Source organism: Myotis nattereri (genome assembly GCF_964212035.1).
Source record: "Myotis nattereri genome assembly, chromosome: 18".
In the NCBI taxonomy this organism is placed as follows: domain Eukaryota; kingdom Metazoa; phylum Chordata; class Mammalia; order Chiroptera; family Vespertilionidae; genus Myotis; species Myotis nattereri.
The window spans coordinates 2,358,691-2,422,416 of record NC_138093.1 but is presented as its reverse complement, the minus strand read 5'-3'; the positions used below and the strand labels follow the sequence as shown (position 1 = coordinate 2,422,416).

The window sequence follows — 63,726 nt, the reverse complement described above, 5'->3', positions numbered from 1 at the left end:
CCTTCGCCCGGGAGAATGTGTAGAGGCGCACAGGCTGTGAGGGAGCTGGCGGCGCCGTCAGGGGCCCAGGCGATGGGGGTGTGTTATTCCTGGCACCCCCCTCCCCCCAGATGACAGCTGATAACATTCTCACAAGGTGACTGGGAGGGGGGCCCTGGAGCCAGATCTCAGGGGCAGCCTGGAGCGAGTCCACCCCGTGGGCAGAGCACCCGTCAGTGATGCCAAGCAGCGTGGGGGCTTTCCTGCTGGCAGTGCTCTGTGACCAGCACCGTGGCCGGGAGCGGGCAGCACCATCGGACCGGGGCGCGCATACCTGGGGAGGACCGAGTCTGGCGCCCCTGGACTCGCGGGCTGTCTTCCTCTGGCTGCTTCTGGTTTGGTCTCTGTGATGAATGGACTGCGGGTGACAGAGCTTCCAGTGGTTCTGGTTTTCTAATGAGTCGTCTCGCCCGATGAAACCTGGAGAACTTGGGAGAGCCGGAGCTGCTGCCCCGGGCACTGCCCGCTCCAGCGGGATCCAGCTCTCCTGCCGGCTGTTTGCTCTCTGGGGGGGTGGGCATGCTCCGGCCCGGCCCTGAAGGGATGCCACTGCGTCACCATCTGGCTGAAGGGCAGTCGCTTCGATAAGATTTAGACTCCCAGGTGTATCTGCATGGCCCTGCGCTTCGTGAGCTGTGGCATGCAGTACTTTTTTTTTTCTAGGTGGACATTTCTTTTTCTTATTTCGTTTTTCAATACTTTCAACGAAAGAAATATTCCCATTACCCCCCCCCCCATTTAAATAAGTGCTTTTCATGAGCAGATACCAAAGAAAATTACACATTAAAAAAATACTGATACTCTTATTTTAGCAATGTTTTTAGGTAAAGCATTTTGTACAAGGCTACTTCAGTGATAGTGGTGCAAAGAAAATCCTGTATGTTGCTTATCACTTGACCTCTATGCACGGAATTGATAGTCATGGAAGAAACAATTATATTCAAATTATGAAGAAGATCGGTACCAGTTACTGTAATTACCTAACCTTGGGGCTAGCAGAGAGATCATTAATTTAAAACAAAACACGTTACCAGGTAGCTAGCATCACCACGCGAGGAGAAACGTCCAGGCTCGGCTAAATGAGACCCAGTCTTTCGGGCTGAGCATGAGCGAGGCGAGGTCACCTGTGGTGCCGGGAACCAGAGGGCCGGGGAAGGTGTGGGGTCGCTGTGGGCATAGAAAGGGGACACTCATGGGCCATGTCTGACACAGGGCAGCGGGGCACCAGGGAACGTAGGAAGACGTTTACATAGCTAATTATGAAAATAATCTGCTTTCATAAACCTACTAAGTGGATAACCGGGTACCAAAAAAATGACAACGAAATCTGTTAATTTAAAAAAGCCATTTAACAAAAGACCATTTTATGTATTTCTTTGAATTATGTCATAAAATTTAAACATACAAATTACATTCCCAAGCCCAAAAGAATCTTTCAAAACAAATACATAGACAAATTCAGAACCCAAATTATTTAAAAGTTGTTTAAATCACAGTAAATGATATCTCATAAGAAATAAAGTGAAAGCATGACCGTTCCTCCCGACGGTCCACGTCAGAGGAGCTCAATGCCTGAGGACTGGGCGATTCTTCAAGTCGGTTCTGCCCCCCGTGCCTGTGCAGGGCACTCACCCTAACAGCCTGCAGTTCCGCCAGGCTGCCCACCAGTGCGTGAGCAGTACTCCCACCCTAACAGCCTGCTGGGTGATGGGTTCATGAGCAAATGCTGAAACAGCCAGCACAGTGGATTAGTTATTCTTAAAACATCCTACTGTTGCCTATGTGTCCAAAGCCGTGAACTACAGTCATAGCCTCCAGGGAGCAAAGCCAGGTGCTTTGGTAAAGCAAGGCACACAGGACCGGTTTGGATGAAGGCGCTTTTTCTTTGGTCCTACGAGGACTTTAAATCCGCTACATCTCCTACAGGTTGTTCAAGTGACTTCCCACAGAGCTAACGAGCTTCTGTGACCTTCCCTGACATACCGCATGCATCCACATGTGGTTACAGGTGGCAACGATGGAAGTGTAAATAAAACGAGCAATGCGAGACCCTGTTTTTAAAAGAAACTCAGTTGAATGACTACAGGATGCATTTTAAAAGTCTAATAATTTGGCAAGCAGGCAAAGTGTGGCGCTTCTTAGGAACAGTCAGATTAACCACGTCTGCTGAGCACAAAGGTAGTTTCCTGTCAGTCTGTCTTACAATCTAGTTTACATCTCAAACTACCCCTCCTTCTGTGAAACGTGACCTTCACTATAAACGGACGTAAACATGTAAATTCTGCATCTCTCCTACGTGTTCCTCCATGAAACAGCCGACAGCACGGCCACGTCACTTCCCCCAGGACTGATCCCATCCGGGCGAGGAAACACCCTCATGTGGCAGCTCAGACTTTCATTCCCGAACACCATGCTCTGCATTCTAATAGAACTATCAACTGGCACTTTTCTCCCATGAATTAGCATATTGTTTATAATGAACGAAGTAGTGGAGAGAGAAGTAGTGAAGTAAATAACATTTAGCAAAGTCCATTAGAGCGACTTTTTACAGGAAACTTTAAAAATATATTAAGTATGATGAAAAACAAAGTAAAATAATTCTACTCCCTGGTAATCCAGGCGTCAATAAATAAACCCACATTCCAACCTCTGAAGTATTTTGCCCACAAAGTCCTCTTCTCTCTTCTGCTAGCCTCTCCCTGTGCCCCTGGTAAATAACTCATCCCATTTGCCACTTCACCTGCGGTGCCGAGCAAATGGAAAAGAAGCCTTGTCAGAGGCCAGGGGAGCCAGGGCCTCCCGCCTCCAGCCCCGGGGACTCAGAGCCCCTGGGCGGGGTGTGAGCGCCTGGGAAGCGCTGAGCGGCCCTGGGTGTCGGTCAGAGCGCCATTCATATGAGGTGATACCGTGGCAACCTGGAATGTCTCCAAGGAAAATCGTTTTGGTCTCAATTCCTTGATGTCAGTCCTACTTTGGTGGTTGTTTTTGTCAACAGTTGTAGACTTTACAGGTCAATGAGTAAAATACTCATTAAAAACATTCTAATGTGTACAGTTCATGCTGTGATAGTTCAAAACTCTCCAAATGGAGATATTAGACAAGAATTATTTTATTGTAAGTTAATAAATGAGTTTTTCATCCCTTTAAATTACGTATTAAAACTTTAATGGAACACACAGGAATTAATTTAAAGCACCACTAAAGACGATGTGATTTACAGAAAAGAAGCAGGTAGGGAGGACAGCTCCGCTAGCGCCCAAGTGCCCAGTGCCACCCGCACGGGCGGGGATGCTTCCGAGGCTGAGAGCTGACGGGCAGATGGAGAAATGTGTGTGTCTCTGTGGAATGTGAACGTGGACTCTGCACTTCGTTCTCTGACCAGCCAGACCCAGAATGGTACGTCACCAGTTTTTATGTAGCTGAATAACATTTAGCGATCTTTTGTTTACCAATCTTTTGTATAAATATAGAAATCTCGGGTCCGTGAAAATGTTTCTCAGGCCATACTTCTATTTCTGCACAGCTTTATAGGCAATAATCCTAACCGTCAAACTCTGACTACGCCATTGGCTTGCTGACCTGCACGGAGGGTGAGAGACACCGAAGAGAATGAAGTAGCTCGTCTGCAGACATGACCGCTGACACCTGCTGCGTGCGCTCTTGCAGCGCGTGCACAGGTCATCCCTGCACGGTCCGAACGGCCAGATCCCCCAGACGCACATCTCCAGTCCCCGCAGTGATTCTGATCCCGGCAATACCTCAAGCTTGGATTTCTAGAGGCGACAGGCCTGCTGTCACACAGACAGACTTGAGCTGCACATTCATGTTTTCCAACCACCTGGACAGTGTGAAGAGCGGCGACACCGCCCTGGGCTCTGAGCAGTCCTGCGGGTTCCCGCCGAGCGAGCCCGGATCCTGCGAGCCCTGAGAGCAGCGCCCCCTATGCTTTGGTGGGGTTGCCTGCAGGCTTGGGGTCGTAGCCGTATAGGAAAGTAGCTGCTATTACAAGGATGGCTCCCAGGAAGAAGACACTACACAAGAGAAAAGGAAAAAGGCAAAATGAGATTAAAAGCAAACAAGTTCCTTCTCTTCTTTACTCTAACAAGTGGTGGGAGATGCTGCCGTAACAGGCGGACCGAGCCTGTGTTTACACCCAGCTGCCCAACTAGTGTCCACATGTCCCCTCAGTTCTCCAGCCACGCGAGGACGTGGTGGCAGTTCTCCTTTTTAATCCGAGAAGAAACTGAAGGCAGCGAGTTCAAGTAACTGGCTCCCAGTCCACCACTCCCCGTGACGCGTCTGGCTCCAGCTCCCTCCTCCTCCTCCTCCTCCTCACTGTCCCCCAAAGCAAAGATGTCTAACTGTATTTCATCTTAATGTGCCTTGAGCCTGCAATACATTGAATAAGACCTCAACTGTTTTAAGATGTGAAACTGCAAAGGGAAATCTACACTCTTCAAACCAAAGTAAATTTCAGTTTAAAATCCAAGGCAGTAATCAGAAAACCTCCGGACCAATGTTTCAGGGCGCTTTTTAAAAGAGAGAAAGACTAAATGCAGGGAGGCTTGGTTTCTTTTTATTTTATCCATAAATATGAGCCCTTACTGTGACCTGGAAATGACCTTAAACTGGACGTAAACTAGAATACCAACCCTAACTTTTGACATGTTTATTCTTCAAGAGAATGAAAGCTGCAAACCTTTTAAAATGTCATTTTTTGGCTTATTTTATGACTTTATAAGGCCAATGAACTTTTAAATATGACTTTTACATGACTTTTTCTTTGGGAGAAAAAAAACCCATTCAGATCCACGGGGAAACGCCTGGACAGCCAAATCTGTATAAAAACTTTTCCAGTGGAAGATACTGTCATGCATATAATTTAAAATCTTTTTAAAAAGATAGCTAAAAGGAACCCTCATTACATTTCCATGATTCTTCAAAAGTTGTAATAGAACAGCATTTTTCAGACTAGATCTTAAGAGAAATCCTTACTTTCCTATACCCTTTTGGAGATTTAAAGAAAAGATGTTACCTGGTTGGCACAAAATCTTGTAGCCAAAAGTAGGATATCAGTGTCGATAATATTATGGATAAAGAGGTTGCAAATCCTTTTAAAATATTATCTGCATACTTTATAACAGCTGCTATGACAAGGCCGCCCAGTGCCTGCAGAAGTGTTAAAATATTATTTTTAAAAACAAGCATCTATAAAACTGCTTTTCAAAACAATGTCATTACTCAATGCAGCTTTAAGCCTTTGTCCTACAATGTATTCCCATTTAGTAAGCGATTTTCATTAAGCACCTCTTCTAACCAGTGGCCTCCATGGTTTTGTTCCATAGCCTCTATTTCCAAAGCTGCCTGGTAAAGTGACCCCCAGTGTGACCCGCCGGTGTGACCCCCAGTGTCACCCCCAGTATGACCCCCAGTGTGACCGCCAGTATGACCCCCAGTGTGACCCGCCGGTGTGACCCGCAGTGTGACCCCCAGTATGACCCCCAGTGTGACCGCCAGTGTGACCGCAGTGTGACCCGCAGGGTGACCGCCAGGGTGACCCGCCAGTGTGACCCGCAGGGTGACCGCCAGTGTGACCCGCAGGGTGACCGCCAGTGTGACCCGCCGGTGTGACCCCCAGGGTGTTGTGATGGGTTTGCTCCGAGTACAAGTGAAATACCTCCCCTCACCCAAGTGAGTATGAGCCTTGCGTTCAGACAGGTGTGAGGGCCGGTTCCCAGCTGGCGAGGTGTTTCTTTTGAATAAGAATGCAGGTCACATGAGCGTTAGCTTGGCCAGCCTTTCCTGGCCTCCTAACTTCACTTCCTCCCCCCCTTCCTCCCCATCCAACCCCCTCTCACTGTCCTCACTTTCCCTAGAGCAGTTTTATCGGTGCTCTTTCCTTAGCAGAGAGAACTCCCTACCAAACCCCTCAGATGCCTCTGCGGCTAGTGAGTGGGGGTGTGGCACCCTGCAGTCTCCTTCCTGCCACCGCTCTGGACCATTCCCTCGCCTCTCGCCTCTTGCCCTCGCCCTCGCCCTCGCCTGGGGGAGGGACAGAGCCTGAGGGAGGAAGTGGGCGGAGGCCCCCGAGTCACTGCGGGAGGTCTGAGTCCCGTCCCCGAGTGCTCTCTCGTCTGCTCACTCCTGTGGTCCCTCCGACCAACGTCCAAACCTTTCCGTCCCACAGCCACTTCCTAAGGGCAGAGGCTTCCTCTCTAAGGTCAAGGCCATCGCACGGAACGGACTTCCTGCCTCTACGCGCTTCTCTGAACTTGCACTCGCCCTGTCTCCTCTGTGGTACAGAGCATCCTTCCTGCCCTCGCGGCCCGCCCCTGGCTCCCGACCACCTTCTGCAGGGACCCTGCCCCCCACCCCCCAGCGGCTTTGCGAGGCAGGACCTGCAGCCGCGTCTCCCATCCTCCCGGGCGGTGAGTCGGCCTGGAGGTGACAGGGCTCAGCCTGCACACTCAGGGCACAGGCTGTGCCGACATGTGGCCACAGGAGGGGCGCGCTGTCCCCAGTTGCACCTCTGGCCCTGCTTCCTGAGCTGACGGGTGACCGCCTTCCTGTGCCCACGGCAGAGAAGTGGGAAGTTCCATCTGCCCGGCTCCAGCCTCCTGCTCTCACGGGGCATCTCCTCCTGGTAAAGCGAAGGCCCGGGCCCGCCCAGGCCCTCCTGGCCCCTCCTCGCTGCCACTTTCTCGGGGGCACGCAGACCAGCGCTGTTTACTTCCGGAGAAGCCAGGGCGCTGAGCACGGCCAGGGGGACCCTCCCGCAGCTCATCGGGGCCTCTGATCCTCTGCATTAAAGCCAGTGCAGTCGCCTCACACAGGAAAGTGAATGCTTTACCTGAAGAGCAACAACTGCCCAGGTCAGCCGGTTGTAGCCCTGGAAAAACCCGTTCTGTGACACCAGCTCTCCGTCGTACACGTACACGCCCATCAAGCCAAACACGCTCCCGAAGAAGCCTGCAAGGCGGGAGTTTCCGTCAGCTCAGCTGTTGGAGATGTCTGGCCATTGCACATAACTTTATACTTTCCTTTTAAATTGTTTACTTGGACATTTATGTAAATTTAACAAAAATGCGCTCAGTGCTATGAATATAAGAGGAAGACATGGGAACAGAAAGAGAGCAGTGGTGACGGATCTAAATCTTGGAGCATCAACACAAGATAATGCAGAAATCACATGACTCCACGGCTCCCCTCCGAAGGGTTGGAAAACGCTCGCTTTGGGTACATGTCAGTGCATCTGTGCCTTCCTGCAGCCAGGCACACTCACGTGTGGGGCATGCGCTCTTCCTTCCTTCTCAGGAAGCTGGAAGGGTCAGTAAGTAACAACAGAAAATCAGCGCTGAGAGGCAGTTGCGGGCCTCGCTGCCGAGGCCTCAGGAGGGAAGGTCACTCAGGACAGCAGGTGCCTCACTCACTGCGGCCCGCCCCCGCCCTCCCCCACCCCCCGCAGATCTGCCCAGGACCTGATCTCAGAGGTCCCCAAACCTCCTCGGGGAGTGGAGTTCAGGGGCACACGGGCACCCTCAGGGCGTCTGCAAGGAATGAGCCGTGGGTGAGGGCAGCAGTGTTGATAAAGCCATAAGGAGCCACTGTGTTCCACGGGAGGGGACTGGGAGGTGGGGAAGCCATCTTTCCAAAATTGCATTTTGCCAACTCCATCCTTCTAACATTTCAAACTCTCATTTCAAACTCGAAGATAACACTGGCATGCTACAAAATGAGAGAAATCGGTGCTCGCACAGGTACGGTCTTGTGTTAGAAGAATCACACTGGGTAATTACAAAAGTGCATCAAATGCAGAAGGGTACATATGTAGCAGTATGTGCAGATCTGCATTCTTCTATCCGTCGCATAGTTGTCCATTGTATGAACAATAATATGAAATGCACATATAACAAATTGTTCTGGGTGATTTACGTGTGTGAACTCACAACAAACCTACGGGGTAGATAGTCTTGTCCATTTTACAGCTGGAGAAACAGGGCCACAGAGATGCTAAATAAACCTGCTGAGCTCATGCGGCAGCTAAGGGACGAGCTCAGGACTGGGTCCCCACCGCGGCCTGGAGACACGACCTTGACCATTGCACTAGATGACCCCTAAACAATTACTGACCAGCTTCTCCACTGTCCATTTTACAATGGAACCAGCGCGGAAATGAACAGCCTATCTCCCGTTCTTATGCAAGCCCAGCTGTAGCATAAATTCTCCGCCAGAGGTGGAGTTTTACATCACTGACTTTATTTATTTAAAATTTTATGAAACACTCCCAAACTGGGATCCAACAGGTTATACCAGGGGTGGGCAAACTTTTTGACTCCAGGGCCACAATGGGTTCTTAAACTGGACCGGAGGCCGGAACAAAAGCACGGATGGAGTGTTTGTGTGAACTAATATAAATTCAAAGTAAACATCATTACATAAAAGGGTACGGTCTTTTTTTTTTTAGTTTTATTCATTTCAAACGGGCCGGATCCGGCCCGCGGGCCGTAGTTTGCCCACGGCTGGGTTATACCAATCTGCGTGTTTGGAAAATGCGACAGTGCTTTCATTCATGGTTTGTAATTCCAAGCTCTGTACTGATCTACGTGTCCTTTCAAGACCTCAGGCGGCTCACCACTGGATTGTGTGTGAGGTCAGAGCAATGAACAGAAATCCATGAAGTTCCACAGAATCATCCGCTCGGAAAGATTTCCATGTATCATTTATAATTCAAGAAAATTGTGGGCAACTCACACAAACCTTGACTCTCTCTCTCCTCCGATATTTGCATGTTGATGGCAACAGCTGACATCAGGGCCTGCTGTGTGCAAGTATTCGTCCTCAACACTTCACATGCATTCTCTCATCTAACCCTCAGAGCAACATACAGAGCTCTGTAAGTACATTTTACAGGAGAGGAAATATATATGTTTTCGCAACATCTTCCAGGAAAAACGCAGCCACATTCAGGCTCCAAACGCTGAGGACAGAAACAGCCTCCACCCACCCTACGTCACAGACCTCAAACCCCACATTCCTGAGTAAAGGTAGTCATTTAAAGTACAACCTTTTTAAAGGGCCAAAACCTTGCCAGGTACTTGGATCTTGCCAGGTATTTGGATCAACAGCACGTTTCATGAAAGGCTTGTTTACTTGAAGATCTACAGAAATCTTTAGATGTAACAATACAACCACCTTAAAAATCACATTAGCAAAGACTTCAGACTTACCCAGTTGAATGTTTCTGATCCACACCGACTGCTTGGTTTCTTTTAAGATTTTCTCGAAGTACACCCCAGCGAAGCCACTGGAAAAGCAGGCCGTGAGGACGGCCATGAGGCCCACAAACTGCGAGCCGGCCGAGAGCGCCTTCGAGTCCAGCTCCTGGGTATCTGAGGGCCACTGGGCGAAGAACACAATGCAGTTCAATTCCGGCGCAGCTCCCCGTGCACAGAGCCCCGCTCAGACCCGGAGGCGAAAATGCCACCACGCTAGTCCTGGGGGCTGCGGAGGAGCTTCTGAAAGACAACCTTAGAACCGTCTTACTTCACCCCACAGCGGTATTGCTGTGGCGACTACTATTCTCAGCCTAGCCTGAGAGAGAGAGAAAGGGACGGACTGCGGCAGCTCAGAGCGGCCTCTCCAAGCAGCCCCTCACTCAGGCTGGTCAGGCACCCCAGTGGGACCCCCGCCCTGATCCAGGACACCCTTCAGGGCAAACCAGCTGACCCTCACCCGTGCACCAGGCCTCAATCCTATATAATAAGAGGGTATTATGCAAATAGACCCTAACAGCACAAACACTGGGAATGACTGGTCACTATGACACACACTGACCATCAGGGGGCAGACGCTCAATGCAGGAGCTGCCCCCTGGTGGTCAGTGCGCTCCCACAGGGGGAGCTCTGCTCAGCCACAAGCCAGGCTGCCAGCTGCCAGCACAGCGGTGGTGGTGGGAGCCTCTCCTACCTCCTCAGCAGCGCTAAGGATGTCCGACTGCAGCTTAGGCCTGCTCCCCGCTGGCAAGTGGACATCCCATGAGGGCTCCTGGGCTGCCAGAGGGATGTCTGATTGCCAGCTTAGGCCTGATCCCCCCAGGGAACGGGTCTAAGCTAGCAGGTGGACATCCCCCGAGGGGTCCCAGGCTGCAAGAGGGCACAGGCCGGGCTGAGGGACCCCCCCTAGTGCACAAATTTTTGTGCACCGAGCCTCTAGTTTAAAATAAATACGGAAAAGATTTATCCAAGGCACACACTACACTCTGGGAAAGTGCTGCGGGGCCTCTGAGTGGCAGGAACGCGACAGGGTTGGATTTGTTCTTAGACAGACCACGGCGGTGACTGCGTGGAGGCTGAATTTGGGGGGCGGTTAGGACTGAAGGGGAAAACATCCTTTTCACCCCACAACAACAGTACTTTTATAGAGCCAAACGGCCACAGGAGAAACAGAGGCAGGAGCAGGGCAGCGAGGTGCAGACAGGCAGGACACAATCTGGGAGAACAAGCAGCAGAGCAGCAAAGTCTTACTGGACGTCCAGGCAGAAGGGAGAGGCCAGGCCCACCCCAGGCTGAGTAAGAGTGACTGGCAGAAACAGAGACAGGAGCAGGGGCAGGAGGTCAAGTTCGTTTATCAGGTCAATTGAAGAGCCCAGCCAAGCTGCCCAGCAGGGGTTAGATACACAAATCTGACACCACAGGCGACAACCAGAGCTGCCGGCCGTGAGCCAGGAGCCTCCAGCACAGCGTGCTAATAGAAGGCTCCACATGGTGGCATCTCCACAAATAAGGACATAACTAAGGAAATCACAAGCTGACTGAGGACCAGGTCCCCAAGTCAGTATCCAGCAAAAGGACCCGGAGGAAACCCGTGAGGAGCCGAGAAAGAGGGGCAAAGAGTGGAAGGAATGGCCTCGGGCGCTGGTGGCGGGAGGGAGTATCCAACGCCTCGAAGCTCCTGGGACCCGCTAGCAATTAGCTTCCCTCCGCACAGCAGTGTCCTAGTCCCTAACTAGCTGATCCACTTCTTCGCGTCAGACCATTGGGTTTTTACATGTTTCTTAGCACCAGGCACAGCCCCAATGTATCACCCACAGGAAGCTCTCAAAAGTCTCAGCGGGGAGGATAAGCATCGATTTGCTTCACTAGACAGCAGAGCCACCTGTCCTTGCGCAGAAGACAAGGCTGTGGAACTGCGACACAGACAGGAGAGCTTATCTTGAACAGGTACCTGTACAAAAGCCACTCCGGCCATCAGAATCACCAGGGAGAGCCACTGGTACACACCCAGCTTTTTACCCAGCATAGACACAGAGAACAGCGCCGTCGTCAGGATCTTCAACTGATACGTGACCTGGGAGAGGAAACAGCGAACGTGAGTCATGGCCGAGGGTCCGCTGGTTACAAGGACCCGAGGAATGCGCCTTCGGCACCTGGTAGGTGGCTGCGTCGAGATTGGACAGCGCCACGTAGAGCAGGTTGTTCTGAAGAGTGTATATCCCGGATGGAATAGCAAGCTTGATCGTTTCCATAGGCTTGTTAAGGATCTCATCCCGCAGGATTCGATTCAGTGCTCTCAGACTGCATTCTAGGAAAAACATGCAGAGGTGAAATCAGGCGCCGAGTGACGCTGAGTACTAGCACCCTCTCTCTAGGCTGCAGTGTTCTCTCTTGTGAGGAAGGATACTGGGCTACATGTTAAGACACTTTAGGTCTAAACTATACCTTTAATGAGGCTAACTTTTCCAATGTTAAATATTATCAGGAAGCATATTCAGAACAGCACGATCCGTATGTCCTTCTACTCGGAGCCCTGGCCCCTGTGGCTCAGTGGGTGCTGCCCCATGCACACAAAGGTTGCCCCTTCCCTTCACCATCAGGGCACGTGCTAGGTTTCGGGTTCCATCCCGGCAGGGGGCATGCAGGAGGGAGCCGATAGATGTTTTGCTCTCTCATTGATGTTTCTTTCTCTCACTCCCTCTCCCATCCCCTCTCTCTAAAAATCAATTAAAAAAAAATCTTAAAAAAAAGGCGGTCTTAATAAAATGACAAATATTGAAATGTTCTGAATATACTAGGGTATTAGAAAATGCAGTAGTGTTCAGATGTGTAGTTACCAACATATATTTACGTATATGCCATATATAAATAATACCAAACAATTAAATAAACTTCAATGACTTACAAACAACAACCTGGATACCTACGGCTGTCTTTGTAGACCAGTAGAACGCAGGCCATTATCTTCAGAATCTCCGCCACCACCACGGCCGTGGAGGACAGGTACCGCGGCCCCTCCTCCTTGAAAGTCCTGGAGTAGCGCATCGTCAGCACCAGGCTGGTCGTCTGGAAGACCAGGATCCCCAAGGAAAGGTATTTGAGGTTGGCAGACATTGTTTTATCTGCATCTGCCTGAAAAACAAAATAAACAGGGCAAATAAACAAATTAGAAAAGACATCAACTGATACATTTAAAAAGCCAGTAAGAGCCATCAGGCCTCAAACAAGATGGAGTATGTACGTTCCACCCCCTTCCTTCTGCTCTGGACCGGACACTGAAGCCAGTACCAGGAGACGCTGAAAGGTGAAGAAAAGAGGAAAGCTGGCCAGAGACCTCGCAGGAGACCAGCCTCCTCACAAACGGGCAAGCATACCTTGTCGCTGGAATCCATGGCAGTCCTGGGGAAACCCCCAAATCTTATTTCTTGTAAAAGTGCAATAAATGAGTCAGGTAATTTACACTATTGGGATATTCAATTTTCTTTCTATGATGGAAACGAAAACTTCCACGAACTCAGTTCCCTCGTAAGTGCTCAGAGGAAAGTGTAAGCCTGCCCAACACCACGCCCAGCTCTAATCTTTGCGGATTTCCGGTCCCTAGGACCGTCTGAATTAGACAACTTTCCATTGTTTCTCCTTCCCTTTCTTCCTCCAGGTGTCAGGTGACTGTTTATATACCATAATGTCAACGTTCTGTGAGTTAATTTTTACCTTGGTTTTCCACAGTCTGCAGAATCTGCATCACACATTCAGGTAAAATCAATATTCCTTCAGCTATATAAATATACCATATTTATATTTTCATTTTTAGATTAAAAAGTGCTCGGTTGTACTCTTTCTGTCCAGCCAACGATTGGGAAGACAAATTGTCGCAGGGACCCTTGCCTACCCGTCTCTCCTGCCCACCACTTCCCACTGGTTTCCTGCCATGCAGCCCAAGGCAGCAGCTCCCCGTGTCCTGCAAAGAGCAGGCGGGAGTGGAGACGCGGGTGGGCCCGCGAGCACCGGCCCTTCGTGAAGGCTCGGACTGCGGAGACGGGGAGCAGGACACCTGCCACCCGCATTTCATAGGTGCTTCCTGCGGATACACAACCACGAACGAGACACACAGGATCTGTTTCTCCCTGGGGCGCATCCTCCAGCATGAAAGACGCGCGTCACTCAAATAACTCCAGAAAGAGTCTGGCCAGGTCACAGGGCAGCACGACAACAGCACAAGGAACTATGGCACCTCTTTTCAATTATGCCCACGTGGCTAAACTCAAACACATTCGCCACGCCCTCCAGGTGGTGCCAGGTGAGGACGGGCATAAGGTTGAGGACAGGCCTGCGGCAGGCCGGGACTCCAGGAGGCTCTCGGGCTGAGTGTGTGCAGGTTCCGGGGGCAGCTCTCCGTGACTCTATCCTCTGAGGTCAGCCCAGCGGCATTACCGTGAGCTTCTGGACCCCGGGACCAAGCAGGCAGACTTGGGGTGCCCTTGCTCGTTAGCGGGCTGAAGCCTAAGTTAGGCCGCCTGTTCACATTGACCTTAAGCTTGCATGCTTATAAACTTCTGCTTTTCTCTAGGTAATCTGTCTTTTATTATAGGGGTCTAAGAACTTAGAGGAGCAGAGAGAAAATTACTTTCCTCCTCCTACAGGAGTGAGAATAACAATGCTATCTCAAAAACTGACCTCTAGCAGCAAATGAAGGACTAAAACATGGGACGGAAAAGTGCTTTCAAGTGAAGGTTGTTAATGAAAGTCTGAAGCCAGGTTACACAACACAGGAGCACCCTTCCTCCGGGAGCACGGCGAGCGTCTGACTGTCTCATTCTATGATTTAATGAATAATTATTTATTGAGTCCAATCTCTTTAATGCTGTGCTCAAGTATTAAAGTGCTAAAGAAACTTAAAAGATATAATTACTTCTCTTAAAAAGCTTATGTTCTAGCTCGGCCAGCGTGGCTCAGTGGTTGAGCAGCGACCTATGAACCAGGAAGTCACAGTTCAACTCCCGGTCAGGGCACAGGCCCGGGTTGGGGGCTCCATCCCCCGTGTGGGGTGTGCAGGAGGCAGCAGATCAATGACTCTCCCTCATCGTTGATGTTTCTACCTCTCCGAAATCAATAACAACAACAAAGCCGCTTATGTTCTCGCAGGGATAAGTCCCTCAAATAACCATGGCGCAATGCAAACTTGGCGAGCGTAAGGCTCATCACGCCGGACACAGAGAAGAATGTGTTGGACTAGCGGTCGCCTCCGGGAGCGGATGGGAAGGGGCCGCACTCCAGGCCTCGAGGGACCAGCAGAGTTTCCGCCAGGACGGCAGGTGCGGGAGGCGGCCTGGGAGGGAGGGAGGGAGGGAGGGAGGGTGTCGCCGGCCAAGGCAGCGGGGCGCAGGCTCGGAAATGACATTTCAAAGCAACCACCTGGTCGGGCTAACACTGAGGCTGTGCGAGGGAAAACCATTTAAAAACTAAGAGAAAGGGACGCATTGATCTGATGGAGCCCTGACAGCTCGCAGCTTTGAAGGCCGCCCTGATGATGTGGGTTTCTTCACTGCGGGGCGAGCAGTGGCCAGAGGAGGCCTGGCCTGCGGCTGCGGGAAGCACGTGGAGGGGGAGGGGGGAGGGACTGGCCGGGCGCAGGCGGCAGCGGGGGTCCGGCGGCCCCGCTCCTGTGCGGGTCACAGCGGAGATGCGGTTTCCCAGGCTCAGCCGGGGGCCGTGGGCGCGAGAAATGCAGGGCCGAGCGGAGTGGCCGCGCAGGAGACCCGGCGGGAGGGCACCGAGGAGGCACCCCGAGCCCCACCCGTCCGGGCCCAGGGGTCCAAGAACGAAACGGCTACCTGAGCCCCGCTGTCCAGTGCCGCCCGAGAGCGAGCGGATGGGAGCGGCTCGGCCAGGCCCGGCCCGTCCCGCTGCCGCCGGGGGCTGAAGGGAACGGGAACCCACAGCCTCCGCCCCCGGCAGGCCCCCCGCCGTTCCTACGGGGCTCCTGGCCAGGACCTCACCTGGCCGGGACCACCCCCACCCCGACCCCGACCGGAACCTCACCTGCCCCGACCCTTCCCTCCCCCCCTCCCCCACCTGGACCTCACCTGGCCGGGCCCCCCCGCCAGCCTCACCACGTCCGGCAGCCTCTGCGGCTTCTCAGCGCGGCGCCCGGGGCGGCGGGCGGAGCCACCGGGGGCGCGGGGGTCACCGGGGGTCATGGGGACCGCCCCCCGCCCGGCCCCCTCGCCCCGGCTCCCACGCGTGGCGGTTCCCGCCCCCGGGCCCTTCCCCCTCCGCCCGCACATCCCGCACGTCGCCCGGGAGCCGCAACGTGTCACTCGCGCCCCCGCCCCGCTCACCTGCCCCGCTCGGCTGGGCGCCCGGGGCTGCCGTGCCCGCCGGGTCCCCCGCGCCCCCTGCCGCGCGGCGCCGCCCGCCGTCCCGTCCGTCCCCGCCGCCAGCGCTTCCGGTGCCGGTCCCTCCGCCGCCGCTCCGGCCGCCGCCGCGCCCGCGCCCCGCCGTTCCCGCCTCCGCACGGCCCCCCGCCCTGCCCGCCGGCGGCTCCGCGGGAGGAAGGACCGGGCCTGCGGGGCAAAGGCCTCGGGGGCAAAGGCCTGGGGGCGGGGCCACCGCGCCGCCCAGGGCAGCGGCCAGGCTCGTGGGGGCCCGGACCCGGCGCCCCCTCCCCCTCCCGGGCCCTGGCTCCCCCCTCCCTCCCGGCCCTGGCTCCCCCCGCGCCCCGCAGCGTCTGGGGCGCCCTGGGCCCCTGCACTCACCTCTCCGGGCTCCGATCCGGTCCCCCTGCACGGCTGTCCTGGCGCCGCTGGGTCCGGCACCTGCCGCCCGCCCCGCGCGGGGTGGAGGCCGCCCGCCCTCCTGGGCTGGGCTCCCGGGGCGCGTCCGGGAGCAGCCAGAGCTGCAGCCCCGGGCCCAGCCCGTCCGAGCCGGGCCACCCGGGGGGAGCGCCTTTCTGGATGAGGAGCTGTGCGGGGTGCGCCCGGGCAGTGGGCCCGCAGCAGCTCGGAGCCCTCGCCCTCGCCGCCAGGCAGGCTTCGCCCTGCATTTGGGGAAGGAGCCCTGCGGCCTGCAGACCCTACACCCTGTTCCCAGTCCCCTCCCTGCGAGCCGGGCGTGGGATTCAACCCCAGTGTGTCCGCCTTGAAGCTCTAGAACCACCGCGCTTAGCTGCCCAGGGAGAAAAACAGGCGGGAACAGGTGGCAGCCAGCGAACCAGCGAAGGGAGCCCCGGGGATAAGCAGTCCCAGGGAGGCCGCCCCTGTGGCTCAGGGGTTGAGGGTCGAGCTCTGGACCAGGAGGTCTCGGTTCGAATCCCGGTCAGGGCACGGGCCGGGGTTGCGGGCTCCATCCCCAGTAGGGACGTGCAGGAGGCAGCCCATCCGTGATTCTCTCTCATCCTTGATGTTTCTTTCCCTCTCCCTCTCCCTTCCTCTCTGACATCAATATAATCTATAATAATAATAAAAGCGTAATATGCAAATCGACCAAACATGGAACTACAGTCCAGATGTCCTTCAACGTCCATCCGGATGAAGCCGGGGCTGCGAGGGAAGCCCGGGTCCCAGGTGCCTGAGGGAAGCCGGTGCCGGCAGCCGGGGGAAGGAAGGCCAACTCTTGCACGATTTCCGTGCATCGGGCCTCTAGTAAATTTATAAAACAGAGATGGCCGCGAAAGAAGAGAGAGACCCGGCAGCCTGGGGCCAGGGGCAGAGGGCGGCTTCGGCCTCCCCGTGGAAACAGCTCAAAGGCACAACGTTGGCAGCGGAAGGACAGACAAAGGGAACCACCTGTCAGCGTCAGGACAGCCAGAGCCAACAGGGCGCTGCGTCTCCAGGTAGCGGGTCCGGTTGCCAGGTAACACTTAGGACACCTCGCTGCCCTGAAATGTCGGATACCCAGGGCATGTGTGTTTAGTCTCTACAACATTGGGATATACTTACACTAAAAAAATCCATTGTTGATCAGGAGTTCAGCTTGGACTCGGTAGCCTGTGTCTTTATCTGCGAAACCTGGCAGTGCCGTCGGAGGCATGAACGCACTCAAACATTGCGCAACCACAGGTTTCCGACGGTGCGGAGACGTGGAGACCGAGTCAGAGGGCACTGGTGCAGCTGGCACTGAGCATGGCGCGCACTGAGTCACGGTCCCCGCTCCCTGGCTGGCAGTTTAGGGACTTGAATGGGTTAAGAGTAAGAAACAAAAAAAGAAAGCGAAGACTAGAAATAAGCCCTGGCCGGTTGCTCAGTGGTTAGAGCGTTGGCCTGCGGACCAAAGGGTCGTGGGTTCGATTCTGGTTAAATGCACGCACAGTCGTCCGTGGTTGCAGGCTCCTCCCTGGCCTGGGCCCTGGTCAGGGCAGGTGCAGGAGGCAACCAATCGATGTGTTTCTCTCACATCAATGGTTTCTCTGTCTTTCCCTCTCTTCCACGCTTCCTAATAATCAATGGAAAAATATCCTCGGGTGAGGACGAACAACAAAGGAAAAGACAGCAAGGAGAGTGGGGACTATAGTGATATTTTTTAAGATGTCTGTTCAAAACAGTGAAAACACACACACACACACACACACACACACACACACACGTCACTGTTTAGAGAATTAACCTCAGGTTCCCGGTGTCCCTTATGCTTGGTTCCTGCCCAATTATGTTCCTCAAACTGTCGACTTGAAATCCCAGCTCACGAAGGAGAAAAACCAGTTGGTTCCTTCAAGCTGCCAAGTGGGCTGCATCTGGCGAGGTGTCAGATATTCAGGGCAAACAAGGACTAACTCCTCGTCCATCAGGCGGCTCTGGGAGGACTCACTGAGGTCCCCCCCCATGGTGCAGACAGCAGCCATGGGACCCTTTCGCTTGGAGAACACCCACCTGACCAGCATGAAGTGAACTTGCTTTTCATTTCGTCCATTAGCCAGGAGGGGCTTCTGGAAGGTTTTCCTGTCCAATGACCTGCTGGGTCTAGAGTCGGGGTGTCTCCGGGAGGGAGGCGTCTGCTCTCGCTACACCTTCAGGACCTGGGGTCACTCCGCAGGCTTGCTCCCTGGAGGGCGGGGCTTGCAGATTCCGCCCAAAGCTACCGGATGACCTGATGCTCTGCGTCCCTGCTTGGTGAGGGACCACCTTGGGGGGGACCAGCTTGGTGGGGGACAAGCTTGGTGGGGGACCACCTTGTTGGTTTGGGGCAAGGAACTGGCTTCATCTCAGAGTCCAGGTGAATTGCAAATGGAAATGTTGGGGGTTCCCCTTTACCTGGTCTACTCACCTGGCAGAGTCACCAGACACCCCGTGGGCGACTAGGAGAGCGGTGAGGAGCAGGGGCTGTGCTGGGCAGCTGCTCAGGGCCTCAGGGCTGGGAAGGGGTTGGGGCTGCAATTCTAGGGACATGGGTCTCTATTCACCCATCAGGAGAACGTTTTTTAAAAAATGTATTTTTATTGATCTCAGAGAGGAAGGGAGAGGGAGAGAGAGAGAAACATCAATGATGAGAGAGAATCATGGATCGGCTGCCTCCTGCACACCCCCAACTGGGGATCGAGCCCCAAACCCGGGCATGTGCTCTGACTGGGAATCGAACTGTGACCTCCTGGTTCATAGGCTGACACAACCACTGAGCCACACCGGCCGGGCCTAGCGTACATGTGATTGTACACCCATGTGCAGTTGGATTGTGCTGCATACCAACTACTTCCTGCTGTCAGCCTTCAGGGCACATGGTAGGCTGCATTTCCTGGCTCTCTGGGTTGAGGGGGACCATGTGACTAGTTCTGGCCAATCAGGTGTAAGAGGAGTGTGTGTGACACTCAGGGCCATCGCATCCACTTGTCCATTTGTGGCCTTCTGCACCCCTCCCTCTGCTTCTGAGCCTGGCGTGCTCCGGCCCCGCCTGCTCCCCCAGCCTGTATCCTGGAGGGCGGAGGTGCAGAGCGGGGCCCCAGCCATGGGCACCCAGCAGAAACAAGACCTCAGTCTGCGTATTGCACGTCATTAAGATGGATGGGCAGAGACAGGTGCACTGGCCCAGGGCAACGGAAGCTGGAATAACGGTGATCTCTGTTGTGCGCTGGGGTGTTGATAACACTGCCGCCTGCAATAACTTGGAAGCTAAATAATGAACACGGGAGACAGCAATGCAGACCCTCTGTGGGCCGCACACTCATTTCTGAGGAAGCAGAGAGGGTGCCAGCCGGTTGGGTGAGCCTTCGTTTCACTTGATGGACAGTTTCTCCAGGTCAGAGTTAGTGCTTTGAAGCTGCTTAAGAAAAGGAAAGCCCGGCCGGTGTGGCTCAATGGTTGAGCGTCCACCCAGGACCCAAGAGGGAGCCCGTTTGATTTGGTCAGGGCACGAGCCCGGATTGCGGGCTCAATCCCCAGTGTGGGGCGTGCAGGAGGCAGCCAATTCTCTCTCGTCACTGGTGTTTCTCTCTCTCTCTCCCTTCTTCTCTGAAGTAAATAAAAAAATATATATTAACAAAGAGGAACCATAATTTGGAGAAACTACTGATTAAAATTGTACAGCGCTGCTCACGGAATGTAGGAGACAGTGAACTGACGTTCCCTGGAACATTACAGAATATTCTGGGCCATGAGGGGCTGGCCTTGGTTCCTGAAGACCTAGATCAGCGTCTCCGCCCTGAACGGGTTTGGGAAATCCCAGGGGAGCGCAGAGTTGCCAGCGGGTCTATTTACACATCGAACGTATATTTTGCTCCTGACGTCAAAGTAAATGAATTACCGAACAGCCTAAAGTCCTTCTCTCTGTGCCCCTCACATCCTGCAAAAAGACCAGGCCCCGAATACCGAGCCTGAACCGCGTGGCAGGCGTCGGCGTCGGCGTCCGCAGGCCGGCTCGGGGTAAAGGAAGGAAGGAAAGCAAGCGCAGACCTGGAGGAAAGATTTTATTTGCTTGGCACACAGACACAGAAAGACGCCTGCCTACCAGGCAGGACAGCTGAGGACACATCAGAAATGCTTCTGCTGAATTAAAGACAATGAGAGGATTTCTGTCTCTATTTTTATTATATGGAGATTCTTCTCCAGGCTACACTCGGCAATGGCAGGCGTGGGTTCATAGGCAGCCAGGAGCTACTGTGACCTATAACACACTGACACACAGACTAAGAACAGTTACTCCGTTTTAGAAAATTAATACAGCATTTTCCCCTTCAAGTTCTCAGCAGTATGCCCACCATTTTTGCATTTTAAAAATGTAAACCATCTCATTGTAAGAAACGGAAACGGAAGAATTTTATAAACCTGCTTTTAGGAAATACCTAATGCTTTGTGGCTTTTCCCTATATCCTATGCATCATTAGCATAAGTAAGTGATATTAAATATACTGTTGGTATTAATGATAAAGCACATACTAATGTATCCGTGAAAAAATAAAAGCACGCCTGACCCTCTGTGCCCCATTTCTGAACACATATTATTCTACAGGCGGACCCTCCCAGAACTCATCATTCAGTGGGAAGGTGCCAGAAATACTACAGTCAATGGCAAGACCATTCATCAAACCACAGCCTATTCAGTCTGTACTGTGACCGAAGAAAACGGATCCCGGCCTCGCATTTCATGTCACTCATGTACAAACAGAAGATGGCATGATTTCTGTTCTCAAACTCCAGGTCTCACACTCGTTATTTGTGAGCCTTCGAAGGACACTTACTGAAATCGAGAGAAAAACACTCCCTTGGTCATGATGACTGTCTCTCTGACTCAAATCAAAAGCTACCTATGTACATTTAAAAAAATCAATGCTTTCACAGGCTTGACCTAAAGCGTGCGTCCATGTTGCATGAGTGACTTTCCGTGTGACCTGAGCCGGTGCATGTAAAGCACTTGCACTGCGTCCCTGCTCCCACCTACCAGGGACTGCACACGTAATGAGCCCCCGCGTCAGCTACAAGTCGTAGAGCGTTTCGAGAACAGCGGCGATGGACCAGGCTTGCGTCTCGCAGCTGAAGGGGCAGTGCTGGCCGTTCTCGTTGGTCAGCTCCGGGAGCCCTTTCCACGGGGACCTAGAAGAGAGAAAAGCCGTTTTGTGAGACGTAATCTAACACAGATCCCGTGGGGTTAACAAAACAGGCAAGAGGCCTGGGGATTCTGCCTTCCTATTTAGAAAACATGCGCGCAGGGTCTTTTGCTACGAAACAGGACATCCTAAAGAGTGTGTCTGAAGAGTCTGGATGGACATCCTTCTTTCTATTCCATCTTTGGGGTTGAAGACTTTCCGATACAAAGGAATCCCTGTAGGTATTGAACACACAGGAGAAACTCCCATTCCGAGCAATATGTAGAAAAGGAGGCCGATGTCCCTCTGGCCTAATTCCATTCCTTTCGGAGTAAGTTTAGGAGACTCAAATTAGATGTATTAAGTTTGATCTTGAGGAAACTGTAAAATTAAGGTGAAACAACGAAGAAATATACAATTATGATTTGGTGAAAGATGGTGATTAAAAACAACATGAACTTCCATACTAATTTCTCATTCTGCTGAATACAGTTGGTATTTATTGTGCATTTATTATGCTCTTATACCAAGTGCTTTAGACACATGATCTCATTTCAATCCTTCTAGAAGCCCCATTAGGTAGGTGCCATGTAGTGATTCCTGTTTATAGAGGTTTATGGAGGTTGATGACGTGCAGAGCTTGCTATCAGAATGCAGTGTTATTAGCATATCAAGTGTATTCTTCATTTCAATGCAAGCTCTCCAATATAGAACATAAGTTTAAAATTACAGAATTCTATGACGTTTCATTTCTTCAGTTGGGGTCTGGGAGCATGTTTGTTTCGTTACTGTGCTTTGTAGCTTGTGCTATGTTACATATGCTTTTCTGTAGCTGTCCAATATTTCATGATAAAAATAGAAAAATAACTCCATTGGGTAGATGTGGAGATACTCTGAATAATAACTAACAGCATCAGCTAGTGAAAAGCTGCCACAGAGAAATGGGAACTTAGACCATGTTTGTTTCCAAGTGTTCAGGCGACGTCAGAGGGAGGCGCAGAGCAGCGGGGCCGGGAGTCTGTGAGGGGGACGCTGTCCCTTCCAAGTCCCCGCGGGAGGCCTCGCCCAGGACCTCGAAGCCGACTGTGTGGCAGGCGGCCCTGATCCAGCCTGATCGGTGTTCTTACAGAACGGGGACACTCGGGCAGGGGGCGCTCTGGGAGCTGGAGAGAGGGCTGGAGGAGACCCTCCCGGCGCCTCTGAGGGGGCACGGGCCACCCACGCCTGCATGTCAGGCTCCCGAGAACAGCACCCTAGCAGTGAATTCTGCTCTTCTGCAAAGAAAACCAAACGGAGAGGCCTAGAGACCGCGAGCCCCTGCTGGGAGGTTGCAACAGTGCCGTCTTGTGGACGCTCTGAGAACCGCGCCCTAGTAAGGGATGCGCGGAGACCATCCATTTCTGTCCCTCGAACCACTCAGTTGTGGTGCTTTGCCACGGCAGCCCCAGCAAACTGGCGGCTCTGCCTGAGTGCTGAGGGCAACGCAAAAGCCAGCCGGCAGGTGCGAAGATCACGTGGAGGGTAACCCTTGGAGTAAGGTCATGGGACAGGTGGGGGGATGGGACCACAGGTGGAAGGAGAAAAACGACCGGGCAGGGCGAGCATGCTGACTTCCCTGGGCAGAGGGAAGCAAGCGGACTCAGTTCAGATCATGAGCAATGCTGGGGGCGGTGCTGGGACGTGGGGTGCTCCCGTCACACACGCTCACGCTGATGGGAGAGAAGCGTGCAGGGGGTGCCCGTGGCTGCACTGAAGTGAAGGGAACAAACACACCCATTCCTGTGACACACAGAGGTCCCTCAGCTCTCATGGCAAAGGGGATACAGTTCTTGCTGTTTATGCACAATTGTTAGCAATAAGATGTACATACATATTCAGGTTTAACCTAGACTTTGGGACAGAAGAGCTTTTGCCTGAATTTCCTCACTGTATAAGGACATAGAACTCTGAAAGTTACTTATCTGCTAACAGGACAAAGGGTGCGACAAATGGGTTTGAAACAAGAGCCCAAAGGCCATCTCTGATACTTTAATGACAAGGAGAGCTTTTCTGAAAATTATTTATCAATATGTCTTTAAATCTGTTCACTCAAAAGGCCCATTTTTTTGTATTTATCCTGTGCTAACCCGATCCAAAAAGACAGAGCAGCTGAAGTTAAAGTGAAAGACTATGCACAGATCATGCAATAAAGTCTTAGGAGTAAAATAAACAACCCAACATGATGAAGGGAAGGCAGGACTACCTCACAGACCTTGTGTTGAAGAGTAAAGCTCCCCGTTTTGTTGGGGCAACTGGAGTGAACAGCAGTGAATTCTAAGGAAATGTCGCTTTCTACCAATACTGGTTATGGACATGACACGACTTACTTACCTCTCAAGATGAACATAATGCCGAGAAAGGACATTTTTAACCAGAAATATCGTCTTGGCGTTGGTCTCCGGCCCCATCAATTTGGAAAAATACAATTTTGCACGAAGGAAATACCCAACGGGCCACAGCCACTCCTGGAAAAGAAGATTCAACGAGTGAAGGCATGCGCGAGCTGTGAACAGCTGATATTAAGTGAGAACAACCTGAAAACTCAGAAAAGAGAAACGGAATTCTTACAGGTCCTTGGTGGTAATTGAAACCTTTCGCCAGGTTGTAGTTGTCGTTGTCCAGGGCGTTGTCATAAACCCCACAGTACACCATGTCACTGCAACAGAAATGACACGCAGGTGAAAAGAGACCAGACACGATGTAGGAAGCATCAGAAAAAAGGTTCCACAGCAGAGGTAAGCCAATCATGTTATTCTGTCTCCCACTCATCCCCATGGAACCTTAAATGAGTAAACCAGAGTTCAGAGCAATTTAATGGTGCATTCGGGAGTGACTAACCAATACTGGCTAATGCACAAGACTACCAATCATCCAGCCAATTTGCCTTCAAGGAGTTACCCCGACACTAACATCGGTTACAGTACATTTCACCAGGCCTCTCATGTGCCTATGACAACTAAAATACACACAGAATAATGTGAATTAGTGGTTACTAAAGATACAGTTTTATTAACTATGAAATATTGGGAAGGTTGTGTTTTAAAGTTCTCCGTGAAATTATGTTAAAATTAACTCCAATAGGGACATTATCAGATTATAGGTAGCAACTGAATACACAGGGAATTCATACACATTTACAAACCAAAGTATGACAGACTGATTGCGACAGATAACACAGGACAGCTCCCTCTGCTCCGTTTAATTAAACGATTCCTTGTTTTCTTTGCGGGAGGGAGACAGGACTTGCCACATGAGTTGCATCAACTGTGGGTGTGAGTTTTGGCCAGTGGCTCCTATCACCTCGGAAAATGTGGAGCGCGCTCAAAAGGCAGGGAAGCACAGACACAACACGACGTTCAAGGCTGAAGTGAGTGCATGTAAATGGGAAAAACGGACAAAGAACGGGCACCAGGGACCTGGGACTCACACATGGACATAGAAAGCGAATTGATGGTGGGCATCCATCCAACCTGAAGGGAAAAAGGAGACAGATAGGGCATTGGAAACTCAAGAAAAGATAAAAGCTGGGAAAGAGGAGGAATGTAAAATGGCACAGACTTATCATCAGGACATAAAGACAAAATGGTGTATTGGCTTCAATAAAAATAGGGGTGCGACGGCGCAGAAAGGAGAGGAGTGACAGCTTGGAGAGTGAGGATGCTCCGAGGAGATGCTGTGTCTGTACTTCCGTGTCTACAGAGTCACCGTCACATTAGAAGGTACTCATGACGTTAGTGCTATGACTTAACAACTCCTTTACCGACGGCCAAATGTAGGACAGCCAAAGGCATTCCGAACACCATGTTTTATGAAGATGCAAAAGATGTGTTTAAAAACTGAGTGTCAGTGCAGTGTCAGAGATTTCTACTGACAAAACAGTCATGGTGAATGCACGACGACACCGACGGCTTTCTTAATACCGACACGCCACCTGGATCTGCCTCCAGGTTTTCATGTGCGATGACACAGAATCCACGCTCACTAGAACCCGAGCCACATTCTGAAAGCTCATCCTGCGACTTACTCTGGGTCCAAGGTCCTCATGCCCAGGGCCCCGAGCAGCTTTTCCTCGGCCATCGCCAGGGCTTTCCACGCCTTCTCCGCCGTGAACAGCTCGGGGGCCTACGGGGCGTCAGACACAAACACACATGAGGTCACGACGAATGATTTCCACTCCCAGGGGAACGTAAACTCAAACTCGCTACACACTTGGAAAAGCCACTTTAGAACCCAGTGTGGCCGGAATCTGAGTGCTGATGCCAAACCGGAGCCAATGCAATGGGCTGACCGGAAGCCCCGGTCTTGGCCTTAGAAACGAGGAGGCTGCTGGAGGGTTACCTCCTGGGTCGGTCCCCACAGGGCACCAGCCCGGAAGGAAGCTGCCGTGGCTGCCACGGCACAGGCCACGCGGACCTGTCCAATTCGCCCTCCAGGAGGCCCCCGTGGCCTCCTTGAAGTTCACCTGGTCGCCACCGCTTGCTTCTGGGGCCAGATAAAACACAGACGGACTTGCCGCCAATAGCATGTGACAAGGAGGAGGAGAGAGCATCGGTGACTAAGAGTCCGCATTAAGTTTTTAAAAAAATATTTTTGTTGATTTCAGAGAGGAAGGGAGAGGGAGAGAGAGAGAGAAACATCCATGATGAGAGAGAATCATGGATCGCTGCCTCCTGCACCCCCCCTACTGGGGATCGAGCCCCCAAACTGGGGACGTGCCCTGACTGGGTGAGGGAGGCGTGGGTGAGGGAGGTGCAGGTGCTCTCAGCTGTCAAGGCTGCTGAGCGGGGCCGTGGCCAGGCTGGATCTGGCCCCGCTACCTGGTCCAGCTGCCCACTGTGCCTTACGATTAGCCTCCTCTCTTATGTGTGCTACGATGTGATGACTTCATTTGTCACCATCCATCGTTTTCTATGTTCCCGTACTGAATGTGGTTGGCTAAGGGTGACAGGCATACTGCTTCATGAATGAGAAGAGATTATTTAAATCAGATACTAAGCATGTACTTTTTATCAATACAATGAGAACAGCTGGGAACGGGGAACTAAATCAACCCTCGCACAACGTTTCTGAAATGTGAGGACCAGACACACGCCGCTCACCACAACCATGGCGATGGTGAAGTTGGGCCTGAGCTGGTAGTCGCACCACGGGCTGGACGCGCCCAAGCTGTCCTTGTAGATGCCACGCTTGTGGACCAGGTCCGGGTTCTTCTCGTTGGGGTCGGACGGGTCTTCGGACACGTAGAACAGCTTCTCGAAGTTGTCCTGTATTTTCCTATCCCACTCCTCGTAGGACACCTTCACGACCTTTCCTGAAACATTGCACAAGGCGTGGCGGTTGAGCGCACTCAGAGAAACCCACGCAATCAGTGGGCAGTTTACGATGATGTATGTGGCTCACGCTCACGTTCTATTGGACAGAACAGGCCGAGGAAAAGGCGTGTAAAGGTTTCCTGATTGGAAAGCCACACCTCGCTCGCAGTCCCGCTGGGGAACAGGAAAGCAGCAGGAGGCTTAGTAACCACTACGCCTCTCACATCTCAGTTCAGAGCTGCTACAGAGCCTGGTAACAGTCTGTTAGTAAATGAATGGCTTTCTTCCCTGCTCATCTGAAGGGCTGCCCATGACAAGCTCACTGAGTCAGGTGATGGCCGGGGAGGGTACGAACGCAGACCGTGCCCCGTTTCTCTCCCAATATGACGGCGGCTCACCGTGTCTTTTCACTGTGACTTCGCGGTAAGGGAAGATGTTTTTCCGGGACAGTTCCAGCAGCCACCGCACGGCGGACTTACTCAGGCCCACGATCTCCACGGCGGACCCGTCTCTACAATGAAAGACACGTTTTATTCTCTGAGTCGGAGCCGGGCAAGCACTGCCTACCGGGCATGCGACCAGCGACGGCGATGAGCTGTCGAACCGCCGTGTCATAAAAACCACCATCGATAAAGACACTCGCCCTTCACGGGACTGTGGATGAGGGATCGCGCTTCCTACTACTTGCCATCGCTTACCTTCTTATCATATTTTTAAAAAATGCTTTGGAGCAGGCCTCCTGGTGCTACCACAGGCTGTGTGCTGACGCTGACTGTACAGAGTAAACTCACCCGTATACACCTCAGCTCAGGCTCTTTGCCTGGTCTGTGTTGTGAAAGGGGAGACATTAAAAAAAAAATGCTTTGGAGCAGATGGAGATTATGGATGAGAGGAGAAGGCGGCTGGCAAGGGGGTGGCGTGCGGACTCAGAGGTTACTGAACTGGAGTCCCAGGGAAAAGACAGCAAACACGGGTGTGGGACTGGATGGAGGAAGCCAGGACGAACATCATCATTTGAGAGCTCGCTTTGAAGGAAAACGAAAGGGAAGCCCAAGAGCTCATAATATACCCAAACAGGTTTGTAAGAGAATTTGCAACCCTAGCAGGTGTGGCTCAGTGGATAGAGCTTTGCCCTGCGGAATGAAGGGTTCCGGGTTTGATTCCGGTCAGGGCACATGCCTGAGTTGCTGGCTCCATCCCCAGTGGGGGTTGTGCAGGAGGCAGCCGATCCATGATTCTCTCTCATCATTGATGTTTCTATCTCTCTCCTCCTCTCCCTGCCTCTCTGAAATCAATAAAAATATACTTAAAAAGAAAAGAGAAAAAGCCAGGGTGTAACTCTGTACGCGCCGCAGAGAAGCCGTGCCTGGGAGTGGCTGGGATGCCTCGGTTCCTCGCTCGGTCGCTCTCCCCCATCTTATCCATCCACGTGCCGCAGTTAAAGCGATTTCCTCCGAAAACAAATCCCGTCTCCTCGTCGACTCCGGCGGTGATATTGAAACCTAGGAGAGCCAAAGGGAACATTTGTGCCAGGAAAAGGCATGTCACCAGCAGGGACACGACGGCGGTGAGCTGGGAGGCCCGCAACGCGGAGATCACCTTCCTCCAAGGTGTGCTCACTCCGGACACTCTCCCAGGAGCCCGCCCGCGCCTGGGCCAGAGCCAGGGGTGCCACTGCAGCCCTGCTCGCTCCGGACACTCTGCCCTCTCCCGGGAGCCCGCCCGCGCCTGGGCCAGAGCCAGCGGTGCCATTGCAGCCCTGCTCGCTCCGGACACTCTGCCCTCTCCCGGGAGCCCGCCCGTGCCTGGGCCAGAGCCAGCGGTGCCACTGCAGCCCTGCTCGCTCCGGACACTCTGCCCTCTCCCGGGAGCCCGCCCGTGCCTGGGCCAGAGCCAGCGGTGCCATTGCAGCCCTGCTCATGAGCAGAGGGATGGACAGCCCTGGGCTTCGTTCCAGTGGAGAGCTGCGGCACGGACAGGAACGGCTGGATTTACAGGAGCCTGAATGGGCCAAGCCCCAGAGCACATTTTTTGAGTGAACAAGTTGCAAAAGGAAATGCGTCAGATGCCTTTTCTGCAAACGTTTCAATTATGGACAATAGCAATATATTCAACCACGTATGTGTACGTGGCTAAGTCATATGTGATTATGTAAGATAAAATTTAAAACCATATCATTTATAGTGTGTATGTGTGTGTGTGTGTGTATATATATGGTGTAAAATTTGTATGTTACCACTACAAACACTAAGTTAACTAAATAGGGTTAATTACTGTTTAAAATGTAACTTATGAGTTAGTGAGTTATCTGAAATACCTGTGGTAGATCACTTAAAAAGCTTATCATTTTATATGAAAAGCAATAGTGTTATAAGAAAGAGTGCCCTGGCCAGTGTGGCTCAGTTGATTGGACATCGTCCTGTGCACCGAAGGGTTGCCAGTTTGAGTCCCGGTCAGGGCACATGCCCAGGTGGTGGGCTGGGTCCCTAGCAGGGGGTGTGCAGGAGGCAGCGGATTGATGTTTTGCTCATACATGGATGTTCCTCGCTCTCCCTAAAAAAGATCTTTCAAAAAATGAACAGAAAGAAGTCCGTAGTCCTATTTGTAACAGACTATTGCTCTCCAGTCATCTTAGCGATAAAAGCGGGAACCAGATAACTCACCCCAGTGTTTGCGGGAGCGTAAAAGGGACCAACTCCTGCAGCGTGGGCAGCACACAGTGGGCACTTGGTTATTAGCGACTATCATCATGATCGTAAATGCAGCCACCAGCCGCCTTTCACAGCGGCGGACAAAGATGTGAATGTTTAGACCTTTCCCTGAGAAGCTACAGCTAAGCCGCGAGGGCAGGCACGGTGCCCGCCTTCCCCACAGCCGTGTTCTGAGGCGCTGCACACGCATAGACCACTTGTCGCGTCAGTGGCCGACGTCAGGTTCCGCTCCCCCCGTGGGCCCCACGCCAGGCGGGGCATACCTTCGTCCTTCATGTTGCGGTCTATCTGGGGCCCGGCGTTCCTCTCCCGGAACTGTATGCCCTGCAGGTGCCTCTGCAGAGCCTCCTGGATCACCTCGAACAGCGGCTGGTCCTGTGGGGACACAGGCGACGCCGCGGGTTACACGTGCCCTTTTCTTATCCCTCCCCCCGCGTGACCTCCTCCCCCCGAGCCCTGAGCCCCGAGTCCCGCAACTCCAGTCTTGTGAACACATCTACGTTCCTTTGGGGGGAGAAATGGGGATGAGGGGTGGGGCTGGGGAGAGAGGCAGCTCCGTACGCCGAATAGTACAGTCCACCTTTGGCACGTGAATGTTTAACACCAGTGCCCCGGTGCACGGATTCGTGCACAACAAAATGAAATTAATTAGGTGGCCGGTGGGGTGGGACTGGGCCAGTCGGGCCGGACACGCCCTGGAGCCAACCTCCCACGTTCCCTCCCTGGCCGGCAGCACCACGGCTCGAAGGGTGTCTGTGGAGTGAGCGGGGGTCCCTCCACCTGGCCTGTGGGGATCGGGCCGAAACCAGCAGTCTAACATCCCCCGAGGGGTCCAGAATTGCGAGAGGGCGGTTCTCGGGTGATGCATCCTGGAATCGAGCTCCTTACTCTCTGGTTCCGGGTGCATCACCTGAGAACCACAGCTGCCAAGTCACTGCAGCTCGGCAGCTCCTGTGTTGAGCGTCTGCCCCCTGATGGTCAGTGCGCGTCATAGCTACCGGCCGGACAGTTTTATATACATAGATACTGTCATTCGACTCCTGAAGTCTGGGCCATGGACACACTGACATTGGCTGACACATGGAAAGGAATCCTGGGAGCTTGTACAGTTTCTACTAGAGCGAACTGTTCAGAGAGTAAGTGAGCTAGCTGACTGTGCAGAAAGGGAAATTCCGCCTGGCCGGCGTGGCTCAGCGGTTGAGTGATGACCCCGGAACCAAGAGGTCGCTGGTTCAATTCCCAGTCAGGGCACATGCCCAGGGTTGTGGGCTCGATCCCCAGTGCGGGGAGTGCAGGAGACAGCCGATAGATGAAGTTCCTGTCTCTCTATCACTCTCCCTTCCCCTCTCTCTAATAGTCAATTAAAAAACATATTTAAAAAGAAAGATAAATTCTGAACTCCTGGGACTGGTAGGCAAGGCCCTCCCAGCCTGGCTCACCTGTCCACAGGCTCCAACGACCCTCGGGGCCCCCACAAAACACCACACAGGGCTGCGTGGAACACCCTGACCTGGCTTCGCTCCACGGAGCTCCGTGACCGCATTCTCTCTGAGGTCTTCCCACCACGTCCGCATTCCTGCTGAAGTCCCACCCACATGGGCAGGTTCAGCTGCAGCGACATGCTGGATACTTCCTAGCGTCTCCCCTGGCGCCCACCCACTCGGGCAACTCTGCCCCTGCACCTCCCATGTCCTACTTCGGGCAGCGGGTCTCAGCGCCGCCCTCCCTCCTGGCCCGCAGGTGCCAGGTAACCAGCGCTATCTGAAGGATCCCTAACGGCGTCTGATTTTGTATGAGAAGCCGAGTCATTTTTCGGGAAAAGAAGTGAGGGCGGGAGACGGGCTTTACCACTGTGCCGGCCGGCAAAGGCGCGGAGTCGTCGGTGGGGTAGAGCCGGGCCACGGGGCAGCGGAGGAGGTCCAGGCCGCCGGGCACCAGGCGGCAGTAGTCCTGCACGCACTGCAGCCACCACCACACGGCGTCCCGGCAGTTGTACCTGGCGCACGTGCCTTCGCCCAGCAGGTTGGGGATGAGCCCGTGCCGCAGGGTGCCGGCGAAGGCCAGGATGATGTTCCTGCAACAGCAGAGGCACGGGGCTCAATGGACAGGGCCACCAACCCCCACGGGAGGAACCCAACGAGAACGTCCCTCGGGGTGCCGGTCATTGGGGGGCGCCGGTCATTGGGGGGCGCCTTCTCTCCTGCCCTAGTTCTTGGTGTTTTCACGGAGGAAGTGGTCAGGGCAGACAAGGAGCACTGGGTTAGAGGTCAGAAGCCCGCGCGCAGCCCTGGCCTTGTCGCTGACCATCGGTGTGGCTGACCCGCCCTGGGACAGGCTCTCACCTATAGAGTCAGGGATGCGGCTGGGAGATTTTCGAGCTACAGAGTCTCCTTTTGAAATCCCTGGTATTTCAAACATAATACGCACTCTATTATTTAAAAAATATATGTGTGTTGATTTCAGAGAGGAAAGGAGAGGGAGAGAGAGATAGAAACATCAGTGATGAGAGAGAATCATTGACTGGCTGCCTTCTGCACGCCCCCTACTGGGGATTGAACTGGCAACCCGGGCATGTGCCCTGACCGGGAATCGAACCAGTGACCTCCTGGTTCCTAAGTTGATGTTCAACCATGGAGCCGCACTGGCCGGGCTGCACTCTATTCTTTTAAAGAGCTGATATGAAGAGCAAAGCAAACATGTAAGAAAATAAATGGGTAAAAGCTGACCTTAAAGAACATGATTAATTTTCAAAAACTGGGAAGAGATACTTTATCTTTATTTATTTATTTTTGTTTTTTTGGGGTTTTTTTTTTGTTTTTTGAGATACTTTATCTTTAAAGTGGCGGTGGGTGGCATGGCATTCTGAAAAGAACAGGAAACTAAGAGATAAGGAGGCAGGTTTCAATGCTAGAGTTACCACCGGTAAATGCCTCGGAAAGTCATGTACCACGTCTAGGCCTCCGGGCGTTTTGGCTAAACCACTTAGAAATGTAAAATTCTGTATCCCAATTGAATGCCCATCTCTTATATCACAGCACAATAGGAACCTTCGTATTTTCCACAGTGAAAAGGTGTTAGTGTGGACAGTGATGCTTCCGATGAATAAGAGCTGAGCCCGGCCGGTGCAGCTCCGTGGCTGAGCGTTGACCCTGCACCAGGGGGTCACAGTTCAATTCCCAGTCAGGGCACAGGTCCAGGTTGTGGCCTGATCCCCAGTAGGGGGCGTGCAGAAGGCAGCTGACCGATGATGTTTCTCTCTCATCATTGATGTTTCTATCCCTCTCTCCCTCTCCCTTCCTCTCTCTCTCAAAATCAATAAAAACATATTTTTAAGAAAGAGCTTAGCGTGCGAGTGATCTTCCTCATGCAGAGCCATCCCTACGCTTGAAAGTTGAACACAGAGACCTCTGTCCATGGGCATGTGTCCAGGCATCCCCCCAAACGGCTTTCCTTCACGTCCCCCCACCTCACAGCTGGCTGTGGCCACAGGACGGCATTCAGAGGTGAAAACATAAATGGACTGAGGTGTGCTCAGTGCATGAACAGAGACAAAGGAGCAGATCTGACAACAGCCTGGTCTGCACGGTGAGGCACTAACGTCACAGACGTGCACGACTTTAAACCCTATGAACGTGTAAACCTGAACACGTGGAAAATGAAAATAAAACACCGAATGCTGAGAGCAGACGGATGAGAAGGCAAGTCCGAAGAGCAGGAGAGGAGCGTTCAGACAGCGACCTGCGCCTTTTCTAGGCACACCTACCTGGCCTCCAGGTAGCGCCCCGTGAGCAGCAGGAGGCCTCTCAGCGCGATGAAAGTGTCCCGGCCCCAGCAGCGGAAGAGTCCAGAAGAAAAGTGAGGCAAGCCTAACCAGAAACACAGCAAAGTCATATGTTAATCCACATTATCTTGTCTGTCTTCCTGCTTGTTGAAGCCAGAACGTCTCTCCTCTATCTATCTATCTATCTATCTATCTATCTATCTATCTAATCTACCTAAAAGCCTAATATGTAAATTGTCCCCTCGGGAGTTCGACCCAGAGACCTGAGTTCAATCGCTTGCTATGACGTCTGCTGACAACCAGGGGTCAGTGTGGAACAAAGGAAGGCTCTGGCCAGCAGCCAGCAGCCTGGGGAAGGGAGGCCCTGGCTGGCAGCCGGAAGGCCCCGATCGGCCCTGATCGCAGGCCAGGCCTAGGGACCCTACCTGTGCAAGAATTTCGTGCACCGGGCTTCTAGTAGAAAATAAGATGCAAGCTAACAGAAACCCCACTATCTCGTTTACCAAAGTTCATTGAGAGCATAGGCCATTGTAACTGGCTCAGGTTTCAATGCCCCTTGCAGGAAAGAATGCCAGTAACAACACAGTTAAAACACTTGATGGCAGCCAGACACATAATAACAACTTATTTAACGGACGTTTTGTGTTTTGCAGCCTGTAGAGAGCCTTTTCATGATTTCTTGGTCATTATAAGGTTGGGTTAATTTTTAAAAATTGGGGAAGAAGTAGAATATGATGGAATAAAGGTAGTAAAACATATTTCATAAAAAATACAAAATGGCAAGAGTTGAAAATTACAGAAACATGCAGGAGAAAAGGATTAACCAGCCACAATAAAAATCGCATGTAACTATAAATGCCCGCGGCACAGTAATAATCACATGGGAAGCGCGTTTTAATGTTCACAAGTGACCCTCAGTGAAATCTTGCTAAGCAGCCACATAAAATCTTGGCTAACGTCATGAGTGTTTTTTATTTCCACTTTTAACAATAAAGATAAATTTTAAAAAATAAAAGTAACAATCTCTTCCATAGCTTTTCCTCTTTGAGTTATTCTGACGTACACATTCCCACCTCGTACGCACGCCTCACCTGCTGCCAGAGACACACAGCACTGCTCCCGCTCTCGCGTGGCCTCGTCCAGCCTGTAGGGCACATCGGGCAGGGCCGGGGAGAGCCGGGGCAGGCAGGGGAACCTCCCCACCCCGCACAACTGCACCGAGCCCAGCGAGAGGTGTTTTACGAAGGTAGAACCATTCTGGACGAAGCTGCAAGGAAGTGGCAGGGTTGAAAGTATTGTTTGTAGAAACACAAACATTTCATTATTTACTTATTTTTTAAAGTATATATTTTTATTGATTTCAGAGAGGGAGAGAGAGAGAAACTTCAATGATGAGAGAGAATCATTGATTGGCTGCCTCCTGCCCGCCTCCTACTGGGGAGTGAGCACACAACCCAGGCATGTGCCCTGACCAGGAGTCAAACCATTGCCTCTTGGTTCATAGGTCGACGCTCAACCACTGAGCCACACCGGCCAGGCAGAACAGATTTTAATATCTAAGCTTTTGTATGCTCCAAATGACAGGAGGCTAATACTGTTACTACCCACTTACGAATGCTCTCGGCTCTCTGCATCTGTGCTCTCTACCTGGTCTTCTCAGAGCACGTATAAACAGACCGCACAGGGCTTCTGCACAAGCACGCCTATTCCCAGGCTTGGGGGTACCTGGACATCTGCTTCCAGGCTGTGTCCAGGAGAGTGGTGTAGGTGCCAATCAGTATGGCATCGAAGTAGCACGGGATCAGGTAGCGCGGGATCTGCTTCAGGTAGAAGAACATGGCCTGCAGCCACTTACCCACCTGCGGGGGACATGATGCAAAAAGCGCACGGGGCGTGTCTGCAGGCCGGCTGTGGATTAAAAGGCAAATCCAAACCTGCAACTCTACCGACTAGTTATCGACCAACCAGGTACCCGTTTATTAGAACTGAGAGATGACGGGAAAATGTTTCAGGGTAGCAAGCCATGTAAATATTATACATATGACATGGTAACACATCTTACTGTGCCCTTGTTCATTATGTAAATACTAGAGGCCTGGTGCACAAAATTTGTGCACAGGTAGGGCCACTGGCGATCAGGGATGATTGGGGCCTTCCGGCTGCCGGCCGGGGCCTTCCTTCGCTCCACGCCAATCCCTGGTGGTCAGCGCACGTCATAGCGATCGGTCTCCTGGTCAAATTCCCGTGGGGACACTTTGCATATTAGCCATCTATATATATATATATATATATATATATATATATATATATATATATATATGCCTAAGCGACCATTACAACTGAACAACTGAATGAACGGTTGACCAGTTGCTATGACGTGCACTGACCACCAGGGGGAAGATGCTCAATGCAAGAGCTGCCCCCTGGTGATCAGTGCCCTCCCACAGCCAACCTCCTGTGGCTGGCCGGTGGCGTCAGTGTCTGTTCCTCCCATGCCTGGTCCGGCAACCATTGCCTCCTCTCCCGACCCCGAGGCCTTTGGGCCTCGGGCTGGGACAGGGAACCAGAAGTGGGTGGCAGTGGACACGGCCCCTTTCCCAGGGGGGCTGAGGGCCAGTTCCCTCCTCAGGGCCAGTGGCCAACCTCCCGCGCCCCATCCCTCCCCTGGCCAGCAGGCCCTGATCGGCTTGGCCCTGATCACCGGCCAGGCCTAAGGATCCTACCCATGCACAAATTTGTGCACCGGGCCTCTAGTATGTGTGTATGTGTGTGTGTGTGTATATATATATATATATATATATATATATTATATATATAACATGGTAACACAGATCTTACTGTGGCCTTGTTCATTATGTAAATATTATACGTATAACGGGTAACACAGATCTTCCTGTGCCCTTGTTCATTAGGTAAATATTATCCGTATAATGGGTAACACAGATCTTACTGTGCCCTTGTCCATCTGGACTACAATACGGCTGTGCTTACCTCGGCCACAGCTCCCGGTCGGGAAATGAGCCGGCTACTGACGTAGTCAATCATCCAGTCTCCAGCTCTCAAGTTGTCACAGAAGGGGTGCCCCAAGTCGTTCTTTGGTCTTATCTCTGCCAATACGGACATCAATCCTGCAAAGTCACAGGAAGGTCAGACTATGTCGTTGGCAGAGGCCGTGGCTCCACCATGCTCGTGGCTAACCCTCTGGGGGGGCAGACGGTGTCCCCGCTGGCATGCTCTCTCTGCCCCGTGGCATCATGGGGAGGGAACGGATGTCTGTGTGAGTCTGTGTTGACAGGTGGTAGATTCATTCGTACTCAGGGAGACTCAGAGAACTGGTTTCCGAGAGCAAGAGCATCGATGGTGATAGGACTAAAGCTACTTTGGAAACAATGTTGATACAGAACAGAGGAACTTGGAACTAAACCAAGTGTCTAAGTGAGGTATACGGGCACATCTTTAAGTAACTCCTAACGAGAAATAGAAGTCCTATGCATACGTAGCACATTTTTGTCATAGAGGGGCGACTTTTCTTTTTTTAAAAATGTTTTCTAATTGATTTGAGAGAGGAAAAGAGAGAGAGATAGAAACATTGATGAGATAAAGAATTAAAAAAATAAACAAAAAGCCAAAACCGGTTTGGCTCAATGGATAGAGCGTCGGCCTGCGGACTAAAAGGTCCCAGGTTCGATTCCGGTCAAGGGCATGTACCTGGGTTGCGGGCACATCCCCAGTAGGGAGTGCAGGAGGCAGCTGATCGATGTTTCTCTCTCATCGATGTTTCTAACTCTCTTTCTCTCTCCCTTCCTCTCTGTAAAAAATCAATAAAATATATTTGAAAAAAATAAAAATAAAAAAAATAAACAAAAAAACAAAAGAAACATCGATGAGAGAGAGACATCGATCGGCTGCCTCCTGCAACTCCCACACCAGGAATCAAACTGGTGACCTCTTGGTTCATGGGTCGATGCTCAACCACTGCGCACCCCCGGGGGGCAGTCCACAGCATACTCTGCTAGTTCAATGACGTACCTCATTTCATCCTCAAAAAAGCCTTCATGCCGGACAATAGGATGGACACTTTCTAGAGGTGGGCAGGGGGCAGAGCAGCGTCCTGGCAGAGGCCAAGGAGGGAGCGGGCAGCCGAGCACCACCTGCACCCAGGCGGCCCGACTCCGAGCCCACACTCTTACTTTTATCAAAAAGACACCGTCTGACGCTTGAAAAAACACCCCCCACGCTGAAGCCCCTCGCCCTGCTCACCTTGAAGGCCCGCGTACTTGAGAGGCGACCAGCGGGGGACGTCGTAGCACCCGCCGCCGTCCTCGCGCTCCTCGGCCTCGCAGCGGTACAGCACCTGGTTCAGCTCGGCCAGGGTCAACCGGGAGGCGATGCTGAGCGACAGAGAGCGGGTGAGACGGACGGACGGACGGACGACCACTTGCCGCCCATAAACATGCAGGAGGAAACCCTGTGCCAGGACCACAGGATGTCCCAGTGATGCGGGCGTGAGCAACTCATCCTTACCACGGGCCTCATAGCCCACATGCCCAACAGCAGCGAAAGGGGGAGCATGCCAGCACGTCCGGCGGGAGGAACGCTGCTCCCACCCCAGGGAGCGAAGCACAGGCCACGCGGTGCTGGTTACAAGCCCCCTGGGAACATCTCCTGACCCCTAAGTTCTTTAACTCGCAAATTTGTTTTCTTAATTTTTAAAAAAATATATTTTTATTGATTTCAGAGAGGAAGGGAGAGGGAGAGATGGAAACATCCATGATGAGAGAGAATCATGGGTCGGCTGCCTCCTGCCAGCCCCCTGCTGGGGATCGAGCCCACAACCCGGGCCTGTGCCCTGACCGGAATCGAACCTGGGGTTTTTCAGTCCGCAGGCCGAGGCTCTAGCCACTGAGCCAAACTGGCTAGGGCACAAAGTTGGTTTCTTAATCTTTCTGGTTTGGGCGAAGTCTCCCCGCCTTTGTATTTCCCTGTATTTTGAAGATATCCCTCCTTTGTATTTTCAAGAGCGTTTTACCCCAATTCCTGAAACTCAAGACACTTATCAAAGGACCAGAAAAGGGGTCACCAAGGTCCCGGCTCCGCCTCTGGCATTCTCCCAAAGGCCGCCCTGCCTGTCGGCCCGGTCACTCCGACACCAGGGCTCTCCTTAGATTACATGCTTGTCGGTAATGGTCAGAGGGAAGGGCCTATTGTGGCCTGATGTCCCTCCCTCGCTCGCTCGGTCAGCAGGGAGGCTCTATAACTGACCACAGCTCAATGCCCCGACCCCCACTTTCCTGTGCTTCCAGCTGCTCGGGTAACTTCCTTGTCCATAACTGAATACACATCCTCTTGAATTTTATGGGAACACACACCCTGTTGCCCGGACTTCCTTCTTCCTCCTCTAGTCCTGTCTCAACCAGCACCCCCAGCTGGGACGACTCCCTCTGCAGGCTGCCGGCCAAATCCCTGGGCAGAGTCAGCACCAACTCCGTTCTGGCCTATTTCCCAACAGGCGGCCAGGGAGCTCCCTGCGGAAGGGGAGGCTGCAGACGCATCACACTGCAGAGTCCTGGGGGGGGGGGGGGCGCCCCAGGTGAGCTGAGCAGGCTGAGGAGGAGCACCCGTTCTGTGAGCATTCCACAGGAATACAAAGCTGCTGCACCACGCGACTGTTTTCAGCGTGCAACCATTTTGCTAAGAAGAGTTTGAATTAAGCGTTAATATCCCTGCCCAGCTGGTGTGGCTCAGTGGTTGAGCACTGACCTATGAACCAGGAGGTCACGGTTGATTCCCGGGTCAGGGCACAGGCCCAGGTTGCAGGCTCGATCCCCAGTACGGGACGTGCAAGAGGGAGCCGATCAATGATTCTCTCTCGTCACTGATGTTTCTATCTCTCTCTCCTTCTCCCTTCCTCTCTGAGATCAATAAAAATATATACATACATATTTTTAAAAAGTTAATATCCCTGATGATAAAAGTTCTTACAAAACAACAAAGATAACTGAGCACAACCGAGAAAAGGGTGAATGTGTAAAATGACATATCGCCAATAAATATAAATGGCTGACGAACAAAAGAAAAATTTAATTTAATATTTAAAATAAAATGAGATGTTGCTTTATATCTAACAACTTTACATATCCTTTATAAAGTACTTTATGTTAACCAGTTTGAGTAGCAACAGCTAACACTTCGGGACCACTTACTATGCGTCAGACATGCGCTGTGTTTGACACAGGAAGTCCCCAGAGCTCCGTGGGGAGGCCCCCGTCATCGCTACTGGACCTCCGCCCGCGGTCTCACTTCTCACCGCGGACAAAAGTCGGAAATGGAGCGTCCCAGGGAGCTGCTGCTAGGCCCTGTGCTTAAACGCTTCGCACCACAGCCCACACTCGGGATTGGGAAGGAGGGGTGATGGACGCTCGTGCACAGACGGACGGGATTAAAGAGCGTAATCGTTCTGGAGGGAACCTGGCGACTTTAAAAGCCTCAAACAGGTGGATGTGTTCCAACCCAGAACTCCACTTCCAGAAATGCCCCCGATGACCAATGAGGCCAGTGTTAAGCGCTTTCTATGCACCATCCTCTCTAACCCTTCCGGGTTTTAAGCGGCAGGTACTGCTATAAGCCCGTGTTCCAGACGGAGACACGGAGATACAAGACGTCTAACTATCGTGTCTCACGTCAGACTAACGGTGGTGAGGCTGCAGCGGGGCCCAGCTCGACCCTGCACACCCATCCTCTCCCTGGGTGTGGGCCTGCCCGGGCAGGGAGCAGGAGGGGGAGAAGAAGGGATTATGGGAAGGTGAAAGTGCACACACACACAGAACTGGGAACAACTGGAGGCAGCCTAGATGCCCCCAAATGGAGAAGTAAATGATGGTGTCGCTAGGAAACAGAACGCCACGCTGGCATCTTCGAAAAAATGATGTGGTAGGAAGTGTGTATGTAGTTTCGTCTCAAGTCGTTCAGAAAAATTGTGTGTGAGTGTGTGTGTGTGAGTGTAGACAGAATCGTGTGTGAGTGTGTGTGTGTGTGTGTGAGTGTAGACAGAATCGTGTGTGTGTGTGCATATATGTGTCTATATCTATAGAGAGAGTGTACATGCCAACACACACACACACATACACACACACACGAGAGCAGGCACATGGGATAAAGGCAGCAGTCGGTGATGCGGGGGCTGCTGTTTCTTGGGCCCCCCTGTGAGTGGCAAGGATGCAGGAACCCTTACACCACCCACGTCAGGCCGGTGGTCGTCCCGGTGTTAAAGGGGCAGACCTCCGTGCAGGGGGCGTACTCACGACGCAAAGGGGACTTGCAATATGGGGTCCGAGTTGTCGACCACGAGGCTTCCGGCCTTGAAGTGAGGACTGAACTGCGTCAGGTGATTCCGGAGAATCCCAACCGCCACCTGTGCGTGGGGGTCGAGACTCACTCTGAAAACACGAGTGGAAAATGGGTGAATCTCTAAGAGTAAGTTACTTAAAATTAATGCAAACTGTTTTGAACAGAAGCAGGGCCGGTGGTGTGGACGCTGCCGTACCGGAATACGATGACGCTCCCCGGAGACAGGTTCTCAAACTCGATTTCCTGGATGTACTCGTGGGGCCCCTTGGTGGTGATGCCGGCTTGTTTCACAATCTTACTCTCGTGAAGCTTGGGACAAAGTGACACGACCACTCAGTGAATCGTTCCCACGCGCTCAGGCCGCTAAGCACGGGAGGGGAGGGGAGGGGAGCGCCAGTACCTGGATGTGTTCTCTGGTTTCCACGGTGACGTTGGGCATCCCGTTGATGGACGTCTCGTCCTTCTTATAAGGCTTTGTGTTCCTTTCAATAGTTCTCGCTTCAAGAACGACTTCTTCAATTTTACCTAGGAGCATGCAAACATGTTCACAGAATTTCGTTAGAAACCATCTGAAATGAGGAATTGCAAAAGGGGTTTTAAAAACCACTTAATTGAAAGTTAAAGATGAAAAGTCAGTTAATTAAAAAAACAACCAAAAAAAACAAAAATGCCCTGGCCGATGTGGCTCAGCTGGTTCAAGTGCACGTGCCCGGGTTGTGGGTTTGATCCCAGTCGGGGTGTATGGGAGGCAACCGATTGATGTTTCTCTCTCTTTCCCTCTCCTTTCCTCTCTCTGTAGAATCAATGAAAAACATATCCTTGGGTGAGGATTAAAAAACAAAACAAAATTATTACCAAGATCTCGAATTCTTTTCCTCCATGACAAGCACACGTCCCTGGGTTGTAATACATGCGATGTACAACGGCAGGGTAATGTCACAGAGTGTGGATTAATACAGCAACATACTACGACCCCAATAACATGTTTCGGCGGCATTACCGGGGATGCACATCTGGGGCACCTCCTTGCTGTAGAAGGAAGTCTTGGGGTTCCTGAACGCAGTCCGGCACACAGCCACCACGGACTGATGGCTGCTGGGCGAGTGTCTGGTCACGGCCACGATGTCCTCGTCCACCTGGTCCACATACACCTGCGATGCAGGAGGAGCGAGAGGTCAGCGCTCTGGCTGCGGAGACTCGCGCGGACACGGCACCTTAGGGAAGAAATGTGGACAGCCCGCGTCGTGCCTGGAGGAAGCCGCCGGCCCCCAGCTCCTGGTGCAGGGTGTTGATGGCGCGCCTGGCCGCGAGGATGCCGCTCTGGAAGTTCACTTCGCCCGCGTCGGACGGCGACGCCCCGGGGTTCCACTTGGTGTAAAACCGCTCTTCGGCCACCACTGAAATCTGGACAGAGTGAAGGCAGAACGTGTGGACACTTTTGCCACAGGAGAGCTTTGGGGGCAAATGCTCAAAGCTGCTGGCCACATGGATTTTATTTTATTTTATTTTATTTAAAATATGTCTTTATTGATGTTAGAGAGAGGGAAGGAGAGAGCAAGAAGGATAGAAACATCAATGATGAGAGAGAATCATGGATCGGTTGCCTCCTGCACGCCCCCTACTGGGGATCGAGCCCACAACCAGGGCCTGTGTCCTGACTGGGAATGGAACCGTGACCGCTTGGAGCGTGGCTTCATGGAGCCATGCTCAACCACGGAGCCACACTGGCCGGGCCGTGTGGACCTGAAGACAGCACATAAACCAACCTGGTGAGGCACCAACTCGTCATAGCCCCGGGTGCTTCCGCTCGCACAGCACGCCATGGAGACGATCGTGGCGCTCGGGAGGGCGTCGTAGGCGGATCTGTGCTAGAAAACAAACAAACAAAAAGCCCAAAGTTAATTTTCTGTCCAATGCAAAGGGCCATCTGACAGCATCATGAAGTAAAAGGACAATTACAGAAATACGTTCCATAAAATGCCTCACTTTGCTTTAGAACAAATCACAAGACGTTCTAAGCACCACGTCCCCCAGTCACCTATGCACCTAACACTCTTTTGAAGTCTGTGGACGTTACTGCCGCTAATCAGCGGAGAACTCAACATCGAAACATGCGAGACTCAGGTCGGGCGCTCACCACGATGGGACACTCGTTGTCGTGGGTGATGTCCATGAACAGGGCGTGGGCGATGGCCGGCATCAGGGGCCGCAGGCAGGGCTGCACGAAGGAGCCCACGGGCTCGCCGCCGTAGCGGTACACCAGCCTGCCCTCCTCGTGACTGTTATGCGCACTCATGGCCTCTGCGAAGCGAGATGGCTCTTTAGTCTTCGTGGTTAATGTCCGAGGCTAGATTTCCCATCATGCCTGACTTTCCAAAGAAGGCCACATGAATATTACCAACAATACAGCTGCTTTAGCCCTAGGTGGCTTGGCCTGCTGACTGAAGGGTCCCAGGTTCGATTCCAGGTCAGCGCACAGGCCTGGGTTGCGGGCTCGATCCCCAGTGTGGGGCGTGCAGGAGGCAGCCGGTCCATGATTCTCTCTCATCATTGATGTTTCTATCTCTCTCTCCCTCTCCCTTCCTCTCTCTGACGTCAATAAAAATATATTTTTTTAAAAAACTGCTTTAAACATTTAAACAAATGTCCACTAGCTTAAGTGACCAAAAATGTATCTACTCGATAATTTAACTGGGAAAATGGCTCACGTAGATAAAACGGAGCATGCGTTGTTTATTAGGAGGTTGGTTAGATAAAAATCTAAGGATTCTATCGTATATCTAGGTAGTCAAGAGGAAAAACAGATTTGTATATTTTCAACAACAACAAAACGGTTTTGTTCAGGAGTCATCGATGCATCGCCCTGGTCTTTCAGTTTAAAATGTTTTACCACCCGGCCAGTGTGGCTCAGTAGTTGACCATCGACCCATGAACCATGAAGTCACGATTCAATTCCCAGTCAGGGCATGTGCCAGGGTTGTGGGCTTGATCCCTAGTAGGGGGTGTGCAAGAGGTAGTCGATTGATAAATCAATAAAGACATATTAAAAAAATAAAATATTTTTCCCCACAGTGGAAATTTTTACTGAAAAAAACACACAAACAAAAACAAAACCAAAACCAGACTGCGTTACATTGGGAATTTTGTGTGGAATATTTGAAAGGACATGCACTGTGCTGGAAGCCATTAAGCCTTCATGGAGAGCTCCGCAAGGCCTTGTCACCGCGTCAGCCAGCCCACCTCTGATCAGGGAGCTGATGCCCAGCCGGGTGACGAAGATGTTGTCCAGCTCCTCGCTCCCCGTGAACAGCTCCGCCACCACGTACAGGTTGGGCTGCAGTTTCCGGGCGGCGTCCAGCATGTACTGCAGAAGGCAGTCAGAAATGTCACCGAGACAGAAAGCAAGACGGGAGGAGAGCGGAGGCGCAGCCTGGGTGCGGACTCGACAGGAGCAGACCATGTTGCAAGACACGGTGGGAATGCAGGAGGCATTTCCAGACATTTAATGTACGTGTGAAAAAATAAAATAAAACAGACAGATAGACCCAACAAACCAGAGGAGATATAAAGAGAATGAAACTGCCCGGCCGGCGGCTCAGGGCTTGAGCATCAACCTAGGAACCAGCAGGTCACGGCTCCATTTCCCGTTGGGGCACAGGCCCGGGTTACGGGCTTGATCCCCAGTGTGGGGCGTGCAGGAGGCAGCTGATCCTTGATTCTCTCTCATCAAGGATGTTTTTTTTCTCTCTCTCCCTCTTCTTTCCTCTCTGAAATCATTAAAAATACATATATATTTTTTAAAAAAGAGAATGAAAGAGTTCAAAGAATGGTTAGATTTTGTAAAGATAATAGGGACACGAAAGGGAAAAAGAGAAATGTGAGTGTCGTGTTAAAAAGGTAGACCATTTCCCTGCAGTTCTGCGAGGCTTTCCCCTGCTTGTGTGTGTGTGTTTGTGCCTCTACGTTCCAGGCGGTGGCTAGGCCGCGACTGACAGAGTCCCTGTGTGAGGCACGCAGGTGTGGCGCAGAGCAGAGCGACCGAATCGCTGCAGACAGCTGTCCCTGCGGATGTGATAACCGCCTAACCCACAGTCAGTCCGCTTCCAAAATTTCCGACATAGCGTTTGCATAAAGGTTAATAAGTACTTGAAATTCTATCAGCTAACAAGTACGGTCCTAGAGACTTTCTGTTTCCCTAAATTAGGATAAAAATATTAACTCAGCCAAAACCAGTTTGGCTCAGTGGATAGAGCGTCGGCCTGCGGACTGAAAGGTCCCAGGTTCGATTCCGGTCAAGGGCATGTACCTGGGTTGCGGGCACATCTCCAGTAGGAGATGTGCAGGAGGCAGCTGATCGATGTTTCTCTCTCATTGATGTTTCTGACTCTCTATCTCTCCCCCTTCCCCTCTGTAAAAATCAATGAAATATAAAAAAAAAAATACTCATGTTAACTAATTAAAAAAAAAAATTAACTCAAACATTTTATCGCTCAGTTTTCCACAATAACATGTCAAAGGATGCGGTTAGAATTGTGCAAATTGTGCCCCGGCCAGTTTGGCTCAGTGGATAGAGCGTCGGCCTGCCGAGCAAAGGGACCCGGGCTTGATTCCCGTCAAGGGCACAATAGGTTGCAGGCTCCTCCCAGCCCAGGTCCTGGTCAGGGCACGTGCGGGAGGCAAACTACTGATGTGCGTCTCTCACATCGAGGTTTCTCTCTTTCTCTCCCTCTCTCTTGCACGCTCCCTAAAAATCAATGGGAAAATACCTCGGGTGAGGATTAACAAAAGAAAAAAGAATTATGCAAACTGTGCAGGCGTTTTAAATGCAACCAGCAGGTCCGCGCTGTGTCCAGGAGCGCACGGCCGCGCCCGCGCACTCTATCCGGGGAGCCAGGGGGTGCGGGCCTCCTTGTGATGGAGACAGCTGCCCCCGTACCTCGGCCACGTGGAGCGGCGTGGAGTGGCAGTTGTCCAGCCGCACGCCCTGGAAGTGCGTGGCGGTGATTTCCGTGTACGTCCTCATGTGGGCCCAGAGGTACGGGCAGTCCTCCGGCTTCTGCCCGTAGCGCAGCTTCACGCTGTCTCCCCAGCAGATCAGCTCCCTCCGGAGATACACGTTGGAGCCTGGAAGGAGAGAGCGTGCCTTCGGTGATCCGAGGCATCAGAGGGAGACGCCGACGCCAGGGAGACGCTGTTGGGCTAGTTCTACCGCAGCCACGGACATACTGGTTAAGATTATGCCTCGCGTGGCTTGGGATAAAGTTTTCAAAATTAGTATGAATTGACGTCTCATCTGCTTTGCAAGAATGCTGGCTCGTAGTCTCTTCTAAAACTGTGGGCTTGATGTCAAAAAACCAAGCAGCTTCTTACAGGAAAACAGCAATGGCAGTGTCATCGGCCTTTCGAGCGACAGTTCCCCCAAACCCTTCGGAAGCTCCACCCCGCCCTGCACCCGTGTGGCAATAGGTGACATGAAGGCCTTGACACACAGGATGCTTTATTGACGTTTCACTGACAATGGCCAGAAAGGAGCTGGCGGAGACGCTTACGCCCCAGGTTACACCCTTTTTGCTTTTAAGTGGGCTCTTTAAATTAATCTGACTGTCATGAAAGCAGGCTTCTAGTTCTGAAATGTTGAAAAATAAATATATGGATGGGTTCCCTGTCAGTTCCTCCCGGCAACAAAAAACAGCTGCCGAGTAATAAGGTGTCAGGGCTCCGTGACAGGGAGCCCAGAGATGATTAGTTTCTGGTTGAAAACTGCTCCTCGAAGACTTTACTCCTCTGGCCAATGAGTGCACATATCTCCTATGGCAACACAACTGTGACAGCTGTGGGCCCAAATGCCTTTTAAAAATGCTATAGTGTACATTTTTGCAAAAATACAATCTTATGCGCAATCCCAGGGAACAGGAGATCTATAGGAGCCATCTGGTGGAAGAGGGGAGAGGAGGGGGAGGAGGAGAAAGCCGAATCCATCCTTTTCATCATCCTTTTCTCTCAAACCGTCTGCCCTCTGGTCCCTCTGTGATGAGACAGTTTATAAACCACTAGCCTAGCGAGGAAAATACTGGCTAAAATGGCCCGTTTCGCGTTTGCCAGGAGCTTCCTGTCCCTGGCCACAGAGGAGCAGCAAAGGCGCGCACACACCTGGTTCGGCGAAGTTCCGCAGGGGGTCGTCCCCCATGACCCAGCCGTTGTGCGCCATCAGGAAGCAGGCTTTGTCCGGGAGGTGGATCACGGCTTCCTCCGCCGACAGGCTCGCTTCTTCAAACGGGAACGTGAAGTACCTGGGGCGACAGGAGGAACTGTGAAATCCACGGAGAAACTGAGGAGAGGGTGTGAGTGAGCGCTGTGAGCCTCCAAGCTCCTCCCTTGTGGCAGAACCAGTGAGGCTCGTGGGCACCATGCATAGGAGATAAATGTCAAGCAGGTGAAACGTCCGCAGCGGAGTTTGGGAGTAAAGCTCCTAGAATCTGAGGGGCGAGAGGTGCCGTTATAACGGATCGGGTCAGCGCGGTGAATAATAGCTCACAAGACCTCCTAACTGACTAATAAAGTCACTGAGGTACCGATTTTTTGCTCCACGTTAGTTGCCTAGCCCCATGGTCGGCAAACCGCGGCTCGCAAGCCACATGCGGCTCTTTGGCCCCTTGAGTGTGGCTCTTCCACAAAATACCACGTGCAGGCGCGCACGTACAGTGCGATTGAAACTTCGTGGCCCATGCGCAGAAGTCGGTATTTTGCGGAAGAGCCACGCTCAAGGGGCCAAAGAGCCGCATGTGGCTCGCGAGCTGCGGTTGGCCGACCACTGGCCTAGCTGATGCCGCACATCACGTAAAAGGAGCTGAATGCTTGCTCCGTTTGAGTGACACAGAAATGATCGGTAAGGGTGCAGTCCTCCCGTGACATGAATGTAAGTAACTGTACAGTGGTTTACACTGAGGATAGCGCCTCTAAAGATCTGCCCAACAGAATGGATGAATAGCAAGCCCAGTCACCCAACCAGCGCTTCCACTGCCATTGAAGAGATGCACTGGAAGTCATGCACGAAAGGGAACATTTAGGCTCACTTGAAAAGCTAAGTACCACTTCTAATTTTTAAAAAATATATTTTTATTGATTTCAGAGAGGAAGGGAGAGGGAGAGAGAGATAGAAACCTCTATGATGAGAGAGACTCATTGATTGGCTGCCTCCTGCATGCCCCGCACTGGGGATCGAGCCCACAACCCAGGCATGTGCCCTTGACCAGAATCAAACCCGGGACCCTTCAGTCCACAGGCTGATGCTCTATCCACTGAGCAACACCGTCCAGGGCCCACTTTTAACTTTTAATGAGAAGAAAACAAAAACAGAATACCTGGTAACTAAAGGGTCTTTCCTCGTGATGGGTCCTAGTTTGGGACCATGGCCAGCCAGTCGCTCATAAAACACATTTCCCAAAACGCAATTAACCGCCTGGAAAACATTAAGTGATGTTAACGTCACAGCAACAATAGCCGGTACTGCGATTCGGAGACCAACGGCAGCGCAATGACAGGCCAGACCTGCTCCTGATGGGAGTTGACGAGTTGGCGTTTCTCTGCATTTAATTCCTCGACTCTCTTCCGGAACCAGGCACAGCATTCGTCAATCGCGGCCGGCCCGTTGCTAGAGCAGAGAGAGCAACACAAGCCTGCTCGTTCACGCCGTTACGTGTCCTACGTTTAAAATGTTCCCGGGGGTTGGTGACAAAGGTGACGGGATGGAGAAGTGCAAGCTGGTAGCTACAGAGTCGTCAGGGGGACGTAGAGTACAGCATGGGGAACACCGTCAACAGCATTGCAGGACCCTGTATGGGCCCAGGCGGTGCTGGATTTATCAGGGTGACCACAGAGCGAGCTATATCAATATCGAATCATGGGTCTGCACACCTGAAGTTAATGTAAGATTGTATGTGAACTGTAATTGGAAAATACAATATTATTTAAAGTAAAAATATTTTTTTAATGAAATGAAAAGATAATTTCTACCAAGGGTCATAGATTTTTTTTTTATTTTAATATATTTTATTGATTTTTTTTTACATAGAGGAGGGAGAGGGATAGAGAGTTAGAAACATCGATGAGAGAAAAACATCGATGAGCTGCCTCCTGCACACCCCCTACTGGGGATGTGCCCCCAACCAAGGTACATGCCCTTGACTGGAATTGAACCTGAGACCCTTCGGTCTGCAGGCCAACGCTCTATTCCAGTGATGGCGAACCTATGACACGCGTGTCAGAGGTGACACACGAACTCATTTTTTTGGTTGATTTTTCTTTGTTAAATGGCATTAAATATATAAAATAAATATCAAAAATATAAGTCTTTGTTTTACTATGGTTGCAAATATCAAAAAATTTCTATATGTGACACGGCACCAGAGTTAAGTTAGGGGTTTTCAAAATGCTGACACGCCGAGCTCAAAAGGTTCGCCATCACTGCTCTATCCACTGAGCCACACTGGCCAGGGTGGGGCTTATTCTCTATTGTACAGAACACACAACGTACTTGTGGGGTATGAAGGTGGCCAGTGTGAGGTTCATGTCCACGGCACAGCCCAGCCGCCGGTACTCGGGGTCCTGGATAATCTCCAGGTGCCGCTGGGCATCAGGTGGGGTTGCTACTTTCCTATTTCCTGAGGAAGAAAAGGCAACATCATCCTCAATGCAAATACCCACAAGGAGATGAACTCTTACTGAATCCACATTTTTAGTTTGTGATGCTTTTCACAGACAATAAAACAAACGTTTATTTCACAAACATCCTTCCTGCCCCCTTCCAACCTCCTGCATGCCACCCAACACACATGCACACACACATGCAGACCACCCAACACACATGCAGACCACCCAACACACATGTACACACATGCAGACCACCCAACACACATGCACACATATGCACACACGGAGGGAAAGAGACATACAGATAGAGAGATAGAGATAAAAAGAGAGATTGGGAGGAAATAACATCACGGAAGAAGAAACACAGGGATTCCTATCAGTTTGACCCCAGGCCCACTTTCCTGCCTCCATCAGCATTCACTCATTCTATACATTATTTTAGAGCAAACACACAACCCCAAGAGTTCTCCCCAAAGACTGCTTTCTCTTCTACAGTCCATCTCACTAACCCCCTAACTTTCTTTCCACCCAGGTTTGTTTTCATACTTTTCTCTTTTCCCCCAACAAGCACAATCCTTATAGAGTGAGCAAAAATTTAAAAAGTAAACAAGTGTTCTGTGGGGTGATTTTTCATTCCTTTTCTTGAAGGTTTTTCTGATTCATCAGGTGTTGGCGCGCGATTGCTTCCCGGGCTTGATTTTACATGAACTAACTAATATCTGGCTTATTCTAAAGAGACGGAGAAATGGCTAATAGGCCAGCGTGGCTCAGTGGTTGAGCGTCGACCTATGAACCAGAAGGTCACAGTTCTATTCCCGGTCAGGGCACATGCCCAGGTTGCAGGCTCGATCCCCAGTGTGGGGCATGCAGGAGGCAGCCGATCCATGATTCTCTCTTATCATTGATGTTCCTACCTCTCTCTCCCTCTTCCTTCCTCTCTGAAATCAATAAAAACATATTTTTAAAAAAGGAAATGGTTTATAAAAGCACAAACAAAATAAGATAAAATATAGATTCTCAAAATCTAGTTACTGTGTTCTGAGCATTGTACTAAGGAACCAAGGGATGGACACAGTCCCGAAAGGCAAGGATGAGGTTATATATGATTATGACCTGCCTTCCGATGGTCTCCGGTAACTATCAGAGAGCTCCCCAAAGCATAGTTTTACAGTTGATCAAAACAACACAAATACCACATAGCCACACATCTACGAAAGGGTTAACGCGGGGAAAGAAGAGTAAGGTTACATTTCGGAAACCTGACAGGCGCACTGGTGTGTGTGCTGTACCTTGTGTAAGGAGTCCTCGGAATTGCTCAACGGCTTTGTCAACGTCCACTTGGAAAAACTCCCAGAGCTGGATCTTTGGGAAAACATCCTCCCAGATGATCTTCCGGATGCACTGAAAAATGTCCAACAGTTAAAACACAGGTGCATATTTTTAAAGCCTTTTAAGCAAATGTCATTGAGCGTATCAAAAGGCTGGTCGTAAACGACGTTCAGCCACACGTGGAATGTGTGGGGACCGTGTGCTGGGCTGCGGAGCCCCATACATACTGACATGCATGTGATGCTCGTTCTCGATCAGCGCGGGCACCCCCCTGTCCCGGTATCTCCCGGCCGCCACGTCGCAGGAGAGGTGCCACAGGGCGCGGTCCAGGACCCAGGCGGGCTTCAGGTGCGGAGAATTCACCAGGTTGTAGGCGCTCTCCGGGTGGTCCTGGATCCATCTGCTGTTCGTAGCTTCAGGAAGAAGGAAACGTAAGGGAAGAGCTTGTAAGGGACTGAAGTTAGTAGCTGCGCTAGGTTTAAAGGTAAAAAACACCGTCACCGTTGCCCGCTCGTTGTCTGATATGTGAGACATCAGTGCCTTGTGCGGACGCTGTGCTGGGAAAACACTTTGTGTCTGTGACACAGATCCCACCACCCACTTCACCATCCGTGGTGCTTTTCTGCTGTGGCATTTTTAGTGAGAGCAGATAGGACGCCACGCTGATCCAACGCCGCTGTAGTAACACGCTGTCATGATGGCAGTAACAAGGGGTGTGTCCTTTGAGGGTCATGACCTCTCTGATGGTCCTTGAGTTGACCATAAAACACTCTTTCAAAGTCTGAAGGACATCTTTCTCATCTGGGCTCTAGCCCAACATCAAGTCCCCTGGCCTCTGTGGGCAGAGTCGCCTGTGCCTTCAGCTGGGGTCTGGGCTGCTCCGTGTCTGGCTGTGAGAGGTCCAGGGCGGGAGAACAGTCCCCTTTCCATGTGTTTTCTCCCCCTTCCCGTCTCCTGAGCGACAGGACCCTTCTCCATCCCACCTAACCTCTGGGCTCTCTCTCTTACCTTAACTTTAAGAGTCAAAAGGTTGTGGACACCCCTATTTCCTTCAGACTCATTTCTCCCCGGGTATTTTCGGGGGGGAATGGGCGGGGGGAGGTGAGGTTCCTTCCTCTCCACCTTCAAATACGCTCTTATCCCCCCAAAGCTGAGACTACAGACAAGCACACATCCTGTCTAAAAAGCTCCTTCTCTAACCTCTGCACAGTCTCCTAGTAGCGAGAACAAATGTCTTGAAAGTCCGTCCCGTATCTGCTGCCTCCACCGTCTCCCCACACTGCAACCCGCTGCACCAGGCCCTCGGCCGAGGGTACCCACCTCCTAACCACCAAACTTCCTGTTACGTTCCATCTTCATCCCTTCCAACCCCTGCACCTGCCGTTGCCGATAAGTCCCTCCTTGATTTACAAAACTCCCTTCCTTGGTTTATGTGAGGATACTCACATACTGATTATATATATTCAACCAACACTTTAGTTTTCTTTTAAAGAAAAAATGGTATTATATAAGGTGGTTTTTAAATCGAAGGATACCTAAGCGTCATTTATGTTTCCAATGTTATATGAAACGGCCAGGAATGAAATAACTAGATTATATTTTCGTCAAAATGCACAGCGGTTAACGAAGCTCCTACCAGTGTGATTGTAGACAACGTCGGTAATGCAAAGCATGTTCCACTCCTTTTTCAGTTTTTGCACTAGCTGGCCGACATCGTCCCAAGTGTACTTTTTATTGGGTCTTGAAAAATCAGGGTTTAATTCCAGCTGATTAGCAAGGGAGTAGCACGACCGCGATTGTCCGAGGGTCTGCAGCGGCGTAAGATGAATCATGTTGTAACCTGCAACGCAAGAAAGTAAGCACAGATCACCGAAAGGAAAACAACACCTAAACCAAGCAAAATACAACTCTTTAAGTAATTCTAAACATTAGTTGAAGGCGACCGTGGTACCAGAAAGGAGGCAAAGGCTTGGGTTCAAATCCAAGCTCTACCACAGGCAGCTTCAAGCAAGTTCACTGAAGTCTTCCAGGGCATCAGTGTCTTCATACACAAGACAGAGATAATGAGATGGTGTATGTGAAAAAAATCACACGCAGTGTCTAGTTACCATTAGGGGCTTGATTTATATTTGTTGAATGGATCGATTTACGTGTAGAAAATTCATCCTAAGCAAGTTTATCAGCATATCTTTCTCCTACTTTTAATGCTCCACAATACTTATATTTTGTGTTGGTTATGATATTGAACTTCTCATTTATCTCTTCACGCCATAGTCAGCTTAAAAGTAGAAAACTAATATGACCTCTTATTGAAGAGTAAAACACAACTTAAGTTTCATTTTACTCTTGCATGTATGACAGCCTTCCTTCCATACCCGTCTCCCACACAGAAGGCAGTCAATCAGTATCTGTCAAATTAAAGTTATATGTAATGATAATACACTTTCCAACACATCTTAATAGTGTACTGCTCATCTTTATATGTCAAAGTCTCAAACAATAATGATCTCACTTTGTCACAGAGTTCCTTCATTCATTTAAGTTGAACCATGTAATTTGTCAGCTTTATACATTAAAAAACGGTCAAGCATCAACAATTACATTAGTTCCATCTCTTTGTATTACTAAATGTACTAAGAAACACAATGAAAAGGAGAATCAAAGCCTGTGAGATCTGTATCACAGACAACGATTACACTTGTCAAACAGGAGAAAAGAAAGAACGCTGACAGTACCTGATTCCTTCGCAACCCTCAGCCGGCTCTCCCACTCGTCAAAGGGCCCCAGACACTTAGCGAGGAAGGTCTGGAGAGTGACACAGTCCAAGGGCAACACCCGGCCATCAGGACCGACACGTAAAACGGGGTCCACAACTATGTAACCGCCACCGCTCTTCTCGTTCCTAAGGAAAGAAGACACATGAGAACGCTCACCCAGGGGCGGGGGAAATCTCCGTCTCATGGTCTGACTCTAGCTGGAAGTGCCTGTCCCATTTAACAGTATATCTCTACGCACATAAAACCACTTAAAAAGTTGTAATAAAGCTCAAAAAAAAGCCACGTTTTATCCTTTTCCAATCTTTACATAATAATATAATATGCCCAATAATGCTGCTTTAAGAAAAAAATAAGTGTCCTAAAATCTGTCCGTGATAACAAGGGCACTCAAGTCAGTAGCACCCTATCATCAGGTTGCATGGAAAGTCTACAGTATTGAAGCTGTTGTTTTAAATAATAATAATAATGCATGGCCGGTGTGGCTCAGTTGGTTGAGCATCATCCCATGCACTGAGAGGTTGCTGGTTTGATTCTCTGTTGGGGCACAGGCCCGGGTTGCGGGCTCAATCCCCAGTAGGGGACGTGCAGGAGGCAGCCGATCCATGATTCCCTCTCAGTGATGTTTCTCTCTCTCTCCCCCTCTCCCTTCCTCTCTCTCTCAAGTCAATCCAAACACATTTTAAAATAAAATAATAATAATAATACTTTGAATCTGCAATGAGCCTTCCAATCACTTTCTAGAAGAGCCATTTTCTATTTGCATCTCAAGAAATCCCTGTCGAAGCTGCAACGCCATGGTGAATCAGGCAACTTTCTACACAGTTAAGCGAGAGAGTAAGTGAAGCCCCTTTTCCCGCTGGGAGCCGGCTCACCCTTGAAGGAAGTAGTAGTGGAAGGAGCCGGCCTGCTGGAGGTGGAGGGCACAGTGTTTGTCCGAGTCGTCCTCTCTGCCGGACGGATGCTCCCATTCCAGGGGGCGGAATTTTTCCCGGTGAAACGCTTGCCCGGGGAAGGGGTAGTTTGTATGCACAGTGACTGCTTTTCCCTGGAGCGTTGGGCCTAATCGAAACTGCAGCTCAAACCCTAAAGGAAAAGTACATTATTGCAGGACTTGAAGGACCGCAATGACACAATAGAGCTTTTAGTGCAAGCATCACAAAACCGCGATTTCTCAGCGATGGTCATCGGACCGCCACAGACGTGATGCTGTCTTGGGAACGACGCTGCCTCCCGATTCCGCTCAATTTCACATTTTAGCATCAGGGCCCGTCGCAGGACTGTCCGCTCTGCGCTGCGCCTGCCCTCTGCCCTGGTCCCTATTCTCAGGGCTACGCTGGGGTATGCGAGTTCTTACGTGACCCCGTTTCATACCATCCCCCCATCCCCTTCCAGCCCTGAACTGACTGCCCAGTGGTGGGCACGCAACCCGAGACCTCGGCTAGTATTTTTTAAACTGCAACCAACCAAGAAGTGCGTGTCTGGGGGTCCGAGTGTATGGCATGTGTGGGGGGTGCCATGGCACAGCTACCTCACCATCCAGAGAAAGCCAGGCCTCCTGGAGAGGAGCCCCCTCTAGAGAGGAAGAAGTGGGGCTCGAACAGGAGTTGTAGAGGCATCCGAGCCCCTGATACCTGTCGATGTCGCTCGAATCCAGGGGAGGGGGGGGGCAGAAGATTAGGAAGTGGCTGGGGTGGGAGTGCGGGGGGTGAGGAGCTCTGGTTTATAATGACCTCCTGGTGTCACCAGTCGGACACAGACCCTCTCAAGCTACCAGCCCGACATCCCTGACCGGGGACGAGGCCCCATCAGCGCTCTGAGCCGCGAGAGTGATTCCAGCAAAGCACTGCCTACATCCCGGCTCCTCAGGGCTGGTTACGAAGCCGTTCTACACGGCGCTTATGACGACCCAGACTGAGAAGTGATCGTCTGAAGACGTGAAATCTGCAGGTTCAATGCGCAGTGACTGTGCGAGTCCTGCCTAGCTACGTCTCTGCGGGAATGACCGAATCCCTCCCAGAGGAAGCGTGCCCTTCTGAACGCAGACAAGCTGCGGACATCGGCTGTCTGGGCGGATGTGGACAGCCTGTCCCCTCAGCTTGTGCAAACATTGCTCTGATGATGACACAAGGACCCAGCACAAAGGTGAAGGCATCCGAACACGCTCACGCGGCATCTGGATCCGCGGTCTGTCTCCGGAAAAGCATTCCCCAAACATGGATATTTATTTTTCCATGTAACATACATGTCTGGGGATTTCATAGATTATGTACATTATAAGACAGCAAGATAAGGGTAAGAGACAAGTAAACAATATTTTAAAGAGCGAATTTTATTTATGAACGGACGGGAAAATCCGAGCTGTCACTAATAGTGAATATGGATCATATCTGTCTCTGGAAGAAATGGGGTTAAGTACATGTCATCAGTTTTAAACACCTTTTGATAAAGCGATTTGAAGACTCTAAGTTTTGTTCATTGGGACACTTGGTTGAATGGCCTCAGGTTTGGGAAAATGCCACACAGAGACGCCCACGTCCACACGGCAGACGCCCCTGGCGGCTCTGCGTCCTCTCCATGGCGTTCCCTTTCAGTCCCGTTCACCGGTTTGGTACAGGTTTTTGTTGAAAGGTGCTAGTAAATCTATATCTTTTCCCTGACAGGCACCAATTGTTTCTACAAGCTCACCAGAAGGTGTGCCATAGTTATATACTAAACAGGTGATTTGAAAAGCAACTGAAATTCCTTATTTGGAAGGTTGTAAACAGACTAGAAAACTTTATCGACTTTTTAAAGTGGAAAGGTACTGATTTATATGGGTCAAACCTGTTGATAGAAGTGTTACTAACATACATGTTCAAAATGCTCTCACCGCATAGCAAGGCCGGCAAACGACAGCCTACCTACCCCCATGTCTGTACAGTGTGATCGGACCATAGCCACACCCGTGCATTTATAGACGAGTCTGTGGCTGCTTTCCCGGGGCAAGGGCGGGGCTGAGTAGCCGCAGCAGAAAGTATATGGCCTGCACCTGGCCAGTGTGGCTCGGTCGGTTGGGCATTGTCCCAGGGACCAGGTTGCTGGTTTGATTTCTGGCCAGGGCACATGCCCAGATTGCAGCCCCATCCCCGGTGGGGGGCGTGCAGGAGGCAGCTGGTCAATGCTTCTCTCTCGTGGTTAATGTTTCTATCTCTCTCTCCCTCTCTCTTTCTCTCTGAAATCAATAAAAATATATTAAAGAAACACAAATATAGATAGGTAGGTATGGGGGGAGAGAGAGGGAGAGAGGAAAAAACACACAAAAAAAGCAAGATGAATCTACAGTTTATTTCTATATCCCAACAGACAGATCAGTGCTTCCCCCATGGGTGCACAGTCCGTAGCGCCTGGAGCTAAACTTCTCAGACAGTAAGTGAAGCTCAGAACGCCCGGAGGGTGTCCGACTCCATAGCTGACCGCACGCCGGCTAAAATTAGCTCCGGTCACAGCGCACATGACGCGGCTATCTTAGTCCTCACCCCGCAGCCCTCCTGCAGGCGACCAGCGAGGTGACCGGTCACACTGTTACTGTCAACTCAGTCTTCTCTCTTGTCCACACTCCATTCACACAGCAAGAGCTGAAAACTGCTGAGCTACACAAAGGACGGAAGGCGTCCAGGTACGGGGAGCCCTGGTTTTGTTCATTACTCTGCCACTAAACGCAACAGGAAGACAGGGAAAGGCCCGGATTTGGCTAGAAAAGGCAGCTATTGGGTCTTGTGCTCGGAATCCTTCGTTAGGGAACCGTGAAAAGGAAAGAAACATGAAGAAAGACTTGGTGACCAATTAAAGATGAAAGAACCAGAAACTGCCAGGTCGTTCTTTTCCATACCCGCTTGGTTGCCAAGTCCTATGCCTTTTAAAATGTCCCCTACTCTGTCCCTTCTTTCCCAAGTCTGACGTAGGAAAGTCCTTCCCTTTAACTGGGCGTGCTTTTAAAATGGCTTTCTCAATGATGTCCTCTATCCAATGCCCCTTCTCTCATTTTCCACATCACAACTGTCTTCTAAAATAATATGATCACATCGTTACTGCACAAAAACATTGGCTATATCCCCATTTATTTATTTATTTTTTTAATTTCAGAGGGGAAATGAGAGGGAAAGAGAGAGAGAGAAACATCAATGATGAGAGACTGGCTGCCTCCTGCACGCCCCGTACTGGGGATCGAGCCCGAAACCCAGGCATGTGCCCTGACCGGAATCGAACCTGGGACCCTTCACAGTCCACAGGCTGATGCTCTATCCATGGAGCCAACTGGCCGGGGCAGATATATCCCCCCTTAGGTCATCTGGGTGAATTTACCGGTTTTCACTAAGTTAGAGTCAACCACACCGCTCTTGGTTCATAAACCCTTCACAGGCCCGTCAGTAGCTTGGCTGGGTTTCCAATGCCTGCTGCTCGACCCGGGGGTGAGCAATCCAGCAGCCGAGACCTACTGACCGCTGTCCACGGGGCTTGTCACCCTGTCCCTGCCTCAGACCATTCACTCCCGCCGGACACTCTGAGACTAACACGCTTTCAGACACGGCTACATGGTTCGGCACATCATCGTTCCGCGCCCAGTGTCATCGGAAATCAAAGACAGCTGTAACTTCCTGGAGGGGTGGGTTCCAGCTGAAAGCTGAGAGGTGGGCACCACGGGAAGGACAGGAAAGGGATTTACTAGACGTGGGGGAACCCCAAGGAGGGGACGTGTCAGGACAAGAAGGAGGAAACCCCCGGGGAGGGAATTCACCGGGGAACCGCACACACACAGGCCACTGATCACGGGGAGCAAGGACACAGGCGTGGCAGGGCCGGTGCATTCGTGACAGCCCGCCTCGGGGGCCAGGCAGGGCGTTTCAATGTGACTTCATAGATGCCGGTGAATAAAAAGGGGAGAGCTGATTAGGAGAAGACGATTCCAGCAGGCGTAGTCAGGCATGTGGGAGAGACACAGACGGGCAAGCAGAGATGTGGGGAAAGAACCCGTACGGTTTAAAGGGAGATTGCAGTTAAGGAGAAGAAATCGTCAAAGAAGAGTCGCCTTGGAAACCAGGGAAATGGAGACATCCCTAAAAATCAGCCAGGGACCTGGGAAGCAAAGGGCTGAGAATGGGGAGCGACGGCTGTGGACGGGGATTTGGGCACGTCCAAGAGGAGCTACCGAAGGCCCGCTGTCGCCCAATCCAGGCTGAAGCCGAGGACCGAGGGTCAGAAGAGACAGGTGTGGCGATACCAACGCCTTCCATCGACTTAGGACCTGGAAGTCACCTATGATTCGTCGGGAGCCTCAAAGCCCAGGCTGGTGGGAGAGCAGGGCAAGCCCTTCACATCACAGATGAAGAATCGATGTTCAGAACGAATGTGACTTCCCTGCAGTCCCACAGGCTGTGAGCAGACGAACCAGGCACTTCCTCGCTCCCTCCTCTCGCCCTGAGACTGGCCAGCTCCCAGAGGCAGGCAGAGCCCTGGCCCTTCTTCCGAGGGAGCCCTGAGGGTGTCAAACCTTTGAGGCAGGAGAAGGGACAACTCAAGCAGGATCCCCTGCAGATACGCACAATTAATCGAAATGGGGACAGAGGGCACAGCAGGAGGCACCACCACCTTGACAGAAATACTCAAGAGCAAGCATGTCAAACTCAAAGGCTAAGATGGGCCAAATAAACAAGGTTTATGTGTGTGTGGGCCCCCAAAAACCAAAAGCTTCCATTTTCATAGAAACGCAGGTTTATTTCAATAGAGACATGCTGAATACAAAGGGCTGAAATAAATGAGTCATCGTTAACATAAAATAATAGAACTTTTTAATAGAAATTAATATTTTTTATTGAACGTTCACTTAGCAGACACTGAATAACTGCACAAATTAATAAACGTCACGCAAATAAACCTATTTTTCTTGTTCTCCGGAAGCGAAATATTTCCTGTTACGCACACCACACTACTGTTGTGGCCATCGGCTGCTAAAATATTCGCTGCTGGTATCAGTGGGGAGAAATGGTGCGCCTGCGCATAAGGCGCGTAAGGGAAATGAAGGCAACACAATTATAGCCATCAGTCATTAGCGAACGTTGCAGTTTGTTATTAATTATGTATAACAGGATATTGTAAAAGTTAAGTCACGAAATTTTTATTAGAACGTTTCTTATATACCGTTATATTGGCTGGGCCACAAAAATATCCGTTATGGGCCACATGCGGCCCGAAGGCTGTGAGTTTGACATGCTTGCTGAAGAGGGTAGAAAAAAAAATCAAAACCTGAAAAGTGCAGAGTCAGGAAAGCCAAAAATGGAGTGAGTGCTTAGTGATGCCAAAGGTAGAAGAAGATTTGGCATGGAGGTAACACATCTGATGGTTGACATTTTTCAAACATTTAACTGGAGATATTGAGGGGAAAAACTCCTTCAACATGTTTACCAGTAACAGTATCCAGTTGGTACATGAATAAAAGGGGTCGCATTTTGTTTTCCATACACGAAACTTCTACTTCACAGATTACATTAATAGAAATGAGTGTGAAATGTTTTTCGATGCTTAAAAATTGAAAAGTCTAAGAAAATAAAGCATGTACAGAATTAGTCTTATGGAAATATAATTTAATCTTTTAAAAAGCTCAAATGTATTTCACCATAATCTGATCAGTCATTTCACTTTTTATTTGGCAAAAAATTATTTTCAGCTTTTACCTTCTCCACAGTTGAGAGGCTTTGGATAAACATAAATAATAGTTCATTTTTGCTGTGATCTGTTTTGCTAATTCAAAATTCCAGTAAAGGAAAAGAGTAGGAGCTATAAGTGAGTAAAACTACAGTTACAGGCAAAGAAAAAAAAATACATAGGAATTAATTTACCAACTTCTGTGTTAAGGGGAAGTTTGCATGCAAAGAAAAATGGGCTATTTTATTCCGGTTCTGACATGGCTGATACGAAATCTTTTCAACAACAATCGACTTTCATTACTGACACTTAGAGCACAGCACCGTCCCTGCCCAAGTCAAGTTTCGAAGGGTCCTTGGAAATTACATCCATCTTAAAGTTTTAAAAAATGGAATATGACAACGGATTAAAAAAAATCAAAGACGCAGAGCGAATCCAACAACTGGCCACTGACCTTGCTCAACTCGGAAGAGGGTCTTTTCCAGCTTCTCCATGTCGTTCAGGAGTAAAATTCGGATCTGCTTACTGTGCCCCATGCTGGCTGCTGGAGGGCTGGAGGCCTTTCTGCAGAACGAGGACTCCGGAATCCAGTGAGCGGCCCCTGAGACACACACACACACACCAGTCAGGATAGAGAACAACGTGCTCTTAAGTCCCCCAGGGCTGTCAGGCACACTTACATGTTCTAAGTATGGTTCACCCTCGCAGAGCACAGAAAGAGCGAGTCTTATGAATAAGACCAGAGAAGGCAAACTGACAGCTACTTAGTCACTTGAAACACAATATGACCGAAGCAAAAATATTGTTTTATATTCTTACAATTAAAAAACAACAACCCCCCCCCCCCCCCAAGAACAAACAAACAAACAAACAAAAATCCCCAAAGCACTGCGTTTGGAATCAGGCAGGTGGGTGGGGTGAAGTCCCAGGCCAGGCCAAGCGGCTGGAAGGCTCCAATGGCACCTCTGCCCAAGGGGTTAGTCCTTCCAAGGGAACAGGTGGGAGGTCGCCCGGTTCCCAAATTGGGGTCGGCAGCCACCAATGGGGAGAGGGGCCGCGGGGCAGCTGTCGCCCCCGGAATAGCTGCGGTGCACATCGGACGTGCAGCGGCGCTATAGATAGAAAGAAGGCTCGGCCCCCGGAGGCCCGCGGCATTCCTCGCACTTACACCAGCAAGTTCTACGTGCGGCTCCGGGGACACGCCGGGCCCGCGCCGGCAGCGGAGTCGGGGGGGACGGGAGGCCGGCGCCGGAGAGGCAGGCTGCCCGGGAGCAGCGGGAGCCCCACAGGCAGGCCGGGCGCCGTGAAGGGCAAAGGGAGGGGCGGCCGCAGGGGGCCGGGGCCCAGTAGCGGTGGGCGGGGCCAGGGCGCCGTGGGCGGGGCCAGGACTCTGTGGGCGGGGCCTGGAGCTTCTCCCGGATGCCGCCTCGCGCTGGTCCCCTCCACAGACCCTCGTCGCCCACCGGACCTATAGTGCTGCGGCCCCGGGTGGCGGCGGACAGCTTTCCTCGCCCACTTCCGGGGGCGCCGCGCCGCTAGTCTCGCGAGAGCGTGGGCACGGCGGGCCGGGCGGGGAGGTGGCTGCGGTGTAGGGGGGACGCTCCTCTCTTTTCTCCCCGGGGGCAGGTGCGCGGCCGCCCTGGGTCTCTGGTCGCCGCCACGAGCTGTTGAGCCCGCAGAGCCGCGGGGAAGGCCGCGAGGTCGCTGTGGGGACAGGCGGGATGGTGGGGGCCCAGCCACCTGGATTCCTGGGCCGGTTCCTCCATGAGTTTGGGGTCTTCGCTGTAATTTTTAATTTTTATTTATTTCGTGGCCTCAGTGTACTTGTCCCAAGTTGTCTGAGCCTTGATTTCCCCGCGTCTCAAAGGAAGGGCCTGGCTACAGCCCCTGTCACGTGTCCCCACCTGTAGCCCCAATACGGGGCCACCTCCCCAATGATGCAGCCCCAGGACTAAGTGGGTGCGGGCGGCCCGGTAACCACCCATCCCGCCAGGTAACCACCCACCCCTCCAGGTAAACAACCACCCCGCCAGGTAACCAACCACCTGGCCTGGTAACCACCCACCCTGCCAGGTAACCACCCACCCGCCAGGTAACTACCCACCCCGCCAGGTAACCACCCACCCCTCCAGGTAACCACCCACCCTGCCAGGTAACCACCTACCCCTCCAGGTAACCACCCACCCCGCCAGTTAACCACCCACCCCTCCAGGTAACCACCTACCCCGCCAGGTAACCACCCACCCCGCCAGGTAACCAACCATGAGGCCCGGTAACCACCCACGGCGTGCACGCTGCCTGTGCTCACAGTGTCTGCCCCAGGATCCTGTGAGATCAAGGATCCCTGTTGCCTGCAGCTGCACACACTCTGAATAATTAGAAAGGCAGTGTTGGTTAAAACACATTTCATTTTCAACATTGAGCCGTCAGCAGTTAAAGTGTGTAGACATTTGTTGGGGACACCCTGTATTTTAGGCCAGAAGTTGAGGACGTGGCCCAGGTGCCACGGTCCCGGGTGCCAGAGGGAAGCTGGGGCCGGCTGCCGGGGGAAGGCAGGCTTACTCTTGCACAAATTTTGTGCGTTGGGCCTCTGGTAGCTAAATAAACTGTCAGGTATGGTGTGGAAGGAGGCAAGGAGACCAGCTAGGAAGCTGTTTCAAATACCCATACAGGAGGTGCGCGGTGCGTGCGTGCGTGTGTGTGTGTGTGTGTGTGTGTGTGTAGAACAATGGAGGTGGTGAGAAGTTGAATTATGGACCCATTTTGAAGGCAGAGCCTACACAATTTGCCGAGGGAGAGAAAGGAATCAAAGATGGTTCCAGCCCAGCCAGCATGGTGCAGTGGTCGAGCATGGACCTCTGTATGAACCAGGAGGTCATGGTTTGGTTACAGGTCAGGGCGTATGTCCAGGTTTCAGACTTGATCCCCAGTAGCGGGTGTGCAGGAGGCAGCGGATCAATGATTCTCTCTTATCATTGATGTTTCTATCTCTCCCTTTCCTTTTCTCTCTGAAATCAATAAAAATTTATTTTTTAAAAACCCCACAAAGATGGCCCCATGTTTTTTAGCCTGAGAGGACATTGCTGTCCAATAGAAATATACCGTGTCAGTATATACCAGAGGTAATTGAAAATTTTCAAGTCGCCCCGTCAGAGAAAGAAAAAAAGAAACAGGTGACATTTTAATAATGTATTTTACTTAACTCGGTCTATCGAAAACATGATTTCAGCATGCGATCAATATAAAAGGCTATGAATTAGATATTTCAAATTCCTTTTTTCATGTGAAGTCTTGGAAGTGTGATGTGTATTTTTCACTTCCGATTGTCTCAATTCCGGGAGCTACATTTCAGGTGGCTGGTGTCCGCCAGGTGGACAGTGTGAGAGACGCTGCCAGGGAGCGAGAGAGGAAGAAGGCAGAGGGCACGGGCCTGGAGGGTGAGATTCAGGAGTTTGGTTGTGGACTGTCAGCCACTGCGGGCCTGGAGGGTGAGATTCAGGAGTTTGGTTGTGGACTGTCAGCCACCAAGTGCAGACGTCTGGCCACTTCCTTGTTCTTAGGATAGAGCTTTTTAAAGTTCTCTGGCCCCCAATGTAATGCTCAATCATTTCCCCCTTGCAAATACATTTAACTTGCTGTTGAAATCTTGGCTCCCCTCCCGCAGTAGACGGGCAGTCTGCTTGCGGAGAAAGGATGGGGAAGGAGGGCTTGAGGCTGTTTCTATGGGGCTGATAACAAAACAGCAGTGGCTTAAGTCAGAGATGAGGTTGTTTCTCTCACTGAAG

General features: G+C 51.5%; 2 protein-coding genes across 4 annotated transcripts; both read right to left on the bottom strand.

Moving 5' to 3' along the window:
* Positions 1-3,130: 3,130 nt before the first annotated feature.
* SLC35A3 (solute carrier family 35 member A3) lies at positions 3,131-16,138 on the bottom strand. 3 transcript variants are annotated; one of them, XM_081112525.1, is made up of 8 exons: positions 16,067-16,138; positions 12,239-12,443; positions 11,465-11,619; positions 11,263-11,385; positions 9,267-9,438; positions 6,890-7,008; positions 5,075-5,208; positions 3,131-4,070 (listed from the first exon to the last, which is right to left on the bottom strand). In XM_081112525.1, the coding sequence occupies exons 2-8, from the start codon at positions 12,423-12,425 to the stop codon at positions 3,980-3,982; spliced, it is 981 nt and encodes a 326-aa protein (XP_080968651.1). In that variant the 5' UTR covers positions 12,426-12,443; positions 16,067-16,138; the 3' UTR covers positions 3,131-3,979. The 3 variants fall into 3 exon arrangements, with proteins under 3 accessions (XP_080968651.1, XP_080968650.1, XP_080968652.1); XM_081112524.1 differs by lacking the exon at positions 16,067-16,138 and adding an exon at positions 15,650-15,707; XM_081112526.1 differs by lacking the exons at positions 5,075-5,208; positions 16,067-16,138 and adding an exon at positions 15,650-15,707.
* Positions 16,139-20,185: 4,047 nt separating this feature from the next.
* On the bottom strand, positions 20,186-60,477 carry AGL (amylo-alpha-1,6-glucosidase and 4-alpha-glucanotransferase; the record flags this gene model as incomplete). The annotated part of the gene is made up of 33 exons (XM_081112179.1): positions 20,186-21,325; positions 23,689-23,822; positions 23,926-24,013; positions 25,382-25,479; positions 26,457-26,668; positions 27,068-27,180; positions 28,036-28,171; positions 29,644-29,755; positions 31,229-31,454; positions 33,144-33,246; positions 34,253-34,428; positions 34,887-35,020; positions 36,153-36,289; positions 37,422-37,552; positions 40,463-40,597; positions 40,705-40,817; positions 40,909-41,033; positions 41,509-41,659; positions 41,757-41,912; positions 42,275-42,376; positions 42,646-42,809; positions 43,749-43,872; positions 45,445-45,632; positions 46,659-46,798; positions 47,870-47,967; positions 48,057-48,159; positions 49,042-49,168; positions 50,447-50,558; positions 50,718-50,899; positions 52,123-52,326; positions 53,222-53,388; positions 54,136-54,346; positions 60,396-60,477. 33 exons carry the CDS (start codon positions 60,475-60,477, stop codon positions 21,208-21,210), a joined length of 4,602 nt encoding a protein of 1,533 aa, XP_080968305.1. The 3' UTR covers positions 20,186-21,207.
* Between the last annotated feature and the right edge of the window lie 3,249 nt (positions 60,478-63,726).

Coding starts and splice junctions, on each gene's coding strand:
- SLC35A3 (XM_081112525.1), bottom strand. CDS start 12,425: ATGTCTGCCAACCTCAAATACCTTTCCTTGGGGATCCTGGTCTTCCAG. Junction 5,209..6,889: donor GGGCAGTTGTTGCTCTTCAG/GTAAAGCATTCA, acceptor ACACTTCTGCAG/GCACTGGGCGGCCTTGTCAT. Junction 4,071..5,074: donor CAAGATTTTGTGCCAACCAG/GTAACATCTTTT, acceptor TCTCTTGTGTAG/TGTCTTCTTCCTGGGAGCCA.